The sequence below is a fragment of the Phoenix dactylifera genome, chromosome 11 (genome assembly GCF_051530095.1).
Source record: "Phoenix dactylifera cultivar Ajwa chromosome 11, Ajwa_hap1_PhDact_Kaust_v1.1, whole genome shotgun sequence".
Taxonomy (NCBI): domain Eukaryota; kingdom Viridiplantae; phylum Streptophyta; class Magnoliopsida; order Arecales; family Arecaceae; genus Phoenix; species Phoenix dactylifera.
This window is the reverse complement of record NC_143200.1, coordinates 14,278,047-14,349,752: the sequence shown is the minus strand read 5'-3', so window position 1 is coordinate 14,349,752 and position 71,706 is coordinate 14,278,047. Positions and strand designations below refer to the sequence as shown.

General features: G+C 42.8%; 3 protein-coding genes and 1 pseudogene across 8 annotated transcripts; all 4 read right to left on the bottom strand.

Moving 5' to 3' along the window:
* Window positions 1-34,922: 34,922 nt before the first annotated feature.
* LOC149751632 (protein argonaute 4A-like) lies at window positions 34,923-38,213 on the bottom strand. Its single transcript, XM_089926379.1, has 8 exons — window positions 37,994-38,213; window positions 37,693-37,758; window positions 37,177-37,240; window positions 36,954-37,068; window positions 36,808-36,830; window positions 36,484-36,612; window positions 35,803-36,382; window positions 34,923-35,306 (listed from the first exon to the last, which is right to left on the bottom strand). The coding sequence occupies exons 1-7, from the start codon at window positions 38,047-38,049 to the stop codon at window positions 36,287-36,289; spliced, it is 549 nt and encodes a 182-aa protein (XP_089782505.1). The 5' UTR covers window positions 38,050-38,213; the 3' UTR covers window positions 34,923-35,306; window positions 35,803-36,286.
* Window positions 38,214-38,320: 107 nt separating this feature from the next.
* On the bottom strand, window positions 38,321-54,769 carry LOC148700663 (uncharacterized). Of its 5 annotated transcripts, none has more exons than XR_016397902.1 (9): window positions 45,767-54,769; window positions 40,271-40,447; window positions 39,953-40,197; window positions 39,633-39,836; window positions 39,438-39,530; window positions 39,247-39,348; window positions 38,758-39,150; window positions 38,536-38,650; window positions 38,321-38,400 (listed from the first exon to the last, which is right to left on the bottom strand). XR_016397902.1 is itself a non-coding variant. In XM_088706862.2 (9 exons), the coding sequence occupies exons 2-9, from the start codon at window positions 45,819-45,821 to the stop codon at window positions 38,603-38,605; spliced, it is 1,317 nt and encodes a 438-aa protein (XP_088562988.1). In that variant the 5' UTR covers window positions 45,822-45,913; window positions 48,555-54,769; the 3' UTR covers window positions 38,542-38,602. The 5 variants fall into 5 exon arrangements, 4 of the variants coding, with proteins under 4 accessions (XP_088562988.1, XP_088562991.1, XP_088562990.1 ...); XM_088706862.2 differs by lacking the exon at window positions 38,321-38,400 and having other exon boundaries at window positions 38,542-38,650; window positions 45,767-45,913; window positions 48,555-54,769; XM_088706865.2 differs by lacking the exon at window positions 38,321-38,400 and adding an exon at window positions 44,366-44,441 and having other exon boundaries at window positions 38,542-38,650; window positions 44,526-54,742.
* LOC148700664 (uncharacterized) lies at window positions 40,949-44,366 on the bottom strand (annotated as a pseudogene). Its single transcript, XR_016397901.1, has 4 exons — window positions 41,812-44,366; window positions 41,433-41,732; window positions 41,239-41,344; window positions 40,949-41,161 (listed from the first exon to the last, which is right to left on the bottom strand). The product of XR_016397901.1 is annotated as an uncharacterized LOC148700664 (transcript).
* A 1,055-nt stretch (window positions 54,770-55,824) lies between the features above and the next one.
* On the bottom strand, window positions 55,825-57,547 carry LOC148700662 (uncharacterized). The gene is made up of 2 exons (XM_088706870.2): window positions 56,883-57,547; window positions 55,825-56,102 (listed from the first exon to the last, which is right to left on the bottom strand). The coding sequence occupies exons 1-2, from the start codon at window positions 57,207-57,209 to the stop codon at window positions 56,040-56,042; spliced, it is 390 nt and encodes a 129-aa protein (XP_088562996.1). The 5' UTR covers window positions 57,210-57,547; the 3' UTR covers window positions 55,825-56,039.
* Between the last annotated feature and the right edge of the window lie 14,159 nt (window positions 57,548-71,706).

The window sequence follows — 71,706 nt, the reverse complement described above, 5'->3', positions numbered from 1 at the left end:
ATGAGAGAAATGCCCATCTAAAAAGATGATTCATAATAAAATTTTGAAATGAATTCAAATGTCTAGTTATTTTAATCTATCCAGAATTGAAAGGTATGAATTAGTAAATCCTGAAATTAAAGCTCTCCCTTTCATTTGGAATTATATAAGCCTTCATATCATGCAATCAATTGTTTGGCTTATATGTGTTTAATGAATTTGCTTTCTTAAGATTTCAGATTCTCTCCCTCAACATATGCATTCAATTTTGTTTAGATTTTCTGAATTTTCTTTTAATGTCTTGAATCTTTTTAGCTTAAATTCTTACTTTCAGAGAAAAAATCTGACAATTTATTCTTGAGTATGATTCAACTAATCTCCGAATATCCTTTGAATAGATTCTGGAGATTACTCCTTGAGGAGCCCCAACAGAGAGATAATGAGCCTTGAGGTATCGAATCCACTTAGAACAAATTACATAGTAGTAGTTGATCCCGTAGAGGCAAGGGTGAATCGAGAGATCAGCTACGTCTTGGTAAACAAGAATGAAAGCAGCGCCGAACTCAACGGTAGAGTACTCGGCTTTTAAGTGCGACTTTTGCTTTAAGGATTTCTTTTTTTGTGATTCCCTTTATATTTCAATTCATCATATTTTCTCCCCCTTTTTGTCATCATAGCAAAAAGACAGAAACCATACAAGTATAGAAGCACAAGTGCACAGTCTTGAAAAAGAAATGTCTACTCATTGTATTGATGTTCATTTAAATACAATTGTAAATACATCAGACAAGTGTAAAAACAAATACATCATAAAGTGCTGCACTAGGGTTTCTTGGAGGATGTGGCTCCCGAACTTAGTCTTGTGTGTTTCAAGACCAAGCTGAGCCCCTCTGAGACATTCCCTAGCTGAGCTATGATCTCCGAGGTGGCCCTAGTCTGGATCGAGGTAAGCTCGGTCACACTCTCCTGGAGGGTATCCAACTTGGAGATCAATGCATTGGCTAACCGCTCTGCACCCTGACTCTGACTGCCTAGATCATGTCGGATGTCGTCTTGCATCTTCCTCGTGTCATCCTTGACGTCACTCATGTTCCAGTATTGAGCTTGAACTAGGCTTCGCACATTGGATATTTCCTCCTTCAGGTGTGCAGTCATCTCTGTCACGGCTGCCAAGGAGGAAACTACCTTGGTGGAGGGAGCAGTCTAAGGACCTCGGAGCTTCCTTAGCAGGTCATCCCTCAGTTCCCTCACTATTTCCTGCCGCAACTCTCGGAGCTGCTCAGAAGATATCCGAACCTTTAGAGGCTGCTGTTGAAAAGGTGGTGCAGTCGAGGGTCCGGCTGAAGTGGATGGGAAAGATGGACCAGAAGTGGAAGAAAAGGTGGGAAGATCTGTATAGTGCTCCTGGTCATGGTCAGGGCTAGGGGAGTGATGAGTGGTAGGGTCAGATGGTGTGGAAGTGGATGGTCTCCGTGCCTAGACTCCCTCAACTCTATGAAAGCCCATACGATGGAGAGTCCCCTCACCCATGCGATCTATGTGACGCAGTGAGCGAGAGGGTTCCCCCTCAGGAATAGGGACCTCTAACTCCCTAAAGATAAGAGTGAATAGCATACCATATGAGAGACTCAACCTAGGTTTATCTAGGGGTTCACAGATATACTTGTAGATGAGTTTAGGAAAGTTGATAGGAGTGTCCTGGAGTATGTGGAACATCAAGGCTAGGTCCCTCTCAGAGATAAAGTCAAATCGGCCAGTTTTTGGAAATAGAGTCCTAGAAATGATACTGAGGAGGAGCCGCATTTCAGCTGAAAGCTGATTTGCAGACACTTCCTCTATAGGGGACTGAGGGGGTCTCTCTAACACTGCCGTAAGGGCCTCAGTCCTATCAAGGGGGTGACTAGGAAAGATCCCTTCCCGGGAGAGATGGAGGACTCGAGCAATGAAGTCCTCCGAGATGAATACAGGGACACCCGCTACGGTTCCCTGGATACCACCACTACTTCGGGCTACAGTCCCATAGAATTTTCTAACTAACTCCGGGTAAGTAGGGAGGTCTAAGGAACAGAATAACTCTAACCCTTGAGCCCTGAGACGATGCCCTAGGGTGAACCTTTTCCGGGAGAGGAAGTCAAAGTCGACTTTCCTCCCGGTGGAGACTGCCCTCCTGGCGCACGGACGCGAGGGAACCGACCGAGGCGGGGAAGGAACCGGAGGTGGTGGCCTCGCGGGTTCGTTCTGAGCCTTTGACCGTCGCTCGGCGCCGCTCGCGGAGAGAGGTCTCTTCCGGCTTGGGACAACGGCTTTCCTAGGCATTTTTGACCTAAACACAGGGGAAGGACAAGAAAAATGGAAGAAAACTCGACGGAGATGACCTAAACTGGGTCGGAGACGAGGTCGGAGACGGCTCTAGGGCTTTTGAACAGTGGCGACTGAAAATAGAAGTAAAGAGAAAAACATTCTGCTTAGGGTTAAAAATCAGATTCCCGACCTCGAGTCGACTCCGGTAAGTCGCGAGTCGACTCGACCTCGAGTCGACTCCTAAATATGCGCGAGTCGACTCGCCCACGAGCCGACTCTAAATTCTTTTCGAGTCAACTCGAACTCTGGCACATAACCAAAAAACTTGTTATTTCCGTGCCAAAAGAGAGAGTTATGGAACTATCTAAGATTTAAGAACTGATTTGATGATCATAGATAAGAAGTCCTATGTCCAACATAAACTATTCATCAAAATCAATAAATTAGAGGAGAGTATCACTAGAATGGATCAATCACTCCTAACCCTCTTCTAAGCATACAAAATCGATCTTCACTCAAAGGTTTTGTGAAGATATCAGCAAGTTGATCATCAGTACAAACAAATTGAAGTGTCACATCACCATTCAGAACATGATCTCTTATGAAGTGATGTCTTATCTCAATGTGTTTAGTTCTTGAATGTTGAATTGGATTTTTAGTTAGATTAATGGCACTTGTATTATCACAGTTAATGGGAATTTTATCTTGTTTAATGCCATAATCTTCAAGTTGTTGTTTAATCCACAAGATTTGAGCACAACAACTTCCGGCAGCTACATATTCGGCTTCAGCCGTAGATAGTGCAACCGAGTTTTGTTTCTTGCTAAACCAAGAGATTAAGTTTTTTTCTAAGAATTGACATGACCCGCTGGTGCTTTTTCTATCAAGTTTACAACCAGCGAAGTCTGAATCAGTGTACCCTATTAAGTTTATGCTTGATTCTTTAGAGTACCATAAATCTATGTTTTTTGTTCCTATTAGGTATTTAAAGATTCTCTTAAAAGCAATTAAATGTGATTCCTTAGGATTAGATTGATATCTAGCACACATGCATACACTAAACATGATATCAGGTCTACTTGCAGTAAGATATAATAAAGATCTTATCATACCTCTATACATCTTTTGATCTACTGATTTACCTGATTCATCTTTGTCTAGTTTGCATGATGAACTCATGGGTGTGCTGATTGATTTGTTTCCTTCCATATCAAACTTCTTAAGCATCTCCTTGATGTATTTTGCTTGACAGATGAAGATGCCTTCTTTAGATTGTTTGATTTGGAGCCCAAGAAAATAGTTCAGCTCTCCCATCATGCTCATTTCAAATTCACTTTGCATTAAGTCAGCAAATTCTTCACAGAGGCGATTGTTAGTAGCACCAAAAATAATATCATCTACATAAATCTGTACTACTAACATATCTTTGCTTTTCTTCTTTAAGAACAGTGTTGTATCAACGTTCCCTCTAGAGAATTCATGATCTAATAGAAATTTGCTAAGTCTTTCATACCATGCTCTAGGAGCTTGTTTCAGACCATAAAGTGCTTTGTTTAGTTTATAAACATGATTGGGGTATTGATGATTTTCAAAATTAGGAGGTTGTTCTACATACACCTCCTCATTAATATACCCATTCAAAAAGGCACTTTTTACATCCATTTGAAATAGTTTGAAGTCTTTAGAGCATGCAAATGCTAGTAACAATCTAATTGCTTCAAGTCTAGCTACAGGAGCAAAAGTCTCATCAAAGTCTATACCTTCTTCTTGATTATATCCCTTTGCTACTAGTCTAGCATTGTTCCTAATCACGATTCCATTTTCATCAAGTTTATTTTTATATATCCATTTAGTTCCTATTATTGAGTATTCAGTGGGTCATTCAACTAAGTTCCATACTTTGTTTCTAGTAAATTGGTTTAGCTCTTCTTGCATAGCATTTATCCAATTTACATCATTTTCAGCTTCTTCTATGTTTTTAGGTTCAAAGTGTGAGACAAATGCTAGATGATTATTTAAGTTCCTAAGAGATGCTCTAGTTCTAACAGGTTGAGATGGATCATCTAAAATTAATTCCTTAGGATGACCATGAGCATACCTCCAAGCTTTAGTAAGCCCATGATCAACAATTACCTCTCGGCTTGTTGAAGTTTCTCCAATTTGCTTCGGTTCATCCTCTTATAATGTCATCTCATCTATCTTTTTCTCAAGTATTTCTGCATCATCATCAAGAGCTACTTTCTTACTAGAAGAGATATCATTAGTATCATTAAAAACAACATGTATAGACTCTTCAATAACAAGAATTCTTTTGTTAAAGACTCTATAAGCTTTACTTGATGTAGAATATCCCAAAAAGATATTTTCATCAGATTTAGAATCAAATTTACCTAAGTTATCTTTGCCATTATTATGAATGAAACACCTACATCCAAAAACATGAAAATAGTTTACTTTGGACTTTCTATCTCTCCAAAGTTCATAAGGTGTTTTCTTTATAATTGGTCTCAATAAAACTCTATTTAATATATGGCATGATGTATTAATGGCTTCTCCCCAAAAATACTTAGGGAGGTTACTTTCACACAACATGGTTCTAGCCATTTTCTCTAGGGTTCTATTCTTTCTTTCTACAACTCCATTTTGTTGTGGTATCCTAGGTGCAGAGAAATTATGAGTTATTCCATTTTTACTACAGAAATCATCAAATAGATGATTTTCAAATTCCGTTCCATGATCACTCCTAATAGCTATAACTGAAGCATTTCTTGAATTAGTAACTTCCTTATGAAATTTCTTAAATACTGAAAATGCTTCATCTTTATGAGCTAAGAACATGACCCATGTGTATCTAGAAAAATCATCTACAATGACAATGCCATACTTGTTTCCACCAAGACTTGTGGTTCTAGATGGTCCAAATAGATCCATGTGAAGTAGTTCAAGGGGTCTAGCAGTAGAGACACAATTTCTGGATTTAAAGGAACTTCTAGATTGTTTGCCATATTGACATGCTTCACAAATTTTATTTTTCTCAAATTTTAGTTTTGGCAAACCTATTACAGAATCTCTTTTAACTAGTTTTGATATTGTATCCATACTTGCATGACCTAACTTACGGTGCCATAACCAACTTGCATCATTAACCTTAGTATCACTAGCTACTAAGCAAGGGTTATTTTTGGCAAGATCTTTAAGATCTACTACGTACACATTGCCACGTCTTATTCCTTTGAATACTAAGCTAATGTCAATTGAGTTGGTTATGATGCAAAGAGTTGGCTTAAACAGAACATCAAAACCTCTATCACATAATTGACTTATGCAAAGTAAGTTATGCTTAAGACCATCTACAAATCGTACATTATCAACAAAGGTTGAAGAGGTGATTTGTACTTTACCTATACCAACAATGTGACCTTGGTTATTGTTACGGGGGAACTTAGCCACCATGCCCCACGGGACCGGCACGCGCGCCCAGGAAGACCACGGCTGCCCCCTGATCCAGCACTCCGACCCCGAGTCGGATATCTTCGGCTCCGCAGCCCGACCCCGAGTCGGCTGCCCCCTGATCCAGCACTCCGACCCCGAGTCGGATATCTTCGGCTCCGCAGCCAGACCCCGAGTCGGCTGCCCCCTGATCCAGCACTCCGACCTCGAGTCAGATATCTTTCGACAATGACAGGCTATTCCCCAGAGGCACGCCGCGGCCTCCTGCTCCACTACTCCCTGCAACGGCTGTATCCGATGCTGCTCCACGATCTCCTGTATCAGCCGTACAAAACGGAACTCCACTACGCCCTGTCATGGCCGTACCCGGCGCTGCTCCACGACGCCCTGTAACGGCCATGTCAGTGGCCACTCCATCGTGCCCCACGATGACAAACCCCCCTGAGAGACCCCCCAGCCAGGTATATATGCGGATGGGGGGAGAAGGGGGGGGTAAGCAACATCTCCCAGAGCATTCTCTTATTTGCGATTATCATCCTTCCTCCTCCTCCAATCTCCTCTGACTTGATCGTCGGAGGGCCCCCACTACCCCAGTGGTGGTGCGAGGCTTGTTTGCAGGTCTCCCGGTGGAAAGTGGAGCGCAGCCAACACCAACCAAGGCAACTCAGACGGAACCCCGTTCACACCGTCGTGTCAATCGTTCTCGGTTTGGACCACCAGCAACAGTTGGCGCTAGAGGAAGGGACGAATCTCAGAACGATCGTAATGGCACGGCGAGGTGGTCGTGGAGCTTCCAATGCTTCTGGTCGCAGAACCTCTCGCGCTTCCGGCCGGGAGGCTGCTGCGTCCCCAACACGTTCTCAGCAGCACTCCACCGCCCCACCTCCCATTCAGACGGTCGAAGCTGCTCAGTTCGACCAGCTAGCCCAGCAGGTTCGCACCCTCACAGAGGCAGTGCAGAATCTGCAGGGTGTGATCTCTCGGGTGCCGCAGCGGGCTCAGGAGCCGCTACTCCCCGAACGCTCGCCTGTCCCTCACCACCCGCGCTCCTTCCTCTCCCATGGAGAGGAGCGCCGGCGTGAGGAGGATTCTCGAGTGCGGTCCGTTCTGCCAGGACCTTCTCACCGGAGCTGCGCGGGGTACGAGAGGCGGACCCGGGCGCGTTCCCAGACACCCCAGTCCTCAAGGAGTCCGCACTCCAACCAGTCCCCCTCGCGCCGCTCCTTATCTCCCACCCACCGGTCGCGCTCCCTGGACCGGCGGGTGGACGACCTCCACAGACAACTCCAGGTCCTGAAGGGCCACTCCGAAGATCCCTTCGCTGACTTGGAGATCTCCTCCCAGCCGGCGCTTGCCTCGAGGATCCTGCGGACCCCAAACCCGCCGGGGTTCAAAATGCCGGCGATCGAACCCTACGACGGGGCGGCGGACCCGCGGGACCACGTGGAGAGTTTCAGGACTCTTATGCTCCTCCATGGAGCATCGGATCCTCTCCTCTGCAAGGCCTTCCCGGCAACCCTCCGTGGCCTGGCAAGGGCATGGTTCGCCGGCCTGGAGGCTAACTCCATCCAGTCCTTCGACCAGTTCACCCGCCTCTTCATCAGCCATTTCGCCGTCAGTAGCCGGCGACGGCTGGTCTCCGACTCCCTCTTCGATGTCCGGCAGAACGAGGGAGAAAGCTTGCAGGATTATCTCACCCGCTTCAACAAGGCTACACTAGAGGTTCGGAACCTGAGCCAGGAGGTGGCTCTCTCAGCCCTGAAGCGTGGCTTCCGGAAGGGCAGACTCACCTTCTCCCTGGACAAACGCCTACCACGGAGCTTCCCGGAGTTGCTGTCTCGGGCGAACCAGTATGCGGACGCCGAGGAGGCGGCCGCCCACCGGAGCAAGGAGGCCGCCGAGACCCCTCTAAAGCTCGGGAAGAAAAGGCGAAAAGAGGCATCCCGGAGGAGAAGCCCGACGCCTCAGCGTCGGCGCAGAAGCCCATCACCAGCGAGGAACCACGGCGCCCCACGCCCTCGTTCTCCGCACCGACGCTTCGACCGTTACACCCCACTCCTGGCTCCCCGGGCCCAGATCCTTATGGAGGTCAAGGGGCGAGAGGACCTCCCAGTCCCGAGGCAGATGAAGAAGATCCCTGGGAGGAGGCCCTCTCGGGCGTACTGTGAGTACCACCGGGACCACGGCCACGACACCAAAGACTGCTTCCAGCTTCGGGACGAGATCGAGGCTCTCATCCGCCGAGGGCGTCTCGGCTGATATGTAAACGACCGACGTCCCCCTGCAGACCCGCGTCCGGCCGACCCGGCCCCTCAGGAGCCTCGGGAGCAGAATCGGCCCGTCGCGGGCGTGATCCACACTATCACTGGGGGCCGCTCTCGGCCCGTGAGGAACGCAGGGGGCTCGGCGGAAGCATCAGGGGTGGCCGTCGCGAAGAGGCAGCGGGTCGGAAATGTAATCACTTTTTGTGATGAAGATGTAAAGGGGGTTCAGACCCCCCATGATGATGCCATGGTGATCTCCCTCACTATGGCGAACTATGATGTAAGGCGTGTTCTTGTGGATAGTGGAAGCTCAGCTGATATTTTGTTTTACGAGGCCTTCCAAAAGATGAGCTTGTCCCGACAACTGTTGCACAAAACATCCACCCCCCTCATAGGATTCACTGGAGACGCTATCTCGGCCGAAGGTGTCGTTGAGTTGCCTGTGACTGCGGGCGTCGCACCCGCAGAAGCCACAGTGCGGCTCGGGTTCTTGGTCGTCCGTGTTCCCTCGGCCTACAACGCAATCCTCGGACGACCCGGACTGAACGCCCTTCGCGCGGTAGTCTCTACATACCATTTGCTCATGCGGTTCCCCACGGCGGCCGGGATTGGAGAGGTCCGAGGTGACCAACCGACCGCACGACAATGTTTCCTAGCAACTCTCAAAGGAAAGAAGCCCGCGGAGGCCCTAAGCGTCGAGTCCCTTGACGCCAGAGACGAGGTGGCTTTGCGGCACGGGGAGCCGGCCGAGGGTGTAATCGAAGTTCCCCTTGAAGAGGGTCGCCCAGATCGTACGGTCCGGGTCGGTGCCAATCTCGACTCGGAAGCTCGGCTCCGGCTAGTGGAATTCCTCCAAGCCAATGCTGATGTATTTGCCTGGTCGGCGGCCGATGTACCTGGGATCGACCCGGAGGTCATTTCTCACGCCCTCAACGTCGACCCGACCCACCGACCCGTAAAGCAGAAGAAGAGACACTGTGCCCCGGATCGGATCCGGGTGGTCGACCAGGAGGTAGACAAACTCTTGGAAGCAGGCTTCATAAGGGAGGTGAGCTACCCCGAGTGGCTGGCAAACGTTGTACTTGTCCGGAAGGCGAGCGGAAAGTGGAGGATGTGCGTCGACTACACCGACCTGAACAAGGCGTGCCCCAAGGATAGCTTCCCGCTTCCACGAATAGACCAACTAGTCGACGCGACTTCCGGATATCAGCTGCTATCTTTCATGGACGCCTTCTCCGGCTACAACCAAATAATGATGGCTCCGCAGGACGAGGAGAAAACGGCCTTTATAACAGACCGGGGGCTGTACTGTTACAAGGTAATGCCCTTCGGTCTGAAGAATGCTGGCGCTACTTACCAGCGCCTCGTCAACAAAATCTTCAAGGAGCAGATCGGCCGGAACATGGAGGTGTACGTGGACGATATGCTGGTAAAGAGCCGCCATGCGGATCAGCACATTACGGATCTGGAGGAGACTTTCGCCACCTTGCGGAAGTTTCGTATGAAGCTAAACCCAGCGAAGTGCGCCTTTGGTGCTTCGGCCGGGAGGTTCCTCGGCTTCATTGTCAACCAGCGGGGGATCGAGGCCAACCCGGACAAAATCCAGGCCATCCAAGATATGTCCCCTCCGACCAAAGTGAAGGAGGTTCAGGAGCTCGCTGGAAGGGTCGCCGCGCTCGGACGATTTGTGGCAAAATCGGCAGAACGCTGCCAACCGTTCTTCAAGGTGTTGAAGCACCCGAAAGACTTCCTCTGGACGGCCGAATGTCAAGTGGCGTTCGACCAGCTCAAGGAGTACTTGGCATCCCCTCCCCTGCTGTCCAAACCGCAAGAGGGGGAGATGCTCTACCTTTATCTGGCGGTTTCTCCAACCGCAGTCAGCGCAGTATTGGTTCGGGAAGAGGCAAAGCTTCAGAAGCCTGTGTACTACATCAGCCGAGTCCTCCGGGATGCCGAGACGCGGTACACGAGGGCTGAAAAGATCGCCTTCGCGCTGCTGACTGCAACCAGGAGGCTTCGCCCCTATTTTCAGGCTCATTCTGTCACCCTTTTGACCGATCAACCACTGCGGCAGATCCTCAGCAATTCTGAGAATGCTGGACGGCTGGTGAAGTGGGCGGTAGAACTTGGAGAGTTCGACATTCGCTACCAGCCCCGACCCGCCATCAAGGCCCAGGTGCTCGCGGACTTCCTCGCTGAGTGCACTGTGCGGGAGGCGGAACCTGGGCCGCCGGAAACACCCAGCCTCGACCTCCCGATCTGGACGCTCCACATTGATGGGTCGTCGAACCCTGAAGGTGGAGGAGCTGGGCTGGTCCTTACCAGTCCCGATGGAGTGATAGCCGAGTATGCCTTGAGGTTCGGATTTCCAGTGACTAACAATGAGGCGGAGTACGAGGCCCTAGTCACGGGACTCAAACTCGCCAAGGAGCTCGGCATCCGGCGTCTGAAGATCTTCACCAACTCCCAGCTGGTGGTCGGGCAGGTCCGAGGGGAGTTCGAGGCACGAAGCCCGATCATGCAGAGCTATGTCCGGAAGGTGCAAGCACTCATTCCAGACCTCGGCAATGTTGACATTCAGCAGGTCCCAAGAAGCGAAAATGCCAGGGCCGACAGGCTGTCCCGCTTGGTGGGCGCAGATGCACACAACTTGTCAAGGGCGATATACTTGGAGACCCTAGACGCCCCGAGCATCGGCGAGGCTGGAGCGGTGATGGCGATCGATCCAGAGCCATCTTGGATGGACCCGCTTGTAGCCTACCTCGCCGAAGGGATCCTCCCTGAAGACGAAGACCAAGCTCGGCGACTTGTTATGAAGTCCGCCCACTACGTACTTTATGAAGGGAGGCTGTATCGGACCTCGTTTACCGCCCCCCTCTTAAGGTGCCTCTGCCCCTCGGAAGCGGCCTACGCCCTCAGCGAAGTCCACGAAGGCATCTGCGGATCGCACTTGGGGGCTAGGTCCTTGGCGCATAAGATCATGAGGCAAGGCTACTATTGGCCGACCTTGTTGGAGGACTCGAAGGATCACGTGCGGAAATGTGACGCCTGCCAGCGCCACGCCAACGTCCAGAGAGTCCCCTCTGTTCCCTTGGCGCCAATCACCGCGCCCTGGCCCTTCGCACAGTGGGGAATGGATATCCTCGGACCATTCCCCATCGCTTCGGCCCAGCGGAAATTTTTGGTTGTCGCCATCGACTACTTCACCAAGTGGGTGGAGGCAGAGCCACTGGCCACTATCACGGAGGCGCAAGTCCGGAAGTTCGTAAAGAAGAACATCATTGTCCGATTTGGGATACCTCGGGTCCTCATCTCGGATAACGGTCGACAGTTCGATAACAAGCATTTCCGGGACTTCTGCGAGGAGTTTGGGATCGAGCATCGGTTCACGTCCGTGTCGCATCCCCAAACCAACGGTGAGGCCGAGGTCACAAATCGGACAATCCTCCAAGGTATCAAAGCGCGGATTGGGCGGACGGGGCAAGCTTGGGTCGAGGAACTCGAGAATGTCCTTTGGGCGTATCGGACCACGCATCGGACTCCTACCGGGGAAACGCCTTTCAGCCTAACCTATGGCACGGAAGCCGTTGTCCCCGTAGAGCTTGGACTCCCCTCACCTCGGGTGGCCGCACACCGATCCGAGGCCAACTCGGAGCAACTCCGAGGGAACCTGGATCTCTTGGAAGAAGCAAGGGAAATGGCGCAGGTTCGGATGGCAATGTATCAGCGGAGGGTGGCCCGATATTACAACTCCAAAGTCCGACCGAAGCTTTTCAGAATCGGAGATCTGGTGCTAAGGCGAGCTAGAGCATCTCAACCTACGGAAGGTGGGAAGCTAGCGCCGAATTGGGAAGGCCCGTATAGGGTTCGCTGGATAAACCGACCTGGCTCCTACCAGCTAGAGGCCCTAGATGGTCGAGAAATTCCGAGGAGCTGGAACTCCGCTAACCTGCGGGTATATTACCAGTAGAAAGAAGAAGCCGGAAAGACAGATCAAGAAAATGTATAACACTTTTCATTTCAATAATTTCTGGTTACAATGGCGTGCTCGTGTGATTACAAGGAATTTCCAAAGGGGAATTAGGGAGTAAAGAAAGCAAAGAAGAGGTGGGGACTCCGTGGAGTTGAGGATCGGGGATCCCAAACCCTCAACCCAAAGCGGCTGCAATCCCACCGGAAGTGGGTGCTTCTAACCGGAGGCGCCATCCACGCCTCACGAAGAAGACAAAGAGCCGCCGCAGAAGAAGCTCCCGCTGCCCCCAGGGGAACGCCGCCTCCAAAGGATATTCCGATCCTCCCCAGTGGTAGGAAAGAGAAGGGATACAAGGGGGAAGAGCATATGGAGGCGCGGTCCCGGATTGAGCGTCTGGTGCAGAGCTCAATCGGGAGGCTGAACTTCAAGGAGGGGAGATGTGATCCCGGATGAAACGCCTAGAGCGGAGTTCCGTCGGGGAGACCCTCCTTGTTGATCCCAGATGAAACGGCTAGTTGGCTGAAGTCGCAAGGGGAGCGCCTCCCCTTTCCTTCGACAGGAGTCTCTCAGTCATATGCCAAGGAGGAGGTCCACGATCCATGGCAACCTGAACAGCTCCGGCTTGGCAAACTCCGTCGTACCTACACCTGTATTTATAGCCGAACTGCGGCCCCCTGGTCGTTCCGATGCGGGTGGCTCCAATAAATGCGGACGCATTGGATCCGGAGCCGTTCCGGCTCCCGAGGCGTATCTCTCCACGATTTCCTAAGCGTCGTTCTCCTTAATCCCATTCTTTGTGCAGGACACGCCGGGTGGCATGTACCCCTAGGTCAACCTATCCCCGCTCGCGTCCAGGCCGCATCCGCCTCGAAGAACGCGCGTATCGCGGCCGCTTAACTGACACTCCTCACAAGCAGCAACTGGCGATCTGATTCCCCAGGTAACGCACTAATTAGCGTTTAATGCTCTTCTGGTGTTCCCCAGGCAACGCTTGGAGAAGAGGAGAAACACGATCGCAGCTGGCCACGGAGAAATCCCGTCGGGCAGCAAGCGACAGGCGCACGACCAGCGAGCGGAATTCCCTGAGGCTTGACAACCCTCAGATGCCTGGCTAGCCCGATGATCATCCCGGGAGCAGACTAGCCAGAAGCCCCGGCCGGTCGCCTCGGCTTGCGCTAGCCTTGGCCGACCAACGAGCGGAATTTCCCGAGGCTCGGCCCTCGGATGCCTGGCTAGCCCGATGATCATCCCGGGAGCAGACTAGCCAGAAGCCCCGACCGGTCGCCTCGGCTTGCGCCAGCCTTGGCCGACCAACGAGCGGAATTTCCCGAGGCTCGGCCCTCGGATGCCTGGCTAGCCCGATGATCATCCCGGGAGCAGACTAGCCAGAAGCCCCGACCGGTCGCCTCGGCTTGCGCCAGCCTTGGCCGACCAACGAGCGGAATGTCCAGAGGCTTGACAACCCTCGGATGCCTGGCTAACCCGATGAACATCCCGAGAGCAGACTAGCCGGAAGCCCCGACCGGTCGCCTCGGCTTGCGCCAGCCTTGGCCGACCAACGAGTGGAATGTCCTGAGGCTTGACAACCCTCGGATGCCAGGCTAACCCGATGACCATCCCGGGAGCAGACTAGCCTGAAGCCCCGACCGGTCGCCTTGGCTTGCGCCAGCCTTGGTTGACCAACGAGTGGAATTTCCTGAGGCCTAACCCTCGGATGCCTGGCTTAGCGCCGGAAGAATTCCCTGAGGCCTAACCCTCGGATGCCTGGCTTAACGCCGGAAGAATTTCCTGAGGCCTAACCCTCGGATGCCTGGCTTAACGCCGGAAGAATTTCCTGAGGCCTAACCCTCGGATGCCTGGCTTAGCGCCGGAAGAATTTCCTGAGGCCTAACCCTCGGATGCCTGGCTTAGCGCCGGAAGAACTTTGAGAATCAGAAGTCGGCAAAACGCAACCAAGAGCTAAAAAGAGGAAGGATGAAAGCGGGATGAAGAAACGTTCAACTTGCATTAATTTTCATTGTCTCAGGGTCGAGGCCCATACAATTTGGCAAAATGCCGCAAAAAAAAAAAAAAAAAAAAACGAAAGGTACAGAAGGTCAGCTTGGAGGGACCCCCGGGTCGGGAGCGTCGGGCTCGCCCGCAGGGGGTAGGGAGGCGGTTGGAGAATCAGCAGGCAACGGCGCCGGAGAGGAGTCGAGAAGGGAGATCCCACTCAGGTCAACTTCGGGGTACTTAGCCGACACCCTTGCGAGGCCTTCCTCGAAGCCTAAGATGAAGGATTCGGACCCCGCGTCCGACGCGTCACGGATGAACTCGTCAGACTGGCGATAGGCCCGTACCGCCTCCGACATGTCACGGGTGAACTCGGCGGACTGACGATAAGCCTGCACCGCCTGACGCCCGATCTCCGCACTCTTCTCGGCCAGCGCCGCCTCCGCTCGCTCCATAATCTGAGCTTTAGCCTCCAAGACCTTCGCCACAATCCGGTCGTCAGCCTCGGAGGAGACCCTCAGCAGATTGGCCTGAGCCTCCTTGTGCTTCGCCTCGGCAGCAGTGCGAGCGGCCTCAGCTTCCTCCAGGCGCGAACGAAGCTCTTGGTCGTTCGCGCGGAACTTCTCCAAGGCCGACTCCAATTCACCCAGTTTCGCCTCAAAAGACCGGGTTCGGTTGCGGGCGTTATCGGCAGACCGCTGGGCTTTCTCCCACCTCTCTCGATAGTCCGCGACCTTCCGGGACAGCTTTTCGGCTCGTTCCTCCGCCTTTTTGATCCCGCTTTCGAGGCCCGAGGCAACCTTGAGTTGCTCCTGAGCCTCCAACAATTGCTTCTCGAGGGCGGCGAAGCTGAGTGCCCGCTCTTCGGCCTCCCGGAGCCTCGCCTCGAGGTCCCCGGTCGTCCTGCCCGCCGCAGCCGGGCCTCCCTCTTCCACTGCTTTCAGCCGGTCCTCGGCCTTCGCCAGAAGCCCTGCCTGTTCCTTGTAGCACTCCTCCAGACGGACCATGTACTGGGCGAGCTAAGAAATAGGAAAAATGAGGGCGTCAGGCGGAGAACAACAGAGCCGATAAATGGTGAAAAGCGGCCAGAAGAACACTCACCGACATGAGACAGACGCAGCTGGCAGCCCCAACATCAGAGACCTCCAACTCCCGGACCCGCCGACGGTCCTTCTCCAGCAGCACTGTTTCGATGAGATTTCGGGCGCCGTCGGTAGTGAAGGCCGACCCCGATTTCTCCCCGGAGCCGGATGGTGGTTCTACAGCCTTACCCTTATCCGTCGCCTGGAGAAGAGTCCTGCTGATTGTGCTCGGGGCGGGGGACACCCCAGGAATTGATAGGGTCCCGCTCGGCCGAGGCCTCGGCGCGTCCCTCCTTGAGTCATCAGGAGCCGACTGAGTCGAAGGCCGGGCTGGAGACCGATCACGTCCGACCCATTCGTCTCGAGCAGGCTCGGATGATACCTCCGGAATAGCGGCAATCTTACCACCGGAAGGCTGATACAGCGTCAGCTGCCGGTCCGTGCCCACGGCGTCCCCCTGATCGGCGGGCCCGGACTCGCCGGTCGGCGTCGGAGGCACCTCCTTGCGGGACTTCTTCGCCGGTGGGGCCCCGCTCGGAGGAGCTCGTTTCCTCCTCTGGACTGCCTCCAGTAGGGACGTCCTACTAACAGCCTTTGCCTTCACCGACCGCATGACGTCGTCGATCTCTGCAAAAAGGACGGAATAGTCGGAGGCGGAGAAACCAAAGGAAAGAACGGGACGAAAGAAGGGAAAGAAGTCAAGAAAGAATCGGTGGCGGACTCACGGTCGGTGGGGACCGAGCTCAGACCGACATTCACCAAAGTGTCCTCAGAAATAAGGCGGGCCACCGGGGGGAGCTGGCCCTCGGCAACCAACCCCTTCAAGGCGGCCAAGCCATCGGATTCCTCCCTTGACAGTCTCGATAGGCCGATCGGAGACTTCATCGGTGTCTCCCAGGTCGCCCTGATTTTCCAAGAGGGATCTGCATCAACAAAAAAGAAGCGCTCCTTCCAGCCGTGAATGGAGGTAGGAGCCTCCTTGACGAGGCCGCACCCTCGCCGCGCTGCAAAGCACCACCACCCTTTGTCCTGGGGGTGCCCGCTCAGGCTGTAGAGCTCCCAAAAAACATTCAGGGTGGCGGGAATCTCATGCATACGGCAGAGAACCTGGAAGACCGTCAGGGCACGCCACGAGTTCGGCACCAGTTGCGTCGGCGCCACTTTTAAACCCCGGAGCACCTGCACGACTAAGTCCGAAGGGGGAAAGCGGAACCCGGCCTGGAGAATGCCCTCATTAATGGCGATCTTCCCTGGAGGAGGATGGGACATCCTCTCCTCAGGCCCCGGGAGCGTGACGTTGCAGGCCTCGGGAAGGTGGTACCGAGCCACGAGTTTGTCTAAGTCTTCAGCGACCAGCTCCGACTTAATGTGGTCTGCTCTCACTTCGCCCATTCCTAATGGCCAATCCTACGGTCCGGACGGGGACAAGAAGGGGGGAAAGACCGGAACGACTGGAGTGCACTGGTAAAAAAGGAGAAAGTATGGAGAGCCCTAAGTAGAAGAATGGGGTAACTCACCGGAAGAGAAGGAAGAACGGCAACAACGGCAGCGCAAAAGAGAAACTCGAAAATATCTGTAAAGAGGAAGACGGACGGGGGAGGGCCCCCGGTAAAATAGGCGGAAAGGCGGGTGACGCCTCGATGACGCTAGAAGACGCCTGGCTGCCGAAGGATCGCTCGCGCCCCAAAGGCGAATCGACACCATTAAGGAAGGATGTCCGCCGAAATCCTCAGCCTGCCAGATCAGCGACAACCGCCATACGCCATAAAGAAGGCGGGAAACTCAAAGAGCGCGCGCCTTTCTGAGGGATGGTGGCAATCTCGAAGCATCACTCCCTTCACCCGTTCCCCTTCTGGTTCCAGGCTCGGGAGTGGGGGGCTACTGTTACGGGGGAACTTAGCCACCATGCCCCACGGGACCGGCACGCGCGCCTAGGAAGACCACGGCTGCCCCCTGATCCAGCACTCCGACCCCGAGTCGGATATCTTCGGCTCCGCAGCCCGACCCCGAGTCGGCTGCCCCCTGATCCAGCACTCCGACCCCGAGTTGGATATCTTCGGCTCCGCAGCCCGACCCCGAGTCGGCTGCCCCCTGATCCAGCACTCCGACCCCGAGTCGGATATCTTTCGACAATGTCAGGCTATTCCCCAGAGGCACGCCGCGGCCTCCTGCTCCACTACTCCCTGCAACGGCTGTATCCGATGCTGCTCCACGATCTCCTGTATCAGCCGTACAAAACGGAACTCCACTACGCCCTGTCATGGCCGTACCCGGCGCTGCTCCACGACGCCCTGTAACGGCCATGTCAGTGGCCACTCCATCGTGCCCCACGATGACAAACCCCCCTGAGAGACCCCCCAGCCAGGTATATATGCGGATGGGGGGAGAAGGGGGGGTAAGCAACATCTCCCAGAGCATTCTCTTATTTGCGATTATCATCCTTCCTCCTCCTCCAATCTCCTCTGACTTGATCGTCGGAGGGCCCCCACTACCCCAGTGGTGGTGCGAGGCTTGTTTGCAGGTCTTCCGGTGGAAAGTGGAGCGCAGCCAACACCAACCAAGGCAACTCAGACGGAACTCCGTTCACACCGTCGTGTCAATCGTTCTCGGTTTGGACCACCAGCAACAGTTATTGTCTCCAAATGTCACAGCACCTCCCTTTTTAGGCTCTAGGGTGAAGAATTGCTTCTTGTCACCCGTCATGTGTCTTGAGCAGCCACTATCCAAGTACCAACAGTTTTTATCGACTTTGGCTGCAAGACACTCCTACACAAGGAAATCATACAATTTTAGGTACCCAAGTTTTCTTGGGTCCTTCAAGGTTAGTAATGTTGGTTCCTTTTGGAACCCAAATCTTTTTAATTTTTCTTTTAGCTTCTACTTTCCTATGGTCACACACATTAGCTTTATGTCCTACTTTTCCACAAAAAAAATAGGTTATATTCTTAGTTTTACTTTTTCCTGCTTTCACAAAAAAAGTTTTTAAGGAGCTTTTGCTTATTCTTAGGTTTATACCCTAAACCAGCTCTATTAAATACAACTCGTTGATTATTAAGTATCATTTCCAATTTTTCAGAGCTATATGTAAACTTTTCAACAATAAGTTTGTATTTTTCAAGTTCTTTTATTAGCTTTTGTTTTTCTGTTTTCAGTATGTTTAAGTCTTTTGTGAGATTATCTTTTATAATTTGTTTACCATTTTTAAGTTCTGAAATTTTCTTGGTTAGTTTTTCGTTATCTTTAATTAAGGTATTAGTTTTTTGAATTAACATTTGGTTGTTTGTTTTAAGTTCTAAATTTTCTTTAATGATAAAATCCTTGTCCTTAATTAATTTATCGTATTTATGGAAGTGAGATTGATTAGTTAGTTTTAGTTCTTTATTCTTAAGATTTATTGTCTTATATTCATCCATTAGTTCATTAAATGCATCATACAATTCATCAAAGATAAAATCTAAATGCGTTTCAGATGTTACCTCATTTTCATTCGCCATAAAACAAACGTTGGCCTTTTCCTCTTGTTCCTCATCCGATGATGATGTTGATGAATCGGAGTCCGTCAAAGTGGAGACGAGGACTTTCTTTTTCTTATATTTGCTGCCCTTCTTCAGCAAGGGACAGTCAACTCTGAAATGTCCCGGCTTCTTGCATTCATAGCATCCGATTCCTTCATTTTTTCTTTTCTTACCTTTATCCTTATTGTAGGAACTTGAGGGACCTCTCCTCTGATGAAAGGACTTCTTTCGGTTGATGAATTTTCTAAACTTTCGCACGAGAAGAGCCTCATCATCGTCTCCCTCATTATCTTCTTCTTCACTGCTGCTACTGCAAGATAGATCCATGTTAGAAGAAGTAGATTTGAAGGCTATTACCTTTTTCTTATGAGAGGATTCTTCTTCGCTGTGTTGTTTTATTGTGAGCTCATGTGTCATCAGGGATCCAAGAAGCTCCTCAAGTGACAGCTTGTTCAAGTCCTTGGCTTCTTGGATTGCCGTTACCTTGGCTTCCCATGACCTTGGCAAACAACGAAGAATTTTTCTGACAAGGTCACTGTTAGTATAACTTTTGCCAAGGCTTTTTAGGCCATTGATAATATCAGTAAATCTAGTAAACATACAAGTGATAGTTTCATTAGATTCCATCTTAAATAATTCATATTTATGAACTAGTATGTTTATTTTAGATTCTTTTATTTGATTCGTGCCCTCGTGGGTCACTTCAAGTCTATATCCCATATCTCTTTTGCAGAATTGCAAGTAGACTCTATTGAATTCATTACGGTCTAAGGCACAATAAAGTACATTCATTGCTTTGGCATTTAGTTGTACCTTCCTTCTATCATCATCATTCCAATCTTTTTCAAGTTTGGGTATAGTAATATCATCTACAAAAATCGAAGGAATGTATGGTTCATTAACTATGGTGCTCCAAATCTCATAGTCTTGTGTTTGAATAAATATTCTCATCCTAGCCTTCCAATAGGTGTAGTCGGTTCCATTGAAGAATGGAGGTCTATGGGTGGATTGCCCCTCAATAAGAGAAGATCCAAATGGGGTTGTCATTTTGATCTTTTACTCTTTTAATATAAGAGTTCCGGCTCTGATACCACTTGTTGCCCAAGAAGACAACCCAAGAGGGGGGGGGGGGGGGAGGGGGTGAATTGGGTTATGACTTAAATATCGACCAATTAAAAAACTATGTTTAATGATTAACTAATTCTATTTCAAGTATTCAGGTTAAGCAATTTAAATGCAGTGAATGAGTAGAGAAAGTGTAAGAGACAAAGCAGCAACCAACACAAACACAAGCAGTTTTATAGTGGTTCGGAGCTAACCCTTGCTCCTACATCCACTCCCCAAGCTACACTTGGGAGTTCACTATAATCCCTTGGATTACAGCCGGTTGTTTTACAAGCTCACAACCCAACTTGTTGTTTTACGAGATCACAACGAACTCGGTCGGTTTTCACAAGCTCACCGACTAGAATCACCCGATTGTTTTTCCGGGATCACAATCGAACTCTTACACCGTTGGTTTTACCCTCGGCTCACCAACAAACCTTACAACCCTTGATTCAATCCTCTGATTGAATCAAGTAAGAAAATAGTTTGGAAAAATTACACGGAAAGCTTCTTAATAAGCAAATATCAAACAATATGAAAAGAGTGAAGTTAGAAGCCCTCAAACAGATTTTGAAAGTGGAAGAAGGGGCTTCTCGAATTCAGAGTCTCCTCTTTGAATGCGCTAAAGACTTGATGTCAGAAGGAGAGCCTTGAATGCGAAGGAAAGAGAATGGAGGATGAAGTTCAATGCGCTTCTTCCTTCTTTCTCTTGTATTTACTCTTGAGAGCCTTTGGTAGGTGGAAATCACTTTTTCTTTGAATAGAATCTCTCTCTTAATGTCTATTACTGTTCACTCTGGCTATTTAAGTAGTCCACTTTGAAAACTAGCCGTTAGACACCAATTTATGGCCGTTCTGCACAATCTGCAACTCCTGACAATGTGTCCGTTGGGATCGGAGTCGACTCGCTCGATCTGGAGTCGACTCGGCTGTTGCTGGAGTTGACTCATGCTTCACTGGAGACGACTCGCCCACTGTTCAGAATTTGAATTAAAGTGCTGTCCCGTTCTGGAGTCGACTCGGCCAAACTTGGAGTCGACTCGCCAGTATCCAGAGATGACTCGGCCCTCTGGAGACGGCTCGTTCTCAGGATTCCAGAGATCTATTTTTCTGTATTTCTTTCTCGAGTCGACTCGAATTATCTTGGAGTCGACTCGGCTCTCAGAACCCAAAAACTGATCTTCTGTCTTTGGAGTTGAACTGCCTCGGAGTCGACTCGGATCATCTTGGAGTCGACTCGGCTCTCAAAGCCTGTAGTTGGTTCTCTGACTATTAGTCTTGCTTTCCTCTGAGAGTCGACTCTTGCTTGTTTAGGAGTCGACTTCCCAACCGTTGGAGTCGACTCGAATTCTTCCGGAGTCGACTCGGTAACAGGGTCCAGAAACCACTTCTCTGTCTTTCGGTCTGTTATTCCTTGGAGTCGACTCGGAACTGTTGGGAGTCGACTCGGTAAGCATCGGAGTCGACTCGAAGCCGTTGAGTCGACTCGGTGACAGGGTCTGAGATTCATCTTTCTGTCCTGCTGTCTGTTCTCAGTCGGAGTCGACTCGCAGTGTGCCGAAGTCGACTCGAGCCTGTGCCAGAACATCTGAAACACTTGGAGTCGACTCGTAATCCTCCAGAGTCGACTCGAGTTTCAGCCTTTGACTCAAGCTGATTTTCACATGCACTCAAAAGAAGATTCTCACAAATTTTGCCTGAGATATTATATTGAATTCATTAGTATTACATAAAATATACTCAAATGCTTTGGTCTCATCAAAATCAAATTGGGGTATTATCAATCACTCCACAGGTATTTTGGATAAAAACCAAAAAATAGCCGTTTGGAAACGGCTATTTTCTTCCCCCTGCCAGACGGGCCGTGCCAGGCACGGCCCATTTCGCGGCCCGTGATGGCCGGGCCGGGCTTAGCTTTTAGGCTAAGCGGGCCGTGCCCGGCATGGCCCATTTACGAAGCGGGCCGGGCCAGGCACGACCCATTTATTCTGTGGCCCAGGGGGCTTGGGCCGGGCCGGGCCCGGCACGGCCCGATGCCCATCTCTACTCCTTACCGCGTGACATGTGACAGCAGATTATCTACGGTGTTCGGTGTCTCGATGTAGACGCATGGCAGCATCGGATGGTGGATATATATATATATATGTATATATATATGTATATATATATATGTATATATATATGTATATATATATATATGTATATATATATACATATGTATATATATATATGTATATCTATGTACATATATATATGTACATATATATACATATGTATATATATATATGTATATCTATGTACATATATATATGTGTATATATGTATGTACATATATATATGTGTATATATGTATGTACATATATATATGTGTATATATGTATGTACATATATATATGTCTATATATCTATATGTATATATATATATGTATATGTATATATGCTGGTTGACAAGCTTGTTTTTGCTGGAATTTATTATGAGGGAAGGGGGCTTGTATTTTGACACTTGGCGGCCTCCTAAATGACATAACGTGCCAAACATCCATTTTGATTATATCATGGCACCCTGGATGTTGTCAAATTATGTCAATTGAGTCACTTGAAGTCGGAGTTGGAAGGCTTAGTCTAGCATCGGTTGGCTCGCAATCCTTTTCGACTCCTCAATAGAGGTTTTGCACCTTAGCTCATGAAGTTACTAACTGCCTATAGCTATGTGCCTATGTTGGACCTATCTGGCTCTTGCCATCTGTGTAATTGTCAACAACCATATGTTCCTTCTGGTTAACATTTTTTCTTCTGTGTTCCAATGTATTAAAACGTTGTGTCATAAGAAGGTCATTCATCCCATAGTTTATGTTCTTCAAAGTAAATTATATAATTTGTTAACTCTTTATATATAACGAAAATGTCTAATTAAAATGGCGCCGACATTTATCTTCTCTGCTCCACCTTGATCCCCGGAGTGCTTTTTATTGGAGATGTAGTTCCTAGAAATTACCAATAATTACATAAAATAGTAATTTCAAAAATTAATAACAAGATTAGTTTAAAAAAATAAATGGGAAGGAAGATGTTCTTGGAATGAGGCATGTTAAAGGCTACCTTATGAACAAATTTCACCTCCATTTGTGATTTTTCTATCCCGTTCAAGTGAGTGCCAGGAAACTTGGGGTCCTACGGAACTCGATTGGTAGGCGGAGAAAGGCACCAAATCTTCAACAGCATCAAGGTTATTGTGTGCGGACATACCACCGACATCTGATCAGCTGGAAATATGATGATCGGGATTAAAGAAAGGATAAAAGTAGCGTAGGTTTGGATGCCTTGATTTTCAAAAATTTGCATCACCATTACACTACTATTTGAAGAGAGATTAACGGTATAGCATCGAGCTACGGTAGGGATATAGCATTGGGCTATAGTAAAAAGCTAAGTTATGCCTATTTCTAGGATAAAACGTAAAGCAAAACTAAGATGAGATAAATATGCATCGGATTGATTGTTGAAGGATCTATTACAAAGTACAATTCTACTTATTTATACTAATAGATAGTGTATACACACTTTGATGATTGCTCTCATGTCTGGCCTCTATTCTTAGCAATTCTAGTAACTAGCGCTACGTATGCCTCATTATGCACGCTCCTTAGTATAGTTGCTCCACAACTGTTAGACAGATAATCATGTATTTTTTTGGCTAAGATGCAGTTTTATATTTGAGGCTATCCTTCAAAATGTTTTAGTCATCTTAGTCTACTTCTACATATCGTAGCTAATTATAGCCAAGTCCTAGGCCTTCGGTTTGTTTTTGACCTAACTCTTCTCCTTCGATCTGTGCATCCACACATGTTGAATTTTATTGTAATCAAACTTTACTCAATTTAGTAAGGGCCATGTGATGGATTTTATCAAATCTGATTTACGTCGCGCTTGCTCTTAACCATCAGCTGGATTGTTGAGATAGGGTATAAATATCCCTCTTGTGCAACTTCACTGTGAGATCATCTCTAAGGTACAATAAATTCAGCTTAGTCCTCCTATCATGACATCATTGTGTGAAGATCTGATCCAATTAACTCTCCTTTATTATCCAAAAAGAAAAGATAGAAAAATTGAGAGCGGAAAAGAGTGGAAAAATAAGTGGGCAAGTGGAAGTTCTCTATCTGATAAGTAGTTGTACAAGGCTTGTCTCAGGTGTGATATGTTGTGCTCAAGTTCGAAGATTTAGAGCCTTTTTATAGCCTTAGCTCAGGTAACCACAGGAGAGGCCCATAAAGACCTCAGCAGCTCTCTCAATAAAGACCTTAATGGTTTATGGACGGTAAGTTAGAAGTGATCGCACTCAAAGGCTACAGTATAAATTATGCAGCTGCAGAAAGAATGAGTTTAATATTTGCTCATAAAAAATGAATCAGTTCAATCATGCAATGAGATCTCAACTGTCTGCGGCCAGGGAGGCCTTCAAAGCTATCAAGCAAAAGGCCGCAGAGCTTTCTACGAAGCTAGGTTAGGCTGAACAAAAGGCTAACAAGGTCTGGGAGTTTGTCATCTGAGCTAAGGGGTAAGTCGCAGAGGCCAAGGAGCTCGTCATCCAAGCCAAGTAGAGGGCCGCCAAGGCAATTGAGGAATATCTCTCCTTAGACTAGTATAAGGATGACTACGAGGAGAACGCGACTGATGCTTTTGTAAAGGGCTTTGAGGAATGTTGAGCTCGGGACCAGCAACTCTTCCCGGAGATGGACTTTTTCGACCTTCAACCTAACTTCGGTGAAAGAAGCGATGAGGACGGCGAAGGTAGCGAGGCCGGCAGAGGCGGCAAAGATGGCGAGGACGGCGATGTTGGTGAGGGTGAAGGCAAAGAATGAAGCCCTTCACTTCTTTACCTTTTTTGCTTTGGACTGGGCTTGTACTTCATTTTTGGCTCGATTTTTACCGAGGTTGATGTACATCTATTTTTGCTCGACCTTTGTCGAGGTCAATGTATATATTTAAAAGTAATGAAAATAAAGAATTTTCTAAAATACCTGACTTCAGATTTTGCTTATGTTGTCTACTTTTTGCTTGTGTTTGGGTTATAGTATTGAACCTTCCTTTGATGCATCTTCTTATATTCAATTCCAACCACAGGATTGGCAAGGGTTTTTGGCCTATCTTGGGCTCCTCGGTTGATCCTTCTTGAGTTTGTCTCTAGATAAACTCTAGGTGAGCTTGGCTTTAGGAGGTTCCCGGTCGGCCTTGGGTGTCTTCTTAGTTGACCTCTTTGGAGTTCGTCTCCGAAGGAATTTTAAGTGAGCTTACACTACAAAATAAAAGATATCTGCCGGCGCTTTTTGTGGTCTCTACCGACGCTTTTAAGCGTCGGCGAATTCCCAGCCCACGCACCGCAAAGCGTGGGTCATGTTGGAAATTATGTCCTAAATCCAATCAATTGTTGATTGTAAATGTATTTGAATCAATTATAAATAACATGGTATTTATTCATCACCAGAACATCTTCACAAACTCCGATGTGATGAAGTCCTTAGGACTGCTTTGTGTAATGAAATATGATTTTGTCACACAGGTCCTTAAATGTTCATGACCGTATGATATACTATTAATAGGACGATAGTATTATCGGGCGTAGGTCATTGTGTATCATATTTGTTGGTTGTCTTCCAAACCAAAGAGTATAGAGATACTAGTATGGTATACAGGTGAATGGTAGTGTACGTTCACTGAACGTGACCAATTGACGGACTCTCTCTTGTCAAGAGTTGTTCCGAGTGGATATGGGTATATGTATCCTTTAGACCTGAGATTGCAACCGGTGGCTTGCAAGCAACTCACTGTACTTTGGTGCCGGACTACCTGAATTTCTAATCCAGCGACGAAAGGTTTCTGGGTCCAGTCAAGTACTTGTGGTAGTCAGTTGCAGATCAAGATGGGATTGACCTCCCTTAGAAATAAGGGTGAATGCCTTGTGTTTTCAATTAAGTAGTACCATGGCCAGGGAAAGTCAAATCACTATCACTTGACTTATTGAATTGAAACATATTTCCGGATGGATCGTTTCAGGGTAGACAGACTCTAAACCCATCCTGGGCATTTTCTGGTCAAGAGGATGAATTATGCAGTAACCATAGTCCATAGGTTCTAGAATGTTGCTTTGCATCTATTCGGCCTATCCGGTCGTCGGGTCCCATTGCTAGATGGTTACTTCGATTAGTGCAGGAAGTGTTCTTGTACTACCGGCTTAGGTTCGAACCTGTGAGGTCACACGCTTAGAAGTTTCTGGATTGATCAAATGGCTGATTGACGATTGAGAATCGTCTAGAGGTAAAATAGTCAATGTGATTGACTGATTGCCCTAAGCAATTGTTGCTTGGAGAAGTTAATTGGTGATTAGATCACTGATTAGACTCAATTTGATTGAGTAATAGAGATTGGGCTTGACCAAATTCAAATATGATTTGAAGTTGGTAAAACCGTAATTGACACCAAAATTGGTTTGGTGAAAATGTCTAATTTGCCCCAACCAAATTAGATTTGGCTTGAGTCAATTTGGATTAAAATCAATTATGATCCTAGTATGACTAGGACTTCCTTCCCTATGTGGGACCCACATACTGTATGTGGGACCCACGTCCTGCCTAGGTGGGACCCACATACTGTATGTGGGACCCATGTCCTGCTTAGGTGGGACCCACATACTGTATGTGGGACCCACATCCCGGCCACCTCACCCCTTTGCATGCGTGACACGTGGCGGAGCAGGACACCTCTTTTGCTTGCATGCGTGACACGTGGTGGAGCAGGACACCTCTTTTGCTTGCATGTGTGACATGTGGCGGGCCTGGACACCTCACACTCCTCCTGATGTCATCCATGACCTCATCTGCCTCATGAGGTCATCCATGACATCGCCCTCCAGGCCACCTCACCCCTTTGCATGCGTGACACGTGGCTGAGCAGGACATCTCTCTTCCTTGCATGTGTGACATGTGTCCTGGCAGGACACCTCACAGGACACCTCATAGGGACACCTCACCTTCTTCTTGGCCTATAAATAGGCCACCCCTCTTCCTTCTTCCTAACACATGGAGAGCACCAGAGAAAGAGAGTGAGAGGAGAGAGTAGTTCTGAAGGTGAAAGCCCAAGAAGGAGTTCTTGAGCTGTGAAGGTCCATCTTCTTCCTTCTTCCTTTCAGCCAACCTTCTGCCTCCCTGCGAGCTAGCACTCCCCGGGAAGCTGATCATTCCGGAGCTTCGCGTGGACGAGTCATCGAGGCCGGACGCTTGTGCGGCTGCGAAGCATCCTTGAAGGAACCTCCTTCTAAAGGTAAGAGATCTGATCTCTTTTATGGTTGAGATATGATCTCAATCTTCAAATCACAAGAAATTGTGATTTATGCATATTGATTTGAATTACACAATCCTCGGGATCTGAGGGCTTTGTGATATACGGTGTCAAAGCAAAGGATTAGTGGAGACTATCCGATTCTCGGGAACTCTCACGCGTGATCGTGTGACGAAGCGTGGCTCTCCACCCGGGGGCTCATATGATGAGTGCTTTGATAGGCACGCGCGGGTGTCACCCTATGTATTGGGACTGAGCCTGCGCCACATGTGATGTGCAGTTGAAGACTGTCTTCGACTGGTACCAGAGTTAAAATATCTAAAATATCAAGCATGTTTTTGGTTAAAATGTTTAACCCGTTCTTTCCGCATAAAAATTTTCTGAAATTCATGCTTAGCCCTCTGCACGCACACCATCAGTGGTATCAGAGCCCGTCCAGGTTCTTTGTAATATCAAATATCTATGCAAGATGTGATCTTTTACATATGATGTAAACTAATTATATTATTTCATTATGTTATTCATATGATGAATGAACATGTTTGTTTGCATGATTAACTTGAATCTTAAAAGTGTTTTAACGATTTAAAGTTACGGAGCATGCAAAACAAAGATAAGACATGAATAATGTAATATACTTAATTATGAATTGAGTAATGATATAGATCCTAGACTTTAAATGTGATTTAAATGTCTAAGACATTGCATAATTCATGGGGTAATGGGTTAGCTAAATCAAATCCAAATGATTTGGACTCAATGGTTGAAATCAAACTTGGTAGAGTAGTTGATCTAATCTAATTAAAGTTGTTTCTTAGATTGGGTCAAGATTGCTCTTGATCTTTGCAATAGTTGTAGTTGATCAAGTCCATGTCTTTGATTAGATCAAATGGATGTTGATTTAGGCTTCGTGGTTGAGCTTGAGTTATGATATTGATCGAATTGAAATTGATAAACCAGCTGGTGTCAAAGGCAACTGTAATCAGTAGGTTTTTAATTGGGAGCTACTTGCTGGGTTTCGGTCCAGTCAAGTTAATGGCATACCCTTCCGCTGATCTCACTTACCTGGCCATCTTGGTGAATCTCTTTTGATCAGATCTCTGATTGACTCTAATTGACCCATGCCTGTAAGAAAATCAGTTGGACTGATTTAGGTGCGCTGACTTGAATCTATTTCCTATGATACCTGACTTATGAAGTCAGTGGGAGGATTTGGATTGAGTCAGCTTTTTATTATAAAAATCCTCTAAATTATTAGGTCCATAAAATGATATGGTTAATGGAGATGACCACGTCATAGCCTCCCATTAGTTGTGTGATAATGAGTCCAATACGTCTATATACATTGGAGGCGCGTGCGCGCACTGGTGCGTATCGGCCATTGGAATTGTCATACAATAATGATGAGTCGGTTGCAACTATTGGAATGGGTGGTCCGGTTGGATACCGGCCAAAGTCGGGCTTGACCATCTATTAGATAGTTTGCATTGATTGCTACATGTTAATGGTTGGACCTGACCGGGACTTTTAGTAGTGTCGATATACGCCTGCTGAAGTGCTTCCTGGGGCAGAATGATCACTAGAAGTTGTTTAGTTGAAGCAATTTGTTATGAACCTACCTTTAGGTGTATTTGGGTTGATACCGACCAAAGTCGGGCCCAGGTATAGCCTATTGGATTCTAGTGCCCACTAAAGAATTAAGAGTAATTCTTCGGATTAGAGGTAGAGGCTCCTGATTCGTATAAAATAGTGGAAGGATCTTTAGACTAAAATCCATGTCTTTAGATTAATTGATTCATTTACTAATAAGGCCATGGTTTTATCCTTTATGCAGAAATGTCCTCTTATAAGTTCCCCCTATTACTATTGGATAGTGATGAGCCGACTAGACCTTTGATTAAGAATCAGGCTAACTCGAGTGCTAATGAGAGAAATCAGCAAAGAGTTGCTGGTCAAGGTGGTTATATGATAACACCTTATAATTTCTCTGTATGTGATATGATGACTTGGGTATTGGATACCGGAAGTCCTTTTAATATCTGTAATACGTTGAAAGGACTGCAAGTCATTGAGAATTTCGGTAACAATGAGAAATTCCTAAATGTTGGAGATGGAAGAACTGTTCCAGTTCTTGCATTAGGTAATATTCAAATTGTTTCAAATTCTCACATAATTGCCCTTGGTGAATGTCACTATTGTCCTAGTTTCTTAATGAATGTCATTTCTATTGGTCATTTGGCCTTAAACGGTTATGAAATTTGTATAAAGAAGGATTATTGTGATATCATTATGAATGGTGTTACAGTAATCAATGAACGATTAAACAATGGCATTTATGTATTGTCACAACCTGTTAGTGTAATGTACACTACAAGTAAACGCCCTAGATCTGATGATGTCTCTGATATCTACCTTTGGCATTGTAGGCTAGGTCATATTAACAAGAACAGGATCAACAGGTTGGCCTCACTGGATATTTTAAATATTAATGATTGTGAATCATTACCTACCTGTGAGTCTTGTCTTCTTGGAAAAATGACCAAGTCGCCTTTTACTGGAAAAGGTATACGAGCTGGTGCTGTATTAGGTCTTGTACATTCGGATGTATGTGGACCTATGAGCACTAGTGCAAGAGGTGGATACAGCTATTTCATTACATTTATCGACGACCTATCTCGGTATGGGTATGTGTTTCTTATGAAACACAAGTATGAATCATTTGAAATGTTCAAATTATACCGTAATGAAGTAGAGAAACAAACTGGACAGTGTATTAAGATACTTCGATCTGATCGAGGTGGTGAATACCTCTCCAGTGATTTCTTGACATATCTGGAGGAGAATGGGATTCTCTCTCAGTGGACCCCTCCCGGAACACCGCAGCATAATGGTGTGTCTGAAAGGAGAAATCGGACTCTGTTGGACATGGTCCGATCCATGATGGGGTTTACAGTTTTGCCCTTATCATTTTGGGGTTATGCACTTGAGACCGCTTGTTATATTCTTAATAGAGTTCCCAGTAAATCTGTGACTAAAACTCCATATGAGATATGGACCGGTCAAAAGCCTGTACTCTCTCACCTTAAAGTTTGGGGGTCTCCAGCCTACGTCCGTCGTTTGAAAGCAGATAAACTGGAAGCTAGGTCGGAAGAATGTCTTTTTGTCGGCTACCCAAAAGAAACCAAAGGGTATTATTTCTACCAGGTTAATGAACAAAGGTTGTTCGTCAGCAATAGAGCTGTCTTCTTGGAGAAGAAATTTCTTGGTGAAAGAACGAACAGCTCTAAGGTTGAGCTTGATGAAGTTCAACAGGTAGAGGATCAGACAACTAGAACTGAACCGTTAGAGTCTGATTTGATTGGATTAAACTCAGAACCCATTAAGGTTGCACCCGTTAGGCGATCCGGTAGAGTACCGCATCAACCGGATAGATACTATGGTTTTCTTGTCCGGGACGATGATCCCATTGGTCTCGATGAGAACGATGAGGATCCCGTCACCTATATGGATGCTATGCAAAGGTCTGACTCTGATAAATGGCTTGGAGCCATGGAATCTGAAATGGAGTCCATGAAGGTCAATGATGTATGGACATTGGTTGACCCACCCGAAGGATTTAAACCCATAGGGTGTAAGTGGATTTTCAAACGGAAAAGAGGCGCAGACGGAAAGGTGGAAACCTATAAAGCTCGTCTGGTTGCCCAGGGATTTCGTCAGCGTTATGGTATTGACTATGACGAAACGTTTTCGCCTGTGGCAATGCTGAAATCCATTCGGATCATGCTTGCGATTGCGGCCCATCTGGACTTTGAGATCTGGCAGATGGATGTTAAAACCGCTTTTCTAAATGGAGATTTAGAGGAACAGGTGTATATGATACAGCCTGAAGGTTTTATTTCTGCAGATGAGTCTAAGGTGTGTAGGCTGCAAAAGTCCATATATGGACTAAAGCAGGCATCTCGGAGTTGGAACATTCGTTTTGACAGGGTTATCAAAACTTATGGCTTCGTTAAGAACGAAGAGGAACCTTGCATATACAAATGGGCTAATGGTACGGTAGTCTTATTTCTTGTACTGTATGTGGATGATATTCTCCTAATAGGGAATGACATTGCTGCACTACAGGGAGTAAAAATATGGCTTTCATCACAATTCTCCATGAAGGATTTGGGAGAAGCATCCTACATCCTTGGGATGAAGATCTATAGAGATAGATCTAGGAGGTTGCTCGGTCTGTCCCAATCCATGTACATAAATACTGTGCTGAAACGTTTCAGCATGGAAAATTCCAAGAAAGGCTATCTTCCGATAGGTCATGGAATTACTCTTTCTAAAGGAGATTGCCCCACAACTCCCCAAGAAAGAGAGCGTATGAGTAGAATTCCATATGCCTCTGCTGTGGGATCTATTATGTATGCTATGACTTGTACTAGACCAGATGTGGCGTATTCACTAGGAGTAGTGAGTAGGTACCAATCTGACCCAGGAGAAAGCCACTGGAAAGTTGTAAAGACTATCCTCAAGTATTTGAGAAATACTAAGGATAAGTGGCTTGTTTATGGAGATACTGAGTTGAGACTTGTCGGTTATACCGATTCAAGTTTTCAATCAGACCGTGATGATAGCAAGTCTGTGTCTGGTTATGTTTTTACCCTGTGTGGTGGGGCTGTCTGTTGGAAGAGTTCCAAGCAGACTACTATAGCGGACTCTGTGTGCGAGGCGGAGTACATTGCGGCATCGGATGCGGCAAAGGAAGCTGTGTGGCTGCGGAAGTTCATTGCTGAGCTCGGAGTTGCACCCTCCCTTAGTGGACCAGTCCTTGTCTATTCGGATAGCACTGGTGCCATCGCTCAGGCCAAGGAACCAAGAGCTCACCAGCGCACCAAGCACATTCTGCGCAGATATCACCTGGTTCGTGAGATAGTAGAACGAGGTGACGTTGATCTTCAAAAGATTGACGGGAAGGATAACTTAGTCGACCCCTTCACTAAGGCCCTCAGTGTAAAGGAGTTTGACCATCATTACTTGAAGATGGGTATACGATACTGTACTGATTGGCTTTAGTTCAAGTGGGAGTTGTTGGAAATTATGTCCTAAATCCAATCAATTGTTGATTGTAAATGTATTTGAATCAATTATAAATAACATGGTATTTATTCATCACCAGAACATCTTCACAAACTCCGATGTGATGAAGTCCTTAGGACTGCTTTGTGTAATGAAATATGATTTTGTCACACAGGTCCTTAAATGTTCATGACCGTATGATATACTATTAATAGGACGATAGTATTATCGGGCGTAGGTCATTGTGTATCATATTTGTTGGTTGTCTTCCAAACCAAAGAGTATAGAGATACTAGTATGGTATACAGGTGAATGGTAGTGTACGTTCACTGAACGTGACCAATTGACGGACTCTCTCTTGTCAAGAGTTGTTCCGAGTGGATATGGGTATATGTATCCTTTAGACCTGAGATTGCAACCGGTGGCTTGCAAGCAACTCACTGTACTTTGGTGCCGGACTACCTGAATTTCTAATCCAGCGACGAAAGGTTTCTGGGTCCAGTCAAGTACTTGTGGTAGTCAGTTGCAGATCAAGATGGGATTGACCTCCCTTAGAAATAAGGGTGAATGCCTTGTGTTTTCAATTAAGTAGTACCCTGGCCAGGGAAAGTCATATCACTATCACTTGACTTATTGAATTGAAACATATTTCCGGATGGATCGTTTCAGGGTAGACAGACTCTAAACCCATCCTGGGCATTTTCTGGTCAAGAGGATGAATTATGCAGTAACCATAGTCCATAGGTTCTAGAATGTTGCTTTGCATCTATTTGGCCTATCCGGTCGTCGGGTCCCATTGCTAGATGGTTACTTCGATTAGTGCAGGAAGTGTTCTTGTACTACCGGCTTAGGTTCGAACCTGTGAGGTCACACGCTTAGAAGTTTCTGGATTGATCAAATGGCTGATTGACGATTGAGAATTGTCTAGAGGTAAAATAGTCAATGTGATTGACTGATTGCCCTAAGCAATTGTTGCTTGGAGAAGTTAATTGGTGATTAGATCACTGATTAGACTCAATTTGATTGAGTAATAGAGATTGGGCTTGACCAAATTCAAATATGATTTGAAGTTGGTAAAACCGTAATTGACACCAAAATTGGTTTGTTGAAAATGTCTAATTTGCCCCAACCAAATCAGATTTGGCTTGAGTCAATTTGGATTAAAATCAATTATGATCCTAGTATGACTAGGACTTCCTTCCCTATGTGGGACCCACATACTGTATGTGGGACCCACGTCCTGCCTAGGTGGGACCCACATACTGTATGTGGGACCCATGTCCTGCTTAGGTGGGACCCACATACTGTATGTGGGACCCACATCCCGGCCACCTCACCCCTTTGCATGCGTGACACGTGGCGGAGCAGGACACCTCTTTTGCTTGCATGCGTGACACGTGGTGGAGCAGGACACCTCTTTTGCTTGCATGTGTGACATGTGGCGGGCCTGGACACCTCACACTCCTCCTGATGTCATCCATGACCTCATCTGCCTCATGAGGTCATCCATGACATCGCCCTCCAGGCCACCTCACCCCTTTGCATGCGTGACACGTGGCTGAGCAGGACATCTCTCTTCCTTGCATGTGTGACATGTGTCCTGGCAGGACACCTCACAGGACACCTCATAGGGACACCTCACCTTCTTCTTGGCCTATAAATAGGCCACCCCTCTTCCTTCTTCCTAACACATGGAGAGCACCAGAGAAAGAGAGTGAGAGGAGAGAGTAGTTCTGAAGGTGAAAGCCCAAGAAGGAGTTCTTGAGCTGTGAAGGTCCATCTTCTTCCTTCTCCCTTTCAGCCAACCTTCTGCCTCCCTGCGAGCTAGCACTCCCCGGGAAGCTGATCATTCCGGAGCTTCGCGTGGATGAGTCATCGAGGCCGGACGCTTGTGCGGCTGCGAAGCATCCTTGAAGGAACCTCCTTCTAAAGGTAAGAGATCTGATCTCTTTTATGGTTGAGATATGATCTCAATCTTCAAATCACAAGAAATTGTGATTTATGCATATTGATTTGAATTACACAATCCTCGGGATCTGAGGGCTTTGTGATATATGGTGTCAAAGCAAAGGATTAGTGGAGACTATCCGATTCTCGGGAACTCTCACGCGTGATCGTGTGACGAAGCGTGGCTCTCCACCCGGGGGCTCATATGATGAGTGCTTTGATAGGCACGCGCGGGTGTCACCCTATGTATTGGGACTGAGCCTGCGCCACATGTGATGTGCAGTTGAAGACTGTCTTCGACTGGTACCAGAGTTAAAATATCTAAAATATCAAGCATGTTTTTGGTTAAAATGTTTAACCCGTTCTTTCCGCATAAAAATTTTCTGAAATTCATGCTTAGCCCTCTGCACGCACACCATCAGGTCAGACGTCGGGCAGGTGGGCGTGGGTCGGGTTTAACCCGACGCGTCAAAAAAGCGTCGTTGGTCTATGCCGACGCTTTTAAGCGTCGTTCCGTTTATCATACTCCGACGCTTATAAGCGTCGGCGAGAAGGGTTGGTTATATGGTTATAGCCCGACGCTTAAAAGCGTCGTTAGAGGCGTGCCTGTTTACGATCCTGTTGCTTTTCCCGACGCTGTTAAGCGTCGTTTATTCTAACGGACTCCGACGCTTATAAGCGTCGGCATGACCGGTTGGTTACTACGGGTTTATGCCGACGCTTAAAAGCGTCGGCAAAGGCGTGTTATTACGATTACGTTCGTTTGGCCTTTCCCGACGCTTATAAGCGTCGGCATTAAATTTTTTTTTAAAAAAAAATTTTGAAAAATTAATTTTTAAATACTCTGTGTACATTAAATTCTTACAAAACAATAGAAACAAATACACTGAATCACATATATAACAAAATATGAGTCACAAACAAGAACTTTGATTGCATTCTTATTATCATATTTGATTACATTGTACTTCAAAAACATTCTAAAAACATACAAGTCAAATTCCTAAGTACACAATCTACAATATGTATCAAGGGTCGGCATCATCATCTCTACAATATTGTCATTAAGCTTGGGGCGAGCCCAGTCAACCAAGCTCTGCTGCTTGCTCGGGCGAGTCTTGTCCACATACCGGCGTCCTATTAAGAGCTCAAGAAGGACAACCCCAAAGCTGTAGACATCACTCCTAGCTGTCAAGTGACCGGCTTCACATTCAACAACTGGATTTGCCTGAGAAAGGGGCCTTGCTGTTGTCAATACTCCAGTAGATGTTGGAATTGGTGAGTAGGTCGGTTCCTGGATAGCATAGAAAAGTTCAAGAAAAAGGCATCTGACAAATGTGATAATATACTGCAAAGAATCCTCGTATTTCATTGAAATAGCATAGAAAGTATCCATGTAAAAACCAATCAAGTTTAGAAGTGCTTCTAATTGCTCATGATATTTAAAAAATGAATGCCAGAGACTACCAGTTGATATTAATCTGATTTGTCAATTCAAAATTAAGCTTATGTTGAATCTGAGGAAATATCATTGGCTGTAGCAACTAATCTGAGGAAATCTGAGGAAACCAATGATAATCAACGAGAGCAATACCAGGTTTTTGCTGACGAGATTAGAAGAGTTGGGGACAAGGTGAAGGGTTCAATGGCAAATATTGAAGTTGGTAAACCACATCAGACAGAAGATCTCAGCTATGATCATGCAAATTTGACCGACAAGAAAAGATATATAAAAATATAAAATTGATAAGTAATACAAAAAGATTGTAAAGGACATGGACAGTACTCACTTTTATTAAGTACATCAGTGCATCTGGAAAGAACATCACGATAAGCTTTGACAAGACAAGGAGCATCAACTATCCCAGCCAGTCCATCTATGGACAAAGCTGCTTCAACAACACTTAGATCATCATCATGAAGCCCACGTATTAGCCATTTTTGAAAGAAAAGAGGCAGAGAGCCATCAATTTTAAAGATCAAATCAGTTGACACACAAGAAACCCAAAGAGCTGATACACATATAAAACAAAAAAAAGCAAATACATAGATCAAACAAAACAAATCTAAGTCACACAAAGGACATGGTTCATTTACAGCTTCCTGTGAACTAGCAATCATGCGACGTATATCACAAGGGGACATAGATCTGGGTTACATGTGGCAATTCAAAGCAGTTGTTGGTTCTGACCTATGGCTCCCATGATATACATCACAGTTTCTAATTTTCAGAATTGCAAACTAAACTGCTTCCTACAGCAAATGTTTCATACGTTAACAATAACAAGAAACTACCTGTGGATTAGCTGCCATACTTTTCAGGACACCAGATGCAGCTATATTTGATAGTGTAGCTCGACGAACCGCCACCTAGGCCATATTGATGAGAACCGACAATTGGAAGGGCAGTAACATAATAAATTAGCTGAAGAATTAGTTTTCCAAAGGTGACATTTCAAAAGAAACAATACCTTTGGATGTTCTAAAGAGAACCATATTTTAGGATCAGAGACCTCCATTGGGATGTCTAAACTTCCATTGAACATCTGGGATAGTGTTTCCAAAATGGACTGCTCATCACCTGCATCGATTTTGGAGTTCTGGTGTACACAAGCAAGACAAACTTAAGGCCGTGCAAAGCAGAAGAAGACAGTGCATAATCCAAATTCAACAAGGGCCAAGACATGCGCAAACAGTTTCCAGCAACTGCTAAATTAGTTCCATCCTGATAAACAAAAAATGGCTCTGCCATACACAGCACAGCCACCTTAGCAAAAAAACATGGAATTGCACACCTTTTCATGCAGCCTGGGTAACTCTGGAACATTTCAAGCAAAATGTAAGTGTATCATGTTTCAAGGATCTTGGAGGTTTCAACCACTGAAAACTTAAAAGTAGATTGTGAAATTAAATACTACAGTTCAAGCTTAAATAGGCATACCAGGTGGAACATTCTCTTGAGGGTTATTAGCTTGGAAAAACTTTGTGTGATGATTTTTCTGAGCAATTATCACAGTGAACTTAGGAGACCACTGTTCATCAAGATTCTTGCAAGCCTTAAATAATAAAACAGAAAATGACAACATAAGGACCTTTGAAAAAAAATCAAGGTAAATCTGACATAGTTTGCCCTGCAAAAGAAAACAAGTTGTGCAACTATGTACCTCAATAATTTGATCCAGCTCGATGTTTAAGACCTGATTAAACTGCGACTCACTTACTCCATCCCTAAAATCCAACTACTGATTTCAGGTAGAATTAAGTGGACAACAATGAAACCAAGCACATTTATGGTGAAAAAAAGATATAATTGCAAAGGTGCAACCACAACCACATATAATCAAGAAAAAGTAGAACTGGAAAAATCAGCTAAAATTTTCTTCAAATCTGATTTACAATAATTATGCAAGAAAACCAAAACGCAATGCTCTCACTTTACACCAAATGTCACCTTGACCATCTTTTACAATGAGTTAAATTAGTAGTTCTTGCAAATCAGTGAAAAGATGACATGATAGATCCATCAGAACAAAGCAAGAAAGGTTACTATAGGTAGCAATCAACAGAGATAAACAAATGATATCCATAAAATGATAGTAAAATTCAATGATCATAACATTGCATTCAACCAGGTTAAAAAAAAGACAGGACTTTGGGACGACCTCGGCAAAAAAGCATACCTGAAAATAATAATTTGTTCAGGCTTTCTTTTCGCAGAACTGGTGTAAAAATCAATCAGCAGTTCCCTTTAGTTATCAAATGAAATCAAGTGAGCAATCGAATAAATCATGTCAGCAGATAATACTGATGTAAAATTTAAAAAAAAATTGAAAGACAGATAATGGGCATCATGTTTCGTATAGGATATTTTTTTTAACATCAAGGCAACAAATTAGATTTCATAAATAAAAATCACAGACATCTGAAACTCAACAGCCTACAAGAAAAGACATAAGCCATCACTATAACCTAGGATCCTACCGAATTATGCCTTCATCATCAACATCTGTCGAAGGCTTAAACAAGTTGTCTATCATTTCAACTTTCGGCGACTGGGTCCGCACAGAAGCTCTATATTTAGAAATGCGTGGCCACTGTCGCGAACTTACGACCTAACGAGAACAACAAAAATAAATCACGATTAGTAAATGAACAAGAACTAGCAAAAACAAGGACCAGGCATTTAAAGAAGCTTACTCAAATGGAAATAGCAGTAAAGCAACATGTATTGCACTATTCAATTAAAAGGCTATCACTCCGAACCCTGAGAAAAACTTAGAAAATAGAATGAACAGTTTTCTTGCATGAAGAAGATGTATTCCAGTTACCTCATCTAGTTCGTGGGAGTCAAGTTGTCCAGCCGGACTGCCTGTCCTGAAACCATGTTCCTGTCAAGTCAACATAGAGCCATTCCCCAAGTAAGATAAGGTGAAGTAGATAAAGTAGTGCATATTTGAAGAACATACTAATTTCACAAACAAGAACTTTTCATTCCAAATATTCATATTATCATATTTGATTACATTGTACTTCAAAAACATTCTTAAAGCAGACAAGTCAAATTCCTAAGTACACAATCTACAATATGTATCAAGGGTCGGCATCATCATCTCTACGAGTAGATGAAGTATCATCAACCTACAAGAAAAAAAAATATTTTAGAAACTAAAAATACTAAAGTCATCACGCTCATACAAGAATACATTATAATTACATAAAATATTCAAATAGATTTAGTTATGTACCGGAGGAGCAAATCTCTGCAAAAAGGATGAAATATGGTCAAGCTGGTCCTGCAAAGATTGTATCTTCAACTCTTGGCTTTGCTTCAACTCCGCCATATCAGTCATATGACTCTGCCTCATCTCCTCTATCCTTGTCTCATATGACTGCTTTATCTGTGCCATCTCTGTCTTCAAACTACTTACCTCTGCAGTGCTAGTACCTTGTCTGGCATCTTGGGTATATCGGCTCACTGCAGACAGCTGAGTGGGGGTAACTCCGACACCGTAACCCCTCACGCGACCATAGCGTTCTGGGCCCATCAATTCAGCATAGACCTGAGCCTCGACGCGACTGGCCGCGTCGGATGATGATGACTCCCCGACGCGCTCTGAAATAAGAGTTGTAGCTCTTTCCTATATCTCTCTCAAGAAAAAAAACAGTCAAATTAATATTTTAAAAGAAGTAAAATTAATAAGAAAATTCTGAACAAATAAAAAATGAATACATACAACTATATCTCTCGACTCGTCCCGGACAAAGCTGCCATCTCGGTGAGTGTGGGTCATCTTATAAAACTCTACCTCACCAGGCTCCCTTCCATGCTCTACCATCTACACATACGGAAAGTATATTGGCAAACTATATATCATGATACGTGCTATATGTTAGTAAAATATCAAATAGTTTCAAAAGAACTTACAAATTCATTTCTACGTCTCGCATAACTCTTCGAGCCTGAAGTATGAGGAACTGCTTGAGATGCTCGTGCAGCTCTGCCAATATTAGAATATGTCTGCCAAAATAAAAGCACACAGTATAATATGATTCAATGTATATATTCGCAATCTATATTAATAATAAATATAATATAAAATATTGAAACAATATACGTGACCTGTCCTCTTTCAGAAAACCAGTAGTGAACAAGCTCCCTCCACTGCTGAGGGTATACATCAGGAGGAGTCACACGAGCAACCTCCTCCTCTGTCATACCCTCGTGCTTGAAGTCCGTCTTCAATTTTGCTTTATATTCTTTCCATTTGCGATTGAGGGACTTTAGCACCCAATCATGGCTCTCTGGAGGGAGTACAAACTTATCCTACAATAAGATTCAGAATGTTATAATAATATTAAACATCTAAGATAAAATTATGATACTAAGCAAATTAATATACAGGAGGTGTCGAATTAAAAAGAATAAATTCAATTCATTACCTGTATAAGTCTAAGAAGCTCAACCTTATACGAAGGAAGCATGTCATTCCACTTCGTATAGTTGAGTGGACACAGCTGACCCTTGCGTGCAACCGAACCTAAAAAGCTTGATAGTAGACTTCCAGCTCTATTGATGGGCTGCCCCAATTCGTTGCAACGGATGATGATCTTCTCACCCGGAGGAAGCTTCCACACATCCTTTGCTTGAGTAGGTCCCCGTCTCGTCCTCACCGTCCCTTGTCCATCTATTAAAATTAAAAAGTCTTAAAAAGTTGAAGACAAATATGAACATAAAATATGAACTTTAAATCGAATTACCCTGGATCCGGAGCTCATCCTCCGGACAATCAGCAGGAGGCTCGTGCTGAGATCCTGACTCGTGCTGCTGGTGCTCACATGGCTGCTGGGACTGCAGGGACTGCTCAGAAGTAGATCCCACCTGAGAATGCTGGAATTCCACATCTCTAAATCGCCTTTCTCGGGGCATATTGTTACCTGGAATGCACAAAAAAGAATCAATATTTGGTTAAATAATATATTTATACTAAATAAAGGGCTAATAAAAGAGAATATAATACTTGATTAAATGATAAATTTTACTTACCATTATGAAACTACATTCTCATTCAACATCCATCCTAATCAAACTCCTTGGCGCATTTACTTCATCAGTTGGCACAATATTATAAGGCATACACTGAGTATAAGTATCATCGTCCTCCTCTTGCAACCTTTTTTCCATATCATACAAGTCCCTAGGTTTCGTCTTAATAACAAGAGACCAATTTTTATCTTTTGAGTCTTGCACAAAAAATACTTGTCGAGCTTGAGATGAAAAAACAAATGGATCATTTTTCAATAGCACACCTGTATGTATCAACCTTGAAAAATTTACAAGTGTGAATCCATTTATGTCTTGCCTCAAACCTCTAGGTGAGTTTATATCCACCCAATCACATCGAAATAATACTACCTTAAAATTTCCATAATAATCCAGCTCATAAATATCTGTTAGAGCACCATAATAATTTTTCCATCCGCCGCAACCATAACCCCACTATTTTGGATTTTTCTAAATTTCTCACGCTCTTTAGGATGAAATTTAAAACCATTCTTAATGAACCCACCATATCTGTTGACAATATTATTCGGACCTCGAGCAATGACTATTAACTCCTCGGAACAATTCCTTTCCATCATCATTGGTACCTAAAAAGAATTATAGAAGTAATGATTAATTTCTCTCTATAAAATTTAAAAAAAGCTTAATATATTAGACATCTAACCTGCTTGAAAAGCCATTCTGGAAATAACTCAACCAACCATCGTTGCTCAATCCTTGGTGTAGGACGAATGTTATGGTTGAGACTTCGCTGAGCTATTAAAAATTCTCTGCACAATCAGAAAATTATTAATTAAAAGCCAATATTACATTCTTCTGACATGACAGTAAATTTAGATTTTAAGTAACCGTACTAACCTGCGAGACTCGGATATTATATCACTATAAAGTAAGACATAGCGATGTGCCTGTGCCAACGATTTCTGGTCAAGAACAACACTTTCAACTTTTCCCAAAACTCTTCCGCCAGATGAGAACTCGTAAACATCTGCATTCTCTATGATATCACAATTCCTTTGAGGTCGATTGAAAACCGTTTCAACACCTTCAAGATATCTCGAACAAAATGTCAAACACTCCTCAGCAATATATCCTTCAGCAATCGAGCCCTCGGGATAGGCTCGATTGCGTACATAATCTTTTAAGCGCATAAGAAACCTTCAACAATAAATTTTTAAAATAAATATCAAAATCAAACTGATTATTAAATATGGACATTAGAGTTTAGAAAAATCACCTCTCAATAGGATACATCCATCGGTAGTGAACCGGTCCACCAAGTTTAGCTTCCGCCGCTAGGTGAATGAGTAGATGAACCATAATAGTAAAAAATCCAGGAGGAAAGATCTTTTCCATATGGCATAGTGTAAGTGCAACATTAGACTCCAATTGATCAAGCTCCTTAGGATCAAGAACTTTGGAACATAATGCCTTAAAGAATGATGACAATTGAGAAACAATTGCAAAAACTTGTTTCGGTGTTGACGATCTTAAGCCAATGGAAAGATATCTTGCATCAAAATGTGACAATCGTGACTTTTAAGATTTGAAAGTTTTCGCTCTTTGAGATTTACGCATCGTGAAATATTCGATGAGTACCCATCAGGAACCTTCAAATTTTTCAGAACTGTTAGAAAAAGATCTTTCTCTTGAGTAGACATTGTATAACATGCAGGAGGTATATAAAATTTATCATTGGCAAGCTCTGTCGGATGAAGCTCTTGTCGTATGCCCATATCTTTCAAATCAAGACGCGCTTTCAAGTTGTCTTTAGTCTTTCCATCAAGATTTAACAATGTTCCAATCAAGTTATCACAAACATTCTTTTCTATGTGCATGACATCAAGATTATGTCGAAGAAGATTATACTCCCAATAAGGTAAATCAAAAAAAATACTCCTTTTTTTCCATAACTGTTTATGTGTAGAAGCAACCAATGTGTCATCATCATTTTCCTGTCCATATGCATTGTCATCATTCTCAAAAAAGTTAGCATCCTCTAAAATCTCTGATATTAACCCTTCATTTAATGAGCTACCAACATCCTCCCTTCCCCTCTTCTTTAAACATTTGGAGACCTTACCAGGTATGTAATTTGTGCCATGCATTTGTCTAAGAACTTCGGTACCAGTTGGTGGAATAGGGGCAGAACGCAACTCTGTGGTACTATCAAACAGATCATTCTGAAATCGAAATGGATGGTTTGGTTCTAACCATCGACGATGGTTCATATAACAGAACTTTCCTCCATTTTTTAACCAATATGAATGGGTTGAATCTCCACAAGAAGGACATGCAATACGCCCCTTAGTGCTCCAACCGGATAAATTAGCATATGCAGGAAAATCATTAATAGTCCATATAAGAGCAGCACGCAATTTGAATGTTTGACCAGTAAAAGCATCAAATGCATCAATACCCTCCCATAACTGTTTCAATTCCTCTATTAAAGGCTGCAAAAAAACATCAATATCATTACCTGGGCCCTTATCACCTGGAATAACCATTGACAAAATGAGTGAAGACTGTTTCATACACATCCATGGAGGTAAATTATATGGAACCAAAACAACCGGCCAAGTGCTGTATGTAGAACTCATAGTTCGAAAGGGATTAAACCCATCAGTAGCCAAACCCAGTCTGACACTGCGAGCATCAGAAGCAAATTCGGGATGCCTATCATCAAATGCTTTCCATGCGGGACTATCCGCTGGGTGTCGTAACATTCCATCCTTTGTACGGCCTTCGTCATGCCATCTCATCGAGGAAGCCGTCTTCGGTGATGCAAACATCCTTTTCAATCTTGGTATAAGAGGAAAATACCTCAAAATTTTAGCCGGTTTTTTCTTAGTCGGTGCAGCATCCACTTCAGTCAACGAATCATTCTCGTCATCTTTATGTTTTCCCCATCGTGGGGTTCCACATCTTCGGCACGACTCTTGGTTCCTATTTTCACCACGATATAAAATGCAGTCATTCGGACAACTGTGTATCTTCTCATATCCAAGGTCCAACTCTTTTATCAGTTTTTTGGCTTCGTATGAAGATGATGGCAAAGTAACACCTTCCGGAAATGCATCCTTTAATAATTGAAGAAGCATGGTAAAAGACTTGCTGGACCACCCATTCAAATATTTCAAATGTAATAAATGCAGAAGAAAAGAAATCTTCGTAAAATTCTTACAACCCGGATACAGTTCTTGATCACAATCTTTCACCAAGTTATCATAATGAGCTGTGTCATCAGCATGTATAGATTCCTCAACATGCATGGACTGATCAATAACTGCACGCTCATCTTCTCCTACAGTTCTGATATTATGTCCAAGAGCATCTCTAAGTAGGCCCCTTATATCATCTTCTACAGAATTTTGTTCCGTGTCACTACATCCAAAATTGAAGGTGTCTTCTAGATCGGAGGGTTGGTTACATGAAGGTATGAACTCTCCATGGAGTACCCATTCAGTATAACCCTTTAGAAAACCATTCCATACCAAATGTTCTTCAACAATTTTTGGATCAAGAGCAGAACCGTTTACACATTTTTGACATGGACATAAAATCTTCCCGTTCATATTAGATTTCTCAAAAGCAAACTTAATGAAATTCTGAACTCCATCCAAATATTCAGTACTAGATCTTAACTTATTTATCCAACTTTTGTCCATTCTATTAGAATACCGATTGAACTGCAGTTTTTTAAAAAAAAGATAAACAAAATTAAGTAAAATGCAACAGAAGAAATATATTATGCAGCTGAATGGAATGAGAATGAGAAAGAGAAAGGTTACCACTCAGCAAGCTTAAAGTTTGCAGATAACAGTGTCGGTGAAAGGGGTGAAAGAGAGGGCTCTTCACCTACAATCCCTGTGGATGTACCAACACAAGCATGAACACATGAAATTTATTTAAGAATGTCAACAACAACCAGTTCGAGAAACATCAACTCACCTACTGTTTGATTTCTTATCCTTGCAAGTTGTTGATATGTTTAAATGTCCGAATATGTTGTCTGGAATGAAGATAATGCTTCTCAGAAGAGCATGTATTTTCGTATTTCATGATGCTCTATTTGAGATGCCAATGTCGTAGCTCTTAAAAAAAACTCATAGCTGGTATCCTAAACTACTGGGATACCAGCTATGATAGTTAAAGCAGAGATAGTAGCTAGACAGGCAGGAAAAGTTTTGCCAGAATATTTAATTCAAAATCATGTTCTCAAGAAGAAAGCTACATTAAATATAATATAAAGTATATTCGATGATATTGATACAACAAGAATGTCTCCCTGCATCTACTGAACAACTAGAATATAAGATTCCTTTTTTGGTCTAAACTTTGCACTTATCCTACTCTAATTAAATAAAGAAACTATCTATTATATTTATTCACAAGAAAAATAGAATTGGTGAGAACTAACCATAAATAGTAGCAAAAACAAGACCACCAGTAACAACATATAGCATCATTAATTTGTAAGGCATCAAAGTTTTTGAATCAGTCATGGGCAATTCATGAGTAAATCATAAAATCCATGATAATGGCAAATAATTAAATATTCTCATGTCAAAAATTATGAGTTCACCTCAGAATACATAAATACCAATTGTTGGAACTGAAGATGAAAGCAAAAAAAATACCAATTTCACCTGGCCAAAATCAAAACTGAAACTGAGATTTCAGACCTTGGTTCATGGTTAATAGAAATTGCTACCACCGAAATTCATGAAACAAATTAGGATAAGTTAATTATCAAACCAAAATCAATATAACTCAACAGCATAATCAGTCCATTAGAGAAAATACAGCGAACTAATAACCCCAACATATTTACATAAAAACAAAATAAGAGTATTCAGACAGCTTTGGAAACATTAGAAAAACAGAAGATGTGAAGTTGTCAGTAAAACCAGTAGATATCATGATTAGAGTAGCCTCAGCATTTGAACAACATATATTCTTTAAAACAGAGGAACAGAAACATGCATGACACCCAAAAGATTAGAGAATTTAGCTAAATTAAAAGCTGTAATAAGCACATGAATCTGATCCGACAAATCCACCCAGATAATCACTTTTACCAAAACATATTGATGAATAGTTCCAATCAGCCAAAGCATGCTCCCAAAAACTTGCCCAAAAAAACTAATATAAATAGTTATTAGATCAGTAAGCTTATTGGAGGGATCTACCTACTGGAAGAATACAGCATGCAGACAGAGACGCTAGCTCGTAAAACAGTGGCATGAACCAGCTTGTGAAAGCTAGACAAACTTAAGGCCACGAGCAAAGTTCAAGCAGTAAATATGTTTAGGTGCACAAAACCACTGATGATGAGTCTGCAAGAGGAAAAATAGTAAGAGAAAAGGCAAAATTAATAGCTTTAAATGTTCATGTCATCAGATATAGGTGGCAACCAAGAAATTAACCTACTACTAATGTCAAAAATTATGGGTAGAAATCAAAAATTATCTCATGTCATAAAACAATAAACTTCGAATGCAAATAAGCCACCGAAGAAAAAAAATTATGAGTTCACCTCAGAATACATAAAAATATGTTCTGAAAAAAATTATGAGTTCACCCCAGAATACATAAAAATATGTTCTTTTGTATAAGCCTGGGCAGCCTTTATACAAAACAAGGATGAGCCTAAGAGGCCTAGACCTAGGCCTACTTAGGCCTAGCACTAGTCCACTAGCAACGCTAAACTTTGAATAAGCTTTTACCTCTTTTGATCTAAACTGTCCACATTTAACGAATGGTTTGGATCTTTTAATTATAATATACAAGTCCTTGAAAGTACTGAATGGGCATGGGTCTGCACAAAATTTACCTGGCTTTAATCTTCGTCCAATATTTACTGGCCCAACTGAGACAAAATTGATCAGGGTCGTGATTTTTAAGCTTAATGTGGGGCTCAAGCCCCTCTTTTCAGGCTAGGCCTGATATCATTGCAGCATTACCTGAGCTCTTCAGCATCCCCCTACTTCAAATTTTGGTCAGCATGTAATCAATTTAACCTTGAATATGAAGCTTGGCCCGAGATCAATGCCCCTTTGGCCCATAACAATTACAACCCTACCTTAGAGGCTCTGATCCTTACAAATATCACTTCAAACATATTATGAAGATAAAAAGATGTTAGCAGCAGGTTCCAAGAATTCGACAAGGACTGGATGTTGTTCATGGTCCTGGAATGTGCAGAAAGAGAGAGAGAGAGAGAGAGAGAGAGAGATAATCAAGAACATTCTGCTCTTTGTTCTCAACAATGTTAAATCCATCTCTTTGTTGATAAATGAAGCGTCGCCAGAAACAAAAAAGGAAGAACAATTTGGTTAGGCAACTTTTCCAAAGTCAGAGACAAAATCAAGAAACCTAGTTATGTCGGCAAGGTGTGTTTGATGGCTCCAAGACTCCTTATTTTGATAAACTATTTATTCTTAAGATGTCCGGCCTGCCATGAGGGCATGATCTTTTTGTGGTCATTGGTAATGACCTTTCTTGCCCATTTTGTTTGTTATTGATGAGCTCTTTGTTTTTTAAGTTTGTGTGTAATTTTTGTTTGAGGGGCATGACCCTTTTACTGTTCATGGTGATTCCTTTTCTTGCTCGTTTTGAGAGTTTGGTAACACATATTACCCTCTAGTTGCATTAATTTTTGTCTTTGCATTTCAACCATCAATGAAACTAATATATGCTTTCTTTAATTCTCTAAAAGAAAGTAAGCGAAACCTCATTTGTGCCACCGATAATGTCTTACCCAAAAAGTGGACACACAAGCATAATGCTATTAATAAATGTCAGGAATGCTAAAGCGATATCCAGGTGACATGAAAGTAGAGATCAGCCGAAGAAACAGACCTTCCCATAATGATACAGTATAAGATTAATAAGCAAGAGAATTTCAAAGTAAAACCAACATATTGATGGCAGCAGAATTCCTCTGTCAGTCTGTCCACTCATACCAGAGCATGTAAGATACAAAATAATACTTGAAACAGAGAACCAATGCCCTTATCATGCATACATCAGAGGAAACAGCAGCAAGGGCAGTGTTATTATTAAGAAGTTGAATATGAAAAGCCAGCACCAAGAAGAAAGCATCGCCTCATAGAAGAAATAAATTGATAATGATTTAAGAGAACATAAATATGTGATGAAGGATAGTGTATACATGTATCAAATGCACACATATAGACACACACATATTCACATGTGCATGGTTGTGCGTGTGTCGAGGGAAAGTTGGACTCCACATTAAACTTTATTTTTTTTTAAAAAAATATTTAATGATTCAAAACCAATGGTAGGCCACCCAAAGTGAAGATCCAAATCATTGAACATGACCTACACCAAAAAAAAAAGATAAGGAAAAAGAAAAAAAATCCTAAAAATAAAAAATCATGTGTTTTGTTGTCTTTAACCTAAGCATCAAGTGGCTGAAAATGGATGGTTTTAACAACATGATATTATAGGTTGATATGTTCTAATCACAAAAACCTATTGAATTTAAATTTATCCATGTTCTCAAATGTATAAAATCATGATCAATGAAGTGGATTTTGAATTATGTGTCCTATCATGTATTTTAGCATACTAGCTCAGTAAACGTGTAGGTTTTATTCAAGGCATTTTTAGAGATGAAGATCAATATCAATTGCATGGAGCTTCAATTTGGATATCCCATCATGGATTTTGAAATGTAGTCCAGCCAATATACAAAATCACACACAAACACACAATATATAAGAGAGAGAAAGAGAGGGAGACTTCCATAACAATGCCAATGCACGCAGCTGCAGTAAAAGTTTCTCAAACAAAAAGAACTAATCCTCTTTGCAACAATAGCAGACAACAAGAAAATATAATGTTTTCTCAAGAAATCTGACATAGCTTGTGTGAAGTAAATATCAGAAGAATACATAACATAAAAACAGAAGCTCTGCAGTGATCACTACTAACTAATAATAGACGTACCTTAAGAACTTGCAGTGCTGCCAGTGCCTGCCCCTGAACCTGGTCAACTACTGCAGGAACTAAAACTTTTCCAGGAGGCACCTGTAGAGCTGCAGGGATAAGAGATGGAGCAGGTATACCAGCATGGGACCAAGATTTCTCAGGCAATAGTGACTCAGACAGTGAGCCCTTTTCAATTTGATTATGACTGTTCAAATCAGGTTCATTTTCATTAGGATCTGAAGATACTGATATAGAATGTGCTAAAGACGTTGTGATTTCATTTGATTTATGCCCTTCTGAAGAACTGATAGAATCATGTGAAAGCATCAGTTCTTCACTCTGATCAAAATCTGGTCTAGTGACTGTTTCCAATATAGTAGTTTCATTTATGTCATGTACTAGTGGATGTGAAATGCTAGCAGCAGCAGGATGCTGTCATGTACTAGTGTGATTCTCGAGGACGAAGCTCGATCAAGGCTTATACAAAAGAAGAGGAGAAGGAGCGTGCTGAGGAAGGAGGAGAAGGAGGAGAACAAGCAAGACGGAGGGAGAGAATGGAGTAGGAGAAACTACCTCGGGCGGAGCGCGCGTTGGGGTCGGTCGGTCGACGCCGGAGAGGAGGTAGGCCTTCTGGAACGTGGCCGTTGGCGTCAAGGAAGTCCGATTCGTGGCTTTCAGCCGCCGGAGAGGAGGGAGATGGGGGCAGCGCCGGAGACGAAGGCAAGGGCAGCGCCGGAGACGAAGGCAAGGGGTATCGGGAGTAGCTAGGGCAAGAATGGGGTCGGGCAAGGGCAGCGCCGGAGACGAAGGCAAGGGGTATCGGGAGTAGCTAGGGCAAGAATGGGGTCGGGCGCTGCGTTTTAAGGGGGCCTTGGCGACGCTTATAAGCGTCGTTTTAGCCTGAAGTCTACGACGACGCGTTTAAGCGTCGTCCAATGCTTCAAATTTCCCACGCTCTCCTAGAGCGTCGGGAAAGGTTGGCGTGGGAGCAGGAAATGCCGACGCTTTCCCTTAGCGTCGGCATTTAAGCGTCGGCTTTTCACACATTTACTGTAGTGTTAGCTTGAGGAGGTCCCAAGTTGGCTTGGGGTGTCTCCTTAGTTGACCTCTTCGAAATTTATGTTAGGAGGAATTTTGAGTGAGCTTGGCTTGAGGAGGTCCCAGATGGATTCGGGGTGTCTCCTTAGTTGTTCTCTCTAGAGTTCGAGTCTAGAAGAACTTCAAATGAGCTCGGCTTGAGGATGTCCTAGACGGATTTGGGGTGTCTCCTTAGTTCGGAGCCCAGGCATTCGTGGGGTGTCTTGAGTCAAAATGCTTGTTATACTTGTCCAATCTAAAAGATAGAGACATAACGAGAAAATTTTTATTAGGAATAAACTTGAAATACAAACGAACCTTACTGGTGATAAATATGAAGATTGTCGAAATTCTAAGTTCATGGGATCAGAGCATCGTCAAGGTGCTCCAACTTATATATTCTAGGTCGCATTGATTCGGCTACTCAGTATGGGCCTTCCCAGTTTGGGTTTAGCTTTTCGGGCTCTCTTGGTCAAAATACTTCGATCTTTCTTAAGACGAGGTCGCTAAGTCAGAAGATCTTACTCTTGACCTTTGAGTTGTAGTACCTAGCTGCTTTCCACTGGTACTTTGCCAGCCGGATTTGAGTTTGCTCTCTAGTTTCTTCCAATAGATCAAGGTTGGCTCGGAGCTGATCGAGATTTGTTTGGTCATCAAAGCTTTTCACCCGAAGTGATGGAAGCCTAATCTCTAATGGGATTACTGCCTTTGTTCCAAAAGCAAGGTTGAAGGGCGTCTCTTTGGTGGGGACTCGAGACGTGGTTCTATATGCCCACAAAACACTGTAGAGCTCTTCAACTCACATGCCCTTTACTCAGTCCAGTCTTGCCTTTAGTCCCTACAAAATCGTTCGGTTGGTTACTTTGGCCTCTCTGTTTGATTGGAGGTGTGCCACCGAAGTAAACCGGTGGTTGATTCCGAGCTTAGTGTAAAATTCTGTGAATTGGGCATTGTCAAACTGACGCCCATTATCGGTGATGATCACTCGAGGGAGTCCGAATATAGAAATTATGGCCTTCCAAACAAAATTTTGAGCTTTCACCTTGGTAATCCAAGCCACTAGCTCGACTTTTGCCCATTTGGTGAAGTAGTCCACCGCCACAAAGAAAAACTGGCACTGCCCGATTGCCTTTGAAAAAGGTCCAAGGATGTCGATTCTCCACTGTGCAAATAACTAAAGGGCACTAATCGGTGTCAGCGACAGCTAGTCATTATTGGATGCTTGCCTAGCATTGGTATTGGTTGCATCTCTTGACGATGTCGGCAGTATCCTTTTGCAGGGTGGGCCAACAGTATCTTTGTCGTAAGATCTTATAGGCCGAGGATATTCCCCCCAAGTGATTTCCACAGATGCCCTCATGCACTTTCTGAAGTGCATAATCTACCTCAGTCAGACAAAGGCATCTGAGGAGAGGCAATGAAAATGATCTCCAATATAACTTGTCATCAAGGAGAGCATTGTGGGAGGCTTGTTGCTTCATCCAGCAGGCTCCACCCTAGTTCGTAGACAATTTTTCATCCTTCAAGAAGTCGAAGAGGGGATCAATCTAGCTCGGCTCGACAATAGTGTTTATCATGACCTCGGGCTCGTCGATGCTCGACTTCTCTAGGACTTCGAGAGATGTAGCTTTGGTCGGGTCGACAATCTTCGAGGTGGCTAGTTTTGACAGCAGGTCGACCCTTGCATTCTCCGTATGAGAAATCTAATGTATATCAAAGCTATGAAAGGCTAAAGTGATGTCGTTTACTTTCTGTAGATATATGATCATCGATGGCCACCGAGCTTCGAATTCTCTTCGAACTTGGCCGACGATCAATTGTGAGTCTTTGAAGACCTTCAACTGCTGGACCCATGCTCCTTGGAAAGCTTGAGCCTGGTGATGAGCACTTCATATTTAGCCTTCTTATTTAAGGTCGAAAACTTGAATCGCAGAGCGTACTCTATGATTACTCCATCTGGGCTGGTAAGTATGAGCCCAACCCTACTGCCCCCTAGGTTTGATGACTCGTCTACGTGCAGGATCCATAACCACTCTGTGGTCTTTATTTTGGAGAGCTCGGCAGGATCTTCATTAGGGATGGTGCATTCCACCAGAAAGTATGCCAACCCTTTTGCCTTGATGGACGGCCTAGGTTGGTACTCCAAGTCGAATTCTTCGAGCTTCACTGCCCACTTCACCAACTAATCTGCATTTCTGGGCTTTCTTATAATTTGCCTCACTGGCTGGTCGGTCAAGATTGTGACTGAATGGGTCTAGAAATATGGGCGGAGCTTCCGAGCTGAGATGATGAGAGCATAAACCACCTTCTCCAACTTAGAATATCTGGTCTTGGCATCTTGTAGGATACTACTTGTGTAGTAGATCAGTTTCTAGCATCCTTCTTCCTCCTGCACCAAGATCACACTCACAGCAGAAGGAGAAACGACTAATTATAAGTAAAGCATTTCTCTAACTTATGGCTTGGTGAGGAAAGGCGATAGCGCTGAGGTACTTCTTTAGTTGGTCGAAGGCCTTTTGACACTCTTTGATCCATTGAAAGTTCTTTGGATGCTTTAGGATCTTGAAGAATGGAAGGCAGCACTCCACTGATTTGAGACAAATCTTGCCAGCGCGGCGACCTGACCAGCCAGGCGCCGAATTTCTTTGACGGTCTTTGGGAGTTGTATGTCCTGCACTGCTCAGATCTTCTCTGGATTTGCCTCAATGCCTCGCTGTGTCACTACGGAATCCAGAAATTTTCTTAACGCAACTCCGAAGGCGTACTTCGTCCGATTGAGCTTTATTTGGAACCTTTTGAGGGTCGCAAAAGTTTCCTCTAAGTCGGCTATGTGCTGCCCCATTACTTAGCTTTTTACGAACATGTTATCCATATACACCTCCATGTTTCGGCCGATTGCTCCTTGAAGATCTTATTGATGAGGTGTTGGTAAGTTGCCCTTGTATTCTTTAAGCCAAAGGGCATTACCTTGTAGCAGTAGAGGCCTCTGCCAGTGAGAAAGGTTGTTTTCTACTCGTCTTCGGATGTCTTTTGGATCTGGTTGTACCTAGAGATTGCATCTATGGAGGTTGGTAATTGATGTCCAAAGGTCACATCTACGAGCTGATCAATCTTGGGGAGTGGAAAGCTGTCTTTCGGAAAAGTCTTATTCTGGTCGGTATAGTCGATGCAAACTTGTCATTTTTTGTTAGTTTTATTCACAAGTACAATATTGGCTGACCAATCAGAATAGTTCACCTCGTGAACAAAACTATTCTCCAAGAGTTTGTCAACTTTTTGGTCGATGACTTGTTGTTTTTCTACGATGAAGTTTTTCTTCTTTTATTACACAAGTCGATGAGTTGGGTCCACATTGAGCCTGTGAACCAACACCTTGGAGCTTAAACCCAGCATGTTGTTGGGCCGACTAGGTGAAGTCATCCGCATTGGCATAGAGAAATTGATTACTTTACCTCGATTTTCTTCACTCAAGTTGGAGCTGATCCAAACAGTTTGGTCAGGCTTATATTTCTTTAAGGGAACCTGCGCCAACTCTTCGGCTAGTTCTCCTCGCTGCTCCTTCAGTTTGTCCCTTGTGTCCAACCCTTCTATCGGTAGGATTTCTATGGATTTCTTTCTCTTGAGGGTGGCCCTGTAGCATTGACGAGCTATCATATAGTCACCTCAGATTTCTCCTACTCTGCTCCTTGTGGGGAATTGCATGAGCAAGTGGTTGGTAGATACCACAGCCCTTTCTCCTCATAAATATGAGGTGGATTTATTGCTGGAAGACAACAGCCTCTAGCCAGCTTTTTTTTTTTTTTTTTTTCGGTTGAGCTGCTGAAGCAACAGGGCAAAAGGAACCATTAACATGCATATCAAGGCCCAAAGGAATCCACTGACCTACTATACATTCCAAATTACATGATCACCACATCAATCAAAATTAGAAAGAGATGTTTGATGATCTATCATGCTCATATATCTAAAGTTCATTCCTTTCTCTTTGATGTATATACACCATCTTTAAATATCCAATGACACTTCTAGCTGCAGGATCTATTAGAAGTATGCCCTAGAAGCTAATTTGGCAGAAAAATTGTATATATTCTGAGACATAAATTTGTACTTGATCTTTTTATTAATTAATAAAATTGGATATTTTTTTCATTCATGTTATTATCCGTCCATGAATTGTCCAAAGAATTAATAAGATAATGACATATATTCTCAAGAGTTGAGAATTTAAAGCATGTGCCATTGTTGATTAATTTCTGAATTACTCTTGATCGATGGATCATTACGAAGGACGGTGATCGATTCGATGAGATTAGTGCACATATCATATTTTTTAATGGACGAGTCTTGAGTCCACAGTGTGGGGACACTGAAATGATTGTGCAAGTGCTTGTTAGAGAATAAGGGTACTGAGCGTGACCAAAGCAAGAAGTCACTTGGATGTCAGTGATTTACTTGATGCTGCAGTTGTATGATTGGTACTTAGACCTGCGATGCCATAGCTATTCACAGTGAGGTAGCTGTAGTTTGACGAGCACATAAACATGGGCCCTATCCATTAGGATCCTTGTGGTGCAGATTGGCTGCAGTAGGTTCACTGTCGAATTAGGATTGCATCTAGATGGGATCTATCGATCTTGATAGACTAAGAGAGATCCTATGTGATTTATGAGTCTGAGTTCGAAAAACCTTGGCCAAGACATTTTGGAAAAGGAGTTTTCTAATCTCGAACTTAAGTCAAATAAATTTTGACATATGACAGATGATGGGGTTTGAGGAGTTATCCATGACCTCCATCTTGTCGGGATCCATGATAGAAGGACTATATCATACGCTAACTGCACCTAGAAGTTCATCTATTCCGTTTTACTGGATTGTCACTACATGCTGCTAGGTATCACTGGTGGATTGTGAGACTCGAAGGCATTCACTTGATGATCAGTAAATTCTGAAAAAAGAGTTAAAATTATTTCAACCAATTGAAAGGAGTTTCAATAATATTATGATGGAGATCACAATATATCTCACTATCAGACAGAATAGAACCTATGGGATCACACATATAAGAGATTTTGATCATTCCGACGGTTGGATTGCGATTTAGAATTGCAATATATCTTGACTGTCAATTTGATTGATAATTGGTTTAACCCACTAAGAGTTAGTGAGTTAAAGAAGGAGGATTTCAATTGGACTAAATCAATTAGGCTTAACCTTATTAGATAAGGATGGAAAGTCCTAATTAATTAGAACTCCTTATTTAATAAGGAACTTAATTCATAAATCCAATTTGGATCCTAATTGGATTAGGATTTACATGAATCAAATTGGAGGACATATTGGGTCCTAATTAGATTAGGATTCAATTAATCAAGAGGAACCATATGATTCCTAATTGAATTAGAAAATCTAAAGCATAAAAGGAAGGAACTCCCCCTCCTTTTCTTCCTCGGGTGAAACAAAGGAGGGGCATCCACCCCTCCTTGAATCACGCCAAGAACCTCTTGATTGCATCACGCCCCACCCCTCCTTCCTTTTTTGGCCTTCCACACGGCACAAGGAGAGGCCATGTTGCCTCTCCTTGGTTCTCTCCAACCTCTTTTAAGTAAAGGATTGGAAGGGGTGAATCAAGAAAGAATTTCTCCAAATCCTTTTCCTTCTTTAAGCTAGACATGAGATGCTTACATAAAGAGGAGGGGGGCGTGAGGGCTAAATATGCATTAGAGATTATTGAATTCAGCCTTCTCTTCCTCTTCTTTAGCCGCAAGGAAGTCCTTTTCTTCTTCCTCCTTCCAAGAAAAAGAGAAAATGTTTCTTTTTCTTCTTCCTTCTTCCTCCTCTTGGAAGCAATCAAAAGAGAATCTTCTGTAAGAAAGCTAGCACTCCGATGAAATCAAGATGCTTGAAACGATCTGTACCTCGTGTGGATACCTATAAAGGTTGGACACTTGTACGGTTTAATCCTTCGATCATCAGATAGCGGTAAAGATCTACCCGCTCAAAGGTAAAATAGAATCTTTACAATTCTTTATTATAGAATTAAATTAATCAAGTTTTAATTTTAATCTCTTTTTTTTAATTCATAATTTTTTGAGTTTGTGAACTCAGAATTTTTTTGAATTCTACCCTTCCTAGAATGTTCATGTGATGAACAACCCCGCACGTGTGTTTCCACTGCAATCGTCGCAACGCGTGCAAGAGTAACCCGACGGGATCAACGCTCCAAAGCAATACAAGATCTAAATTACAGCCTTTTATGGCATATATGATACAGCAAGTTACACAGACTACAGATATGTACCACTTGACAGCAGCAGCCATTTTAACTAGGAGAGAAAACAGGTATTATAACTAGTTAACCGCACACAGCAGGCAGCTGCTGACACACTGCATTATGCATGATTGCAGCTATCTGATGATTGATTCCTTTTAATGGGAACACCTGAGGCTTTGCATCTTCAGACAAGTCATTGCCATCGTGGTGTTTCTCGCCTGTCACAACCAAAACGATATTGTTTTAAGGGAAGCATTTTCCTAGAATGTTAAGGATCAATCTCATGGTATAACAGAATTAGGCTTACACTATTCTCTTGACTGAATATATTCAGTACGCTAGTAGGAACAAACAATACTTAGCATATACAGTAAGTCTGTATTTACTATTAAGAATAAACTGAAGAATAGGTAATATTTGGCATATCAAAATCCACCGTATGGAGTACATCAACTTCTCTTTTTTTATGCTTCTCTGAATTGTGGGTGATGGCCATGATATATACCCTTGGTTAGATAACTAATATAAAAATAAGTTATATCTGATTGGAAGGTTAAAGGGATGAAAGGAAGAAACAATTTCTGATCAATAAATCATGCTGGGATTCTGTGGAGACGGTCAGTAACAAGCCGGCTCTGCTTTAGCTCTGAGCTGAATGGTGGAAAAGGAGATATTGCATTTAGAAAATGTGCACGAACTACTGCACCCAAAATCCTATCTGAATCAATTTTGTGGACTGGGTGACCCATGGTGGTCAAGATTTTCCTCCTAAATGAGCTATTGCCCAAGTATGTCCCTAGCACGCCGTATTTTTAAAACAAATTTGGACATCATATCTGACTGGGAAGTTGGATTTGCTGCAGCATAGCGAAACAAACATTTCCAGTTCCTTTCCCAGTCTTGATTTCATTTGGTCACTGAAGAAAAACAAACTAGCTTATTCAAAGTAACAAGTAGTTTTTATACACATGCAAGAAAACATTCCAAGTTTGCCATACCTTCTTCACTTCAGGAACTGATTTACAGTCTGGAGGTTTCTCAACAGCCAGTTTGGTTTTGTATGGTATCAAGTTGTGACCAGGTGCATGCTGTGAGACTCCGGTTCTAGAATTTGTCACGTCTGACACAGACCTGTTGGTAGGAGGCCCAGATTCAACATTAGACCCTGGACTCTCCTGTTCCCTCAGAATCTCTCTGTCATCAACACTACTGATATCATTCTGTTCAATCGCTTCTATGCTTCTACTTAATGACGACAAGGATTCTCTGTCCAGGTCTTGCATCACAGCATGGTTAAAGTTTTTCTCTGGCTCAATTTTTTCCATGCTTCTTCTCAGCGAGTCTATATTTGATGTTGTGGATCCTGGATACAGCAGTCTAGTTTGAAGAGCTTGACTGCACTTCGTATCCTGCTTGAAGTTTAGTTCATTTTCAGTTTCTGTAGAAGGGGCATCAATAGTTTCTGCTGCCCCATCTCTAAGACTTCCATGCTGCAGAGCTGTTTCATCATCTTCTCCAGTTTGGCTAGAATTACTACCATCACCACCATAATCCAATGTGAGCTCAGTTTGCTGGTTCTGTTCCAAGGCCTTTAAAGCTCGAAGCCTTCTGTAGTATTCTTCAAAGTATGCTTTCTTTTTGGCAACTAAGCCACTAAACTTGTCCAGTTACTCCTGGCGTCTGTCGTGAGTAAACACTGACCTTTTCTCCCATGACAATGACTCAGCTGCAAATCTTCCAAAGGATATAGAACCATGATCAAGCATTTGCGAGACCGAAGCTTCCTGCAAACCACATTAACAATATTAATACTCTACATAAATGAAAGAAAACAATATATTTAAATAATTACAGCACCCCAATTATCTTTCATTGGCTTCTTTGTATCACATGCTATATTCTCTGCTAACTTTGTATCAAACTTAATATAATATCCATATAAATCAACAGAAAATGTAAGAAACAAAAAGGGGAAAATTAATATACCAACACAGCTGAAAGGTAATGTATCATGAGTTCAGAATTCAATATAGGAGAAGAATAACAAAGTAGGTCACATCAGGAAATACAGAGAAATGAAACTCAGGTACTTAATAAAGCTCAAGCACCCATTTAGCCACCCAATAACAACAGAATAGGAAAATTATATTCATTATAGACCTTTTGCATAGCAATCTAACTTAATAAGCAGATGTAAGGAGTTTATATCATCCCAACTGTATATACTTCAAAAACAGCAATGAAACTGCAAGGAGAGGAAAACAAGCAAAATAGAACCAATAAGACCACAGCAGAGAATAAAAGAACTCGTACCATTCTGTTGCAAATATAGTGTAGAATTTGATACAATATATTACATGTAAGATCATATATTAAAAAATCTGAAATGCAAAATGAAACTAGCAATAGATAAATATCTTATCATTGTAGTTAGCATTTATGTAACCTGAATAATGTCATTAAAAAAGGGTTAAAGAGCAAAAAATAGATGGTTTGATACATGTAAGAATGAATTGCTGTTAGTTTAGCACTCTAAAGGAGCATTAAAGATTTTTTTAGACAAATAATTATGATGGTGAACAACCCAAAGAGATTAGAAAAAAATTACTTGAGAATCATCTCGATCAGATAACTCCTCCTGTGACCATCCATAATAAGTCTGACCAACACTGGTCGCCATTTCATGTCAACCAGTTACTTTACAATTATTACACAATATTATGGAGGCAAAAGCAGTCAGTTGATGGTGCCTCCCATTCTACAAAAGTATAAGCAAGGGCAGATACCTACATTAGGAAAAAGAACGACAGTTTTAGTCCTTAACCTTGATAGCGTAAAAGTCAAAACACTGAGAATCATATTCTAGTTTAGATTGTCACGGTAACAATGTCAAAATATGGGATAACGATGATAGAGGAAATGTAATAACATGAGATAAAGTTGCGAGTAAAGTAGGAAAAATAACGAATCTCCTAAAATTTGAGTATGTAAAAGGGAAGAGTACAGCAAAATCTTGTCACAGTGATTTGTAAAGTACTTGCAAACTTTGCTAGATTTTTAAAAATACTCTATTCATCAAGAAAATTATAAATATATTTTCAATGACCATTGTGCTAATAGCATGGGGTTGAAAACTTCTTGACCACAAGCAGATGAGAGTATAATCAATTTAGGTTTACATAAAATTCAACTTCTTTAATTGCATTTAAGAAAGTCTTCATCCAAAACAAGAAAACAATATCTGAAATAGGCTGGGTCAAAAGCAAGGTAGTGTTCCAACTTTAATCCAAGAAAAATTAATGTTTTTTCCATAGGTTTGACTTTGGGGCAAAATTTTATATCACATTTATAATTGTCTTGTAAAAATTGGTTGAAATCCTTTACATGATAAAAAAAAGAATTAACAACAGTAAAATTATGATGCTCTGATAGGCATAGGAAATTGATGGGAAAAATGAAAAATCAAATAACTTAATACAGACTAAATAAAAAGCCATGGAGCAAATTTTTCTTCCAAGCCTCAAGGAGAACAGTAAAGGAATGATTTAAATTCCTTGGGGACCTTTTCAGATTCGACATACTTAACAAAAGACTGCTGTAATCATTAAACAATCCAAATAAATTAAGTTTTGTAAACGAGCTAAGATAGTAAATTAAAGTTAGTCCAACACTCACGGCAGTCATAGTTAAAACATAAGCTGAAAACATATCATATCTACTTTTACGAGGTCAGAACATTCTTGGACAAGCTAAACAATTGAGAAAAAAAAAATCCTGGCTTCTGAATATTGCCACCTATTCTTCAATCTTCAAAACCCAAATTCAGATCTTTTTGTTTTTCACAACTCAAGCAGATGTTTAACTAGTGCCAAATTTCGACTCTCAATAAATAGAAACTAAAATCAGGAAAAAAAAATTATCAAAGCAGCTCTTCCATGATATTATAAAATCCAAACTCCAACGTTAGATAAGTGACTCTAAATACCTGGCATGAGACGCGCGCGCGCTGGAGAGAGACAAATAACAAAGCAAATAAGAAATAAAGAATTCAGCTAAATAATAATTAAAAAAAAAGACAATGAAAAATTTAAAGAGATCAAGATAAAGGTTCCATCTTTGATGGGCAATCAAGATAGAGATTCCAAAACCAAATCTTTGGCAGAAAATCGAATCCAATAGAAAGAAAAACATAAAATCTAGCTCCCGAACCATGGCTAGGGGCAACAAATCATCCATTTTGGGATCAAAAACAAACCCAGAAAGAAAAAATCCCCTTCGAAAAGGCATAAAAGTAATACTATGACAAATTGTTGGCAAATAAATCAAAATATACTTACATACTTCAAGAAATACTGCGATCGGAAAACAAAGATGTAAATGTCAGAAAAACACCAGAGCATCCCAAATTAAATGAGAGCAGAAATAAAAATGAAAAAACAAATTAAATTAATTAGACAATCGCAACAATTAGGAGAAAAGTTATCCAATGGTGAAGCAGGCATTTCAGCTAACTTAATAACAAGAGACATAAAAGAATTGCAGAAAAAAAATAGCACAATAAGATTCACACAAACTGGTTGTTCATGTAAAAAAGCCCATCTATTTATGGTCGGGATTTTGTGAAGGAGAAAATGTAAATATGCGACACATTCTAGTATTGAGCAAACAACTCCTGATTTCTGACAAGCAAAACACGAACTTTGAGAATGTCGGTTCTCGAAGTCAAAATCGTACCTTTATTGATACCATCTTTATCTCGAAACTATCATCAACCTCCAAATCATATGAATTCTTCAGGAACAGCAGAAAAAACACATCAGAAGAAATTTAATTACAGTTTTGTAATTAAAGATGCCTTTAAAAAAATATAATCTTCAAAAAACAAGAAATTAGAAGGCAAAATGGGAAAAGGAAAAAGAGGCTCAAATTCGCCACTTCCAGATGTTCCCCGCCAATTGCTAGAGAAGCTGACACGCAAAGAAGAAAAGAGCAATTTTAGAAGTCACCCATCATCTCATCAATATACATACATACACACAAAAAAGAGGAGAAGATCCCCGCTCCTCCTCTCCTCGGGTGATGACCTCTCCAACTTACAATGAATGCAGATTGGTTGTCAGCAGTGTAGTAGACCTTCCAAAAATGCCTCGCCTATTGCCAGAGAAGGTGGCATGCAAAGAAGAGAACAAATTTAGAAGTCAACCCTTGTTGCATCAATATTCCTGCAAAAATGCATCCATACAAACAAAAAAGCAAGGAATGCTGTACCGGCCGGTTCAGCCCGTACCGAACCGATACTGGCTCCGAACGGTCTGGTTCGGTGTTAAAAACCCGTACCGGCCCGAACCGGCTAACCGTATCGGCCTGTACCGGTTCCAAATTTTTTTGGAGCTTTTGGATACGTGAACCAAGAGGGTTCCCTCCCAACCCGCAAGCTACCAATGCTTTCAAATCAAGATCTGGCCAGAACAGGTCAGCAACACATGGATAATTTAATCTAGTATACCAGTCCAAAAATTGGTGTCCAAGACTATTGATGCTTGTTGAACGTCAATAATAGACCAAAAAGCTAATTTGATTCAAGAAATCACAGCCTAAAGCAATAAAAGTAATACTATGACAAATTGTTGGCAAATAAATCAAAATATACTTATATACTTCAAGAAATAATGCGATCAGAAAATTTTTCGACCTGAGCACGCTGTTCCACCAATCAGATATGCTTGCTAAAGAGACATCAATGGTTAGGATTTATCGAGGACAGCTTCCACAGAAAATCACGAATCAAGCCCCTATAAGATAAGATGACTAGGAGCTGTAATATTTCATTTAAAGGCTATCAAAGAAAGGAGTAAAGATGTCATCATCACCCAAAAGGTTCGGACTTTAGCTGCTGCATAGGGTCAGCAATAGCTCAGAAGATAAATAGATAAGTAAGACAACAGCAGACACGAATATACTTGAACAGTTTTTATGAGTTTGGTAAAATTCTAGGATGATGCAGTTTGAAGGTCCGAGCCACAAAAACTGATGAAGTAGATTTACCATGAATAAAGCGGAATGCAAAGTGTATAATCAACATAAAAGTTGTGGTTAAAAAGGGATAGCTGGCAAAGAGAGTGGCTATCCATAATTACCTAAACTACAAAGGCCGGCGGACAATAGAAACTCAAGCAAGTACATTATCATCTGAACGCAATACAAGTGTACTATTTATGTAAATAAATTAAACAAACTTAGTCTCAAACTAGGTGGAATCAAGAAACTTCATCTCATCTAAAGGGAACCAGAAAGAGTATGGCCGTCAAACCACGTACAGGTCAAGGAATTATCTGTGTTCAATAGAAATCATTAGGTCTAGCATGGAAGGTGCAAGAAGACAACGTTTTTTATTAAAAAAAGAAAAAAATATTAAAAAATGTTAGAAAAAAGAAAAAGAAAAGAAAAGAATGGCTTCCAATAATAAAGAACACAAAGCTATATCCACTACAGGCCAGACACAAGTCAATTCTTGTATAAAAATAAATGGAGCCTTTTTGGAAGCCAAAAAAGGAATCATGTTTAGCCTACGAGAAGTGAGTCCTAAGAAACCAAAACAGACAATTTACCTACAATACACAATATTTGGCTTTGTAACGAGCCAACCTCAGTTCGAAAAATAAATCACCGAGTCAACCAGATATGCTAATTGTTGGTCCATTTGAACTTTAGAAGATAAGACTACATCCTAAAAAATAATAATCATAAAACAATCATTCACAACTTAATAGAATATAATCATCCCGACATATCACAAGCCTTACCTTTATGATACATAATACATTCAAGAAAACAAAAAAAGGCATCCCCAAGGTTTCTGCCACTTAGCATCTGAGGTGTTTCGAATACATGATGCACAGGTCAAATGGAGCAACCTTACCATTGCACCAAGCCCCGCCCGCACGTAATACATTAACAAACATGCTCAGGCATGAAATCATGAAAATTAAAGAGAAAGAGAGGTTGAAAAAGAAATGGTAAAGTATCCAGAACAACATGCAGAAATGTTTTCCAAGCCAATGGAAAGTCATGCAGATCAATGTAACCAACAAGGTTAACAAAAAATGATTAAATGATTGAAGGATTGGAATTACCACACAGTATGTCACAAGGATATAACCATAACTGATGGCCAGCAGACAAAACAAAGAGAAATTCTTCTGGTTCTGAACTTGATCTAATATAAAAAGGCATAGGAGCTATACAGGGATTAGTCTAATAGTTCGGTTCTGAGATTATGCAAATGCATTTTCAGAAGATCATGTCATTATCTCATGGGAATTGCATATGATACTATTTGAAAGTGTACTAAGAGAACCAACCACATTTGTCAAATAAAATATTAAGCAACATACACAGCACATAAAAATGGGAGCAAAAGTAGAGCTGCCACTGTCATGATTTATAGAAAACAAGGATGTAAATGTTAGAAAAACACCACAGCTTCCCAAATTAAATGAGAGCAGAAATAAAAATGAAAAAACATATTAACTTAATTAGCCAATCGCAACAAATGGGAGAAAAAGTTATCCAATGGTGAAGCAGGCATTTCAGATAACTTTATAACAAGAGACGTAAAAGAATTGCAGAAAAAAAAAGCACAATAAGATTCACACATAAACTGGTAGTTCATGTAAAAGAGCCCATGTATTTATGGTCGGGATTTTGGGAAGGAGAAAATGTAAAAATGTGACACATTTGAGTATTGAGCAAACAACTCCTGATTTTTGACAAGCAAAATACAAACTTTGAGAATTTGGGTTCTCGAAGTCAAAATCGTACCTTTATCGATACCATCTTTATCTTGAAACTATCATGAGCCTCCAAATCCTATGAATTCTTCAGGAACAACCGAAAAAACACATCAAAAGAAATTTAATTACAGTTATGTAATTAAAGAAGTGTTACAAAAATATAATCTTCAAAAAACAAGAAATTGAAAGGCAAAAAAGGAAAAGGAAGAAGAGGCTCAAATTCACCACTTCCAGAAGTTCCTCGCCTATTGCTAGAGAAGCTGACACGCAAAGAAGAGAAGAAGAGTAATTTCACAACTTGCCCATCATCTCATTAATATACATGCACACAAAAAAGAGGAGAAGATCCCCGCGCCTCTTCTTCGATGGTGATGACCTCTCCAACTTACAATGAATGCAGCTCAGGTGCCAGCAATGTAGCAGACCTTCCACATATGTCTCGCCTATTGCTAGAGAAGATGGCATGCAAAGAAGAGAAGAACAATTTTTAGAAGTCACCCTTGTTGCATGAATATTCATACAAAAATAAATCCGTACACAAAAAAGCGAAGAAGAAAAGGAGAAGGAACAATGCTTGAAAGGTAACTGAGAAATCACTATAGATGCTCACCTCCTCTCTCAAGTAGAAAGCTAGGAGAAAGGAGAGGTGGAAGGCTGAGCCTTGTTTACCAACATATAAGAACCAGCTCTTTGAGAAGGCGATTATCCATCACATTGTATGCCCGCCCATGCTCCTAATTCTTGGAACCATTATAAGTACCATTTTGAACCTTATGTCTTACATGAAAAGTTAACATAATCTGCGGCATTAGATAAACAGGTCAACTGTAATAAATAAATAAGGTTTACTGCAAATCCGAATATGACTCAGAGGGTACCCTCTCAACTCACAACCTACCAATGCTTTCAAATCAAGATTTGGTCAGAACAGGTCAGCAACAAATGGATAATTTAATCTAGTATACTAGTCTAAAAATTGGTGTCCAGCACTATTGATGCTTGTTCAACGTCAATAACAGACCAAAAAGTTAATCTGATTCAAGAAATCACAGCCTTAAGCAATAAAAGTAATACTCTGACAAATTGTTGGCAAATAAATCAAAATATACTTACAAACTTCAAGAAATACTGCAATCGAACAGTTTTTCGACTTGAGCATGCTGTTCCACCAATCAAATATGCTTGCTAAAGAGACATCAATGGTTAGGATTTATCGAAGACAATTTCCACAGAAAATCACGAATCTAGCCCCTATAAGATGAGATGACCATGAGTTGTAATAGTTTATTTGAAGGCTATCACCGGAATGAGTAAGGATGCTGTCATCATTGCCCAAAAGGTTCGGACTTTTGCTGCAGCATAGGGGTCCAACCATGGAGTGCAGCAGACTGGGTCGCCTCATTCGTAGCACACCACTCTGGAGCCGTCCTATGGAGGGGTTTCGAGCGAGTGCCGGTGGCACTAGAGCATGTTTTGCTTTTTGATTATTCTGGGTGTTTTCACGGTTTGCAGTGAGATGCCGGTACACCAAAAAAAAAAAAGAGAACATAATCTTAAGCACCAAACTATTACATCCACCATGAAAGGCTTGATCAAATCATTCAAAGTTGACAGTAAGAGACAACAAAAGCAGAGAAATTACTATAACAGATCCATGAAAACACTAAAGTTATATGTCACAGTCACAAAGGCAAAAAATAGCATACAAAACCACACAAATAGATGTTGGGGCATTCCACAGACGTGGTGCATGCAACAACAAATAAAAGCAGGTGGACAACCAATTGAATCACCAAGGCTAACAGAGCAAAAAAAGTTTGCTCAAAATTTGATGACCATCATTCATGTCATCAAATGGAGCAAGCAATGGCAGCGAACTGAGACAACAACCAGCACAAATCTATGTACAACAACCAAGCAAAATGAGAGATATAGAAGCAATAAAATAATCCAAACTCTTTATATGAACCAGAGAAATAGTCTTAGCATCTGACGAGATAAGCCTCCAAAGAAATTCTATATAGCAACCTTTTAAGCTCAATGGTTTAGGATTTTCCATGGATTTCGTTTGATTTTGGCTATTCACATTTCTTTATTTCAGTCGGTTTTTCTAGAGAATTACATTGCATACCAAAGAATTGAGGCATGATTAATTTCGAGGACGAAATTTATTTAAGAGGGAAAGAATGTAATGTCCAGGCCCGATACTAACTAGGCCCAATACTTTTGAAGCCCAGTTTAAGGGTATTTGGGCCAGGTCATTAATGGGGCCGTATTGGGCCCATGGATGGCAACCCTCACCTCAAGCCTAAGGACTGAAGTGACGGGCCCCAGCTGGCCAGTAGGGGGGAAGGCCAGCTGTTGGGCCCTCATCCATGCATAATGGGAGTCTTCCACCTCTCACCCTGGTTGAAAGGACAAGCCCAGCTGGCCTGAGGGAAAGGGCAGCTGTAGGCTTCCGAAGCAAGGAGGAAGGAGAGGGTGCCACCTCTCCAATAAGCAGAGTTTATTTAAACTCCCAGTTTCTTAGCTTAGGAGTTACTATACCCTCTTATTCCTTAGCCCTCTGGAGTACTAAACCATAGAAGCCGAACCCTAGAGCCGAAGGTTGAAGGAGCTAAACCTCTGAAGCCCTAGGAGAGGAAGGAGGGATTTCTTGAAGGGTGTACTGCTCGGCTACAGCCAACCCGGAGCAAAGTATGACCTGATTTACTAAAATAGGTTTAAACAAAATAAAAAGGGGGGAAGTTCCTCTGTGGAATGTTTCTTCCCTCTGTTTCAAGTTTAAACAGTAAAATAGAGGGAGGAAGACTCTGGCACAGAGATGGAAGAAGAAATAACCTGTACTACCTTATATGATACACTGCAAATATTTTAAAAATATGACAATTTGACTAGTCTGAATACCCTGTTACCCATGTATGAGGCTTCGTGCTATTGTGGGCGGTAGTCGGCAATAGCACGGCCGTGTCACGGATCGTGTCCGGGGCGTGACATATGTCACCTCAGTTGTGGTTATGATAAAAATAAAAAAGGGAACAGAAATACTTTGAACACAACTGCAATTAATATAACTTATGACGTGAATGCTTTAAGGCCTGCAGCATCACGAGAAGATTGAACTTAGGTGAGATCAAATGAATAATGCTTATCGAACATTGAATTAAAACAACAAAATCCAATTAACATAGCCCAAAAAAAAAAAATTGTTAGTCCGAAAATTAACTATTTATCAAAGACGGATACAATGACGGGGAGTGCAATCAACTAGCAGACCATTTCATCCACAGTTTAGACCAACAGGGACCTACAGACAGCATCTACCAAAAAAGGGTTGATCATATCATTCAAAGTTGACAGCAAGAGGTAACAAACGCAAAGAAATTACCATAATCCAACCATGAAAATACTAAAGTTATGTGTGTCTCAGTCATAGCGGCAAAAACAACATACAAAACCACATAATGCCAACATTAAATAGATGTTCGGGCATTCCACAAACGTGGTGCGTGCAACAACATATTAAAGCAGGTGGACAACCAATTGCATCACCAAGACTACCGGACCCAAAAAAAAGTTTGCTCAAAATTTGATGACCATCAATTACGTATCATCAAACAGAGCAAGCAATGGCAGCCAACCGAAACAACAACCAGCATAAATTTATGTACAACAACCAAGCAGGACGAGAGATATAGAAGCAATAAAATAATCCAAACTCTTTCTATGAAGAACTAGAGAACTAGTCCTAGCATTTAACGAAATAAGCATCCGAAGAAATCCTATATAGCAACCTTTTAAGCTCAATGGTTTAGAATTTCCCGTGGATTTAGAACGTCAGAGATCATTTCACATGCCAGAACAATATAGAACATAACCTCCAGAACCAAATTAGACGGAGTCCCACCAACAACCAAGAATACCAAATGTAGATTGAACAAACACCGATCAAAATATTATCTCACTATCATTCAAGTCCAGAGAGAACTTAAAGCAAAGTTAACAAAATAAAATATCTGAACCAAGTTCAAAACTTTTGAAGATATACTGAAGAAAAGGGAGAGAGGGAGAGAGACTTTGACCAAGATCTCCCCATTTCCTACACTCTCCCCCTAAATCTACATTAAAATCTCTCGAAAACACAACCGTAAAAAAGAATATTGAAAACAAAAATCCCAGCAATTTGAAAGCAGAGAAGGGGAAGATGGAGGGGGGCTCAGATTCACCGACTGATCTGCAACTAATAAATCAAAATGGCTGCAAACAGTTGCCTGCAAGATTGCCTTGCCGTCAAGAGAATAACTGCTTTCCTCTCAATTGTAGCGAAACCCTCGTGCAAGAATCATCACAGCCACCATGTAAAGAACCCAAAAGCAGCGCCGCTCTCCCAATTTGGGAAACAAAGAAGAATAAGAAAAGCAAAAGAGAAGGCACATAAACAAAGAAAGAGAAAAAGATAACCAGAAGCACAACATCATGACCATTATCCACCCGGAGACCAAGAACAAGTAGAAGGAGAAGAAGAAATAGAATACCAGCAAATCTTGAGAAAGAGAACTAGAAGCCGAGCTAGGGAAAAGATCCCACAATGTCTTCTTCTCCTCCCCCCATCTAACAATGGCTGCTGCTCGGATGTTTGCGGGACAGCAGACATTCGAAAGCTGCTCGCTCTACCGCTACTGAAGAGAATATAACCTCCAGCACCAAACTATTTCATCCACAGCTTAGAGTTTAGACCAACAGTGACCAACAAACAGCATCCACCTTGAAAGGCTTGATCATATCATGACAGGAAGAGGCGACAAAAGCACAGAAATTACTATAATACATCTATGAAAACACTAAAGTCATATGTGTGTCTCAGTCACAGTGGCAAAAACAGCATACAGAACCACATAATGCCGTCTTTAAATTGATGTTTGGGCATTCCACAAATGTGGTGCGTTCGACAACAAATTAAAGCAGGTGGACACCCAATTGCATCACCAAGACTAACAGACCTAAAAGACGTTTGCTCAAAATTTGATTAACATCATTCACATATCATCAAATGGAGCATGCAATGGCAGCCAACCAAAACAACAACCAGCACAAATTTATCTACAACAACCAAGCAGGATGAGAGAAATATAAGCAATAAAATAATCCAAACTCTTTATATGAAGAACCATAGAACTAGTCTTAGCATCTAGCTAAATAAGCCTCCGAAGAAATCCTATATAGCAACCATTTAAGCTCAATGGTTTAGGATTTCCTATGGATTTAGCATGTCAGAGATCATTTCACATGCTATAACATTAACAATTGAAAAGAGGGAGAGATGGCACATCGAAACAATATAAACATAACCTCCAGAACCAAATTAGACAGAATCTCACCAACAACCAAGAATACCAAATCCAGATTGAACAAATAGCGATCAAAATATTCTCTCTCCATCAAAACCCTCATCCAAGAATCATCACAGCCTCTTTGTATAGAACCCAAAAGCAATGCCGCTCTCCCAGTTTGCGAAACAAAGAAGAAGAAAAGCAAAAGAGAAGAAACATAAACAAACAAAGAGAACAAGATAACAAGAAGCACAACATCACGGCCATTACCGAAAGCGATCCTATGATGCTAGTAGTGATAGCATGTTGAAATTTAGAATTTTTCAAAAATAATGGCTGTACCTGTTGGGGTTGCCTACGTACCCCCTTCACAAGGGAGATCAAGCCATACGTCGTTCTTTTAATTTTGAAATTCACAGCGAAAAAATCGAATTAAACATTTTAATTCAGATATGCATAAGAAATCAAATTTCAAAGTACCACTACAAGTATACATGATCAATATGTCGGGATTGTTTAAACGATTAAGCTAAAATCATTGCACGATTAATTTCAGATCTGAAATGAGATTATTAATTAAGTTCTAAACTCAACTAATCTAACACCCAACTAATCTTCGAATGCCCATCGAATAGGCTCGGAAGATTACTCTGTGAAGAGCCCCAAAAGAGGTTTAACCCTCGGGAATTGAAACCTATAAGATATATCTTTGGACCTAGATTTATACGGATTATACCTTTATGAAATCTGAAAGTAACGGATCTGATGCTCGAGCTTCGTAGCCACACACTCGTCGGGCCTCTACAAGTAATCCACACGAAGCTCCTGGAGTGATCCAATCCCGCGGAAGTGCTAGCTTGCGCAGGATCTTCCTTTGCTGAATTTTGATCTTTCCAACGCTATCAACTTTTGGTTCGCCTTCTTGGAAGAACTTGGAGGAATGGTTAGTAGGGATTGAAAAGGACTTAGATCTGATCTAAAGGCTCTTATCTGGGATCCCTATCAGCTATGGCGAGATGGACTCAGAGGAAGATGAAAATGGGCGAGATGGAAGGCTGAATTTCATTCACAAAATTTCATTTCTTTTTTAGCCACAATTGGAACTCTTCTTTTAAAGGCGCGCCATCTGATCCTTTGAATTCGAAATTCAAATGGAAATTTGGTATCTTGTTGGCGCATGAAGGTGTTGGTTGTAACAAGATAGTTCTTATCTTGTTTGAATTCAAAATTCAAACAATAGATGGTTCATGCAGGTGAGATAGGATCGAAATAGATGGTGCTGATATTCCATCATCTAACCATTCTCCCACGTCCCACGATCCAAATCCCTTCACTTTTCATTGAAAATCCACGTCCGGATCGAATCCCCCGAATTCAGCCCGTCCACGAGTTTCAGGATTTTCAGGATTTTCAGAATGAGTCGACCTTCCCGATCTCGAGTCGACTCCAAGTCGCCTCGAGTCGACTCCTTCCCCTTCGAGTCGACTCCAAAGTCGACCCCATAGCTTCGCAGGTCAACCCGGGCTGAGACGACAGAGAACTCCTGATACCCCCCACGAGTCGACCCTTTCAGAGCTCGAGTCGACCCCAACTAGCTTCGAATCGACCCCAACTTGCTTCGAATCGACCCCAAGGAAACTCGAGTCGACCCCACCTGAAAAAACAGAAGTCGTTCTTTGGATTGTCTGAGAGAGTCGACCCCAACCCATCTCCAGTCGATCCCTCTTTACTTCGAGTCGACCCCACCTGGGAAGAATTCGTTCTTTGGATTCTCTAAGAGAGAGTTGACCCCAGCCAGCTTGAGTCGACCCCAGCCCATCTCGAGTCGACCCCTCTTTACTTCGAGTCGACCCCTACGCCACTAATCCAATTAGGTCAAAACCAAAATTGAATCCAATTCAATTTGGCTCATACTTAGTCCGTTTACTCAATCAAATTGAGTTTATTAGTAATCTAATTACTAATTAATCCTCCAATAATTACTTTAATTATTTTATAGGATAATTTGCCAATCGAATTGACCAAATTATTTCTAACTGATTCTCAATCATCCATCAGCTATCTTGATCAATCAGAAAACTTCTATGCGTGTGACCTCATTGGTTCGAACCTAAGTCGGTAGTACAGGAACGACTTCCTGCACTAATCGATGTGACCATCTAGCAATTGTATCCGACGTCCGGATAGGCCGAATATATGCGAAGCAAATATTCTGAAATCCTAGACTATGGTTACTGTATAATTCATCCCTTTGACTCCTAATGCTAGGATGACCACAGAGTTCTGTCAACTCTCTAATCAGTACATCCACTGTGTGATCAACTTTAGAAATCCTGTGACTCATCACAAGGATTGCCCTGGCCAAGATTTTGCTAAATTGAACACAGCATTATCTCCTATTTTCAGGAGGGGTCAATTCCATCTTGACTCACGCACTGATTTCGCAAGTACTTGACTGCACCCAGTAACCTTCCGTTCCAGAATTAGAAATTCTGCTAGTTCGGTACCAAAGTACAGTAAGTTGCTTGCTAATCACTATGGTGATCTCAGGTCTGAGGGATACTTACACCCATATCCACTCGGAACATCTCTTGACAGTAGAGCGTTCCGGAATTGGTCACGTTCAGTGAAATATACTCCTACACTTCACCTGTGTCACATATCAGTATCTCCACACTCCTTGGTTAAGAGGACAACCA

Excerpts from the sequence above, each read along its gene's own strand:
- LOC148700663 (XM_088706862.2), bottom strand. The coding sequence starts at position 45,821 with ATGCCACTGTTTTACGAGCTAGCGTCTCTGTCTGCATGCTGTATTCTT. Across the intron at positions 40,448-45,766 it reads ATGCTGTATTCTTCCAGTAG|GTAACAATATGCCCCGAGAA; the intron begins GTAGATCCCTCC and ends TGTGCATTCCAG. Across the intron at positions 39,349-39,437 it reads CGAGACGTAGAAATGAATTT|ATGGTAGAGCATGGAAGGGA; the intron begins GTAAGTTCTTTT and ends CCGTATGTGTAG.
- LOC148700662 (XM_088706870.2), bottom strand. The coding sequence starts at position 57,209 with ATGGAAAAAATTGAGCCAGAGAAAAACTTTAACCATGCTGTGATGCAA. Across the intron at positions 56,103-56,882 it reads CAGTTCCTGAAGTGAAGAAG|GCGAGAAACACCACGATGGC; the intron begins GTATGGCAAACT and ends TGGTTGTGACAG.
- LOC149751632 (XM_089926379.1), bottom strand. The coding sequence starts at position 38,049 with ATGATAGACAACTTGTTTAAGCCTTCGACAGATGTTGATGATGAAGGC. Across the intron at positions 37,241-37,692 it reads GAACAAATTATTATTTTCAG|GGATGGAGTAAGTGAGTCGC; the intron begins GTATGCTTTTTT and ends GTTGGATTTTAG. Across the intron at positions 36,831-36,953 it reads TCAAGAGAATGTTCCACCTG|AGTTACCCAGGCTGCATGAA; the intron begins GTATGCCTATTT and ends GAAATGTTCCAG.